Source organism: Rhipicephalus sanguineus, chromosome 11 (assembly GCF_013339695.2).
Source record: "Rhipicephalus sanguineus isolate Rsan-2018 chromosome 11, BIME_Rsan_1.4, whole genome shotgun sequence".
Classification (NCBI taxonomy): Eukaryota; Metazoa; Arthropoda; class Arachnida; order Ixodida; family Ixodidae; genus Rhipicephalus; species Rhipicephalus sanguineus.
The window spans coordinates 116,050,880-116,122,968 of NC_051186.1; the positions used below are offsets into that span (position 1 = coordinate 116,050,880).

Here is a 72,089-nt window from a genome sequence, read left to right on the forward strand (position 1 = left end):
AGTGTATTGCTGTAGTTTGACTTTCAGTTTCAGGGCCACAAGTTCGGCCAAGTAAAGAGTTTCATCTCGGACCTGCTGACTGCTGTCTTCGTCGACGTCACGACACTGTGACAATATTTGAGCTGTCTACATTGCGCTTAACTTCCAAGCATAGGAGTTTCTAAGCGAATGAGGATTTTCAGCGTAATTTTTATAACTACCACCACAATTTTAGCCGCTGCCGTCTTATCTAGACCAAGAACAACCCAACACGTTTATAAAAGCCTTTATAGTGTACAAAAAAAAAACGTACTTACTCGAGATACAATAACGTTCTAGAAAAACAGTACTCATGTTTCTACAATTTATTGAAAGAAACTTTCTCGAAAAACATCACCAATGCTTTGCAATGTTTACAAGACACGTTTTCGCGACGGTTAAAGGGATACTGACCCAAAATCAAAAAAATTTACGAGAATTCGGTAAATGAAATCTCAGTGTGCGATTACATCGAATAGATGTCGTCTCTGAGCAATTTTTTCAGCGGATAAATGTATTTTCGGAGTCTCATCTTTCTACGTCGCATCCATCTACAGTGCCTTAAAAATTCGAACAGATCGGCCGTGATGTGAGCACCGAGCAGTTATTCGCGCGTACTCTGTCGCTAGAAGAGTCGTCAGTATTCAACTTCAGTTTTTCAACTTCACCGAGGAGATGTTCCATGCCCGCAGCACTTCTTACACTGTACGACAGCCGTTTGCGTTTCGTGCTGTAGCCGTTCTCTACGCAGTTAAACTGCTCGTCAACTACAATTATCTTTTGCACACGTAAGTCTCCGTTCCCGAAGCAAAGTGTGGGATTGGGCTAGTTGGTATTCCATTATTAAACTGCTCAGCGCAAAAAAAATTGACACGGTACACATAGAAAAGACGAGGACCAGCGCTGGTCCTCGTCTTTTCTATGTGTACCGTGTCAAGTTTTTGCGCTGAGCAGCCCATTCTCGAGCCGGCGAGTATAAAATATTCCGCACATCTTCAATACCTCGTCGTAAAATCTCGAAAATCCACTGCTCTGAAGGCATAGCGACAGCTGTTCTATTTTTGGCGGCTCCTCCAAACTGGGCACTGGGATTTCGCGGGACGCCGTGCGTTTTGGGGGGGGGGGGGCGATTTGAGCCTAAACCCCAAACATTTTGGCTTTGAAATGTGGGGTGGAAGTGCTGGGAACAAGCGCGGCACGGCACCCGGGCGCGAGTTCCCACTTTCCACGTGGGATCAGAACTTCTCGTCCCGCAACGACACGACGATAGGGCTTTACAATGTCGTCACTCTCAAAATGAACGTCACAGACCTCGCATTTCGCAGTAAGCTTTCTATCTTTGCGATGCAAAGCTTGAATGGCGTAGGGTCTTTTGGACGTCCGAAGAAGTGTCGTGAAGCGGAGTCGTTGCGGTAGCCGCTCTTGCAGCCCGGTGCAAGGCAAGTCGGCATACCGCACTGTGATGTTCACCCTCGTTACGCTTCGTACATCATACACGTGTCTTCGTACAAGGCGCTAAGCCTGGTGAAGAACAGTCGCAAAAATGACGAGTTAACAAAGTGCAGGCGACGCTGTAACCAACGTGCGCTCGTACATTGGCGGCGCCGTTCACAAGCGCCAGCCGCGGGAGCTAGACGTGACTGCAGCGCCACTAGTTCTCACGACCGCCACGCGGACCGCCTCTCCGGCGGAGCTTTTAAACTGAGTTTGTTCTAGTAACGTTGGGCGTCACAATGGCACGGCTGAATCTCGACGTATCCATTTTCGACAGCATACAGTCACTTTCGCTGAGAAGACGCATGGCTAACGCACAACGTAGGGGCGACATCTTAGATCACGCCACGCGCATATCAATCACAGCTGCACAACATATAGGTTAACACATCGCTGTACGCGAACGAAAACCAAACTATACCGCACGACGACGCACAACCACAGCCAAGCGAGAACGAAGCACAGCGCGGCCGGGGCGGCTTCCCCTGGCTTCCAGGCTAAAAGCACCCCATGTGATTCCACGCGCTATCACGTGACTGCCGACTGTTTCCATCGCCAGGAGTAGAGTTGTGGAGTGACCTAGAATAGGGGGAGTGTCCAAAGCGCCGGCTCCCGCGTGGGCCTTTTGCCGTGAACTCCCGCGCCGCGCCGCTGCTGCGCCGGACCCATGGGCTTTCCGCGCTCGGGAAGCGCGCGGAAAGCGAGGGGCGTCTGCTACGCGCTGTAGTTCTTTGCGCCGCGTTTCCACACAGGGCACTTGAAGTCTACTTAACTTTAGTAATGCGGTGCGGAATGGAGCTTATCCATCTTTAAGCGTTGTGTTAGTGCTGGGCCAACAACAGGATGCAAAAACGCATGTGTCAAGCGGCATCAGCGTGGCCTAGTTCCGGTCACAAGAGTTCGAGAACGTTGGTGCGGGTGTAGAAACGCGCAAAACTGACACGCACAAGCAAAGAACGAAAAAAAAGAAACCCCTGTTCGCACCAGTAATCGGGCAGTAGCATCACGCATGCACGAATTAAGAGTAATAAAAAAAGTAAATTGCACAAGCAGTCAGCTGAAACACTTGCGCGCAGTGACTTCACGAGCTTTTTTACTTATAGTCGCCACTGGTTCGCTAGCCATATGCACAGCGCTTTATTTGACAATTCATTAGCCTCCACAAGCTCTTTATCATGTACGGAGCACACCGGGAAGGCGCAAGAGGAACAAAAAAAAAAAAGATAAAAAAGAGTAGAGACGGCTGTTGGCTTATTTTTGTTTCTGAGGTAGCTTACAACAAGGCTCACCGTGCGCAAACATTTGAAAGAAAATTTAGAAGAGCGATGAATTGGGCTAGTTGGTGGTCGTTCATGGTTTCCTTGTTGTGCTGCAGATGACGAGACGAGGACGGTAGGTCGATACAGGGACACAGGACAGGTGGTGCACAAACTTACAACTGATTTATTCACATCTTGCGAAGTGTCAAATATAGGTTAACAATCAGATGGGAAGGGGTGAAGGGAGGGAAACTGCGAATAAGGTAGGCAAAAAGTAAATATAGATAGTGCAAGCATATGACAGTGTGCCAACTTGAGCTCAGACAAATTTTTCGCAGATCAGCGTACGCCACTTCTAGAAATTTTATTTCTGCTTGCGTTAATGTACGAGGGTGTGCTGATGCATTCCTCTTTTGCAGTTAAGATGAACAGGGCTTCTTTTATCTCCCTAGTGTCTTTATCACCACCACGTGCTAGCAGCGTGGTGTCGCGGAACTTCGGCGTGCAGGAACATCGTTTGCAATGCGCCGCGAGGTGACCTGCTCCTTGTAACTGCTGGCAAGCGTATCTGTGTTCCAAGAGGCGTTCATTGATGCAGCGTCCTGTCTGTCCTATATATTTCTTGCCGCAGGTTAAGGGAATACTGTATACAGCCTTAATGGCACATTGCACGAAGGGTTCTCGGTGGTTTATTGAGCACTGTTTCTTTGATTGGCTATTGTTTACTGCATTGCAGAGCCCCTTAAGCTTATCAGGCGCTGAAAACAGGTCATTGACTCCATATCTTTGCCCTACTTCCTTGAGACGGTGCGAACTCGAAAAGCTAGAAAAAGCGGTACGTCAAAGCAAGGAATTATGCCTCAAGCCCTTCTTCTCTGTCAAGACGCATAACCAGGGACACCCATTTCGTGTTATTATAGAAGATAAGGAGACGTGGCAAAGGAATGTTGCGAATTACCTGCAGATTCACCTGGGGAGTCTACCTATTGAAGACCCTTTCAGGATCCGGAACTCCGACGCTGTAGTGGAGTACCTTAGGGACTGCCCTACTGTAAATTGTTTTTCCATTGATGCCAAAGACTTATTTTTCAACATTCCGCAAAGCGCCGTGTTAGGTGCTGTTGAACCTGCGATTAACTTGTTTGGATGTGTGAAGTTTCAGAATCAGTGTGGCTGTGGCGCAGACGTCTTTCTAGACTTGTTAAGGATTTACCTACGTTCACAAATCATTGAATATGATGGCAATTTTTACATGCAGAGAGAAGGCATTTCAATTGGCTCCTGTATTGCTCCGGTATTGTCCGACCTGTTCCTGGCGGAAGGCGATCGTAAATTAGCCCAAAGAATGAACGAACTTGACATATCAGCCTGTTTCAGATACGTAGACGATTTCTTAGTATGTCTCAAACCAGGCGTAGTACGTAACACCGAAGATATTGTCAAAGTGTTCCAAACCGCACATTCAGGTCTTGATTTCACTTGCGAAATCCCAGAACAATCTAGACTGCAGTTCCTCGATATAGAAATACGGTTGGAAACGCAGCACACGTGCTGGCATTATAACACCAGAGGAAAGAAAGAAATCCTAAGCTTCCAGTCTAACCATTCAAAACTCATCAAAAGAGGCATAGCATTGTCATGCATTTGGCAAGCGCTCAGAAAGTCTTGCCACCATCTTCCTTAACAACCAGTTGAAGAGATTAAAAGACAGTGGCTATCCCCAAAGCATGCTTGTAGCAATCAGCGAAAAGCTTTTGAAAGAGACCAAAAACCCACGTGCAGTCGAAGAAAAAGAAAGGGGGAAAGTTGACTTTAGCAAAGCGGCAGTAATTCCGTATGCGCATGGCATATCGCACCGTTTCAAGAAAGTAGGGCAAAGATATGGAGTCAATGTCCTGTTTTCGGCGCCTCATAAGCTTAAGGGGCTCTGCAAAGCAGTAAACAATAGCCAATCAAAGAAACAGTGCTCAATAAACCACCGAGAACCCTTCGTGCAATGTGCCGTTAAGGCTGTATACAGTATTCCCTTAACCTGCGGCAAGAAATATATAGGACAGACAGGACGCTGCATCAATGAACGCCTCCTGGAACACAGATACGCTTGCCAGCAGTTACAAGGAGCAGGTCACCTCGCGGCGCAGTGCAAGCGATGTTCCTGCACGCCGAAGTTCCGCGACACCACGCTGCTAGCACGTGGTGGTGATAAAGACACTAGGGAGATAAAAGAAGCCCTGTTCATCTTAACTGCAAAAGAGGAATGCATCAGCACACCATCGTTACATTTAACGCAAGCAGAAATAAAATTTCTAGAAAGTGGAGTACGCTGATCTGCGAAAAATTTGTCTGAGCTCAAGATGGCACATGTCATACGCTTGCATTATCTATAACTACTTTTTGCCCACCTTATTCGCAGTTTCCCTCCCTTCACCCTATCCCATCTGATTGTTAACCTATATTTGACACTTCGCAAGATGTGAATAAACCAGTTGTAAGTTTGTGCACCATCTGTCCTGTGTCCCTGTATCGACCTACCGTCCTCGTCTCGTCATCTGCAGCACAACAAGGAAACCATGATTTGAAAGAAAAGCAATGTCAGCTAAACTAACCTTATTCCACAAGTTTTTGCATAAAAGGCGTAATATAGAAATGCTTTACAAATATCCAGATATCATGAAACAAAGTTGCAAATGCCCTCATTCTTGCTGTACAAGCTGCCTGAACGAAAGTACGGTAAGAATATATATATATATATATATATATATATATATATATATATATATATATATATATATATATATATATATATATATATATATATATATATATATATATATATATTATCGCATGTTGCATTGGATCGCTGAACGTCAGTATGAAACGTTCGCGCGAGATGCGTGCACTGCTTCAAGCCTTCACCATACGAAATGAAAACAGTTTCAAACAAGTCATTCTCAACTTCAGATGTTTTCGCGGTTCTCGGAGGTTAGCGTTCGGCCAGCTCAGAGACTTTACGAAAAGATGTGGATGAGTAGTTACATAAAATACAATTGTTTCTGCGGCAGTTGAGTGCGCGCCAACAGGGCACCCGACAGCAATTTCCCGCTTTTTCCTGATGACCTCAATAGCGTCCACCACAATTTCGTGCTGAAGCTCCGGAGTACTTAAATAGCTAGTCTGCTCATCTCTTGAATAAATAAATATAAAGAAATGACCAGACGGCTAAAGCAAGCCTCTCTTGTCCCGCAGACGCGTCCAATCAGCTGCTCTGAACTGAGAATCACGTTTGTTTTCGGGTGATCGCTCGTAACATGACGTGAGTCATACACAATGTTGCACTGTTGTCGTTTCATTTCTTTTTTTTTAACTCTAAAGCCTTAGATACCTCATGAAACACGAAAATTGACCGTCGGCGTTCCGCGTAGCCAACACGAGTGATGCACAAAATCATCACGCGATGACGTCGACAAAACTTGTGACGTCACTATTACGTCATTGAACGTGACGTCATATGATGACACCATCACATGACATGGTCGCTTTCCATTGCCTCCGTGACTGGCCCCCGATGTAGGCAATGTAAAAGCAGGTAAGGTGGAGAAAGCTTGCAATGCCTTCGATCCTGTGTGCAGTCCGAAACCACGTTATGTGCAGAAAGCTTTCGGAGAGGGGCGAGGAGGATCGATGCAACGACTGAAGAAAAAGATGGCTTTCGTTTTCGAGTCATCTCCGGCGAATACATAAGGGACCATGTTTTTTTTTTTTCATGTAATTTTTTCGCATACATTTTACCTACGCGGCCAGTTCTTCAATATGTATGGGTAAGTCTAACATGCTGACATCGATATTGGTGGCCACCACGTTTTTTATAACCTGGCGGAAAGAAATCATCAGACCACACACCGTCATAATTATTTCTGGCTAAAGAAAGAGGGTTTGCGCGCCACACACCATATTATTATCGTTAGTTGTTACGCAAATGGCAAGCATGTCAAGTTAGTGATGCCGTGACCTATCGGTCGTGTTGGGCATACGTACATTCGTGCCCCTCCGTGCCAATTTTCGTGTATACCAAGTGAACGAGACGCGAGTTACGCGAGTAATTTTTTTACTTTTGGTACCGCGGCCACGCCGACTGACACATTCGGCTTCGCATGAAATGGCTTGAAACAGCAGAGCGCCGGAGGCAGCCTTGTAAAACAAACAGAATGCACGAAATAAAAGGATATGAAGGGTGCAAACGCGTTAGCATGCATGAGCTAGTTACTACGTGCATATGTGCTACGTTCTCCTGGTTATCTCCAGTTTATTCTCTCCTGCAGCAAGTGTACGTCCGTCATTCCACACGAAAGTAAGCTAAGCGCCTTTTCTCACGATGAAGTGCACGCAGGATGCGTTCCTCAAACAGCCGCGGAAGTGTGGACCAATGCGGTGACAAACCAGCTGCAAGGATATATACATAAAACCCCGTTTCACAACACGAGTCGCTGCAGTAATATGTTGCAGTGACGCAGTATAAAATGTTGCCCAGATTTCCACAATTTTAGCTAATAGTGGCGAAGATATCACGCGCGTAGCAGACGCTCGCCGCTTTGACGCGGCTTCCGCCGCGAAGAAAGCCCACGGGTCCTAACGGGTCCGGCACGGCAGCGCCGCGGCGCGGAAGTTCACCGCAAAAGGCCCTCGCTCCTCCCATGTATTCGCGCGGTGCTTTGGACACTCCCCTATTCTAGGTCACTCTAGCCAGGAGCGCTAGGAGCACAGGAGGGAGCGCACATCTTGGCTTCCGAGATGGAAGGTGCGTTATCTCGGAGGCGATGGCATAGTTTGTAAGAATGGCAGACTGGGCGTGTTGTTTTAGCATATTTGAAGTGTAAGGCGCGGTAACGACGACGGACATTACGCACACGCTTGTGACAGCGCGTGATGGGCATGTAAACTGTGCTGATTTCGAAGTAAACATTGTTGAAAGTGGCGCTCTGTGTGTGTACCTTACACTTCAAATACGATGCATATAGGCCTCGACAGCTGGTATGGTGGCGCTGCGGCGCTAGGACAGTCAGCGCCGCGAGTAGCGGCCGCGCGCGTGATCCCGTCGCGGCCACGGCCGGGCTAGACTGCACGCGCGCGCTCGCTTGCGTGCGGTCTAGCCCGGCCGTGTCGCGGCATGCTGCGAACGCCGCTCTGTGGGATCAGAGCAATGGCATTGCGGAACGAGCAGCGCGCGTGATTGTGTCGATTCCGCGGAACTGAATACGTAGAAAGTTATTTAAAATAAAAGCAGTCTTCTTCACGGCAGTGATCTTTACGCCGCTAACCATGTTTGCGGCGTCAGGGAGCAAACTGTGTCAGCAAAGGGGCCCTTCGAAGTCAGTAGCAAGTGTGTGAAGAGCGTCGACTAGGACGTCCGCCTTCAGGTTATCAAAGTTTTATCAAGGTCTTCTAATATTTACATTAAATTAAAGGCATTGTGACGAAGATGCGCCTCCATCCAGCAACATCGCCAACTCTCGGCACGCTCGGCTCGTGCTTTTTCTTCCCTCATCCATTACGCGAAGAGCGACCTTTCACTTTTCCATCCATTCTCGCTATTCAGCAGGGCTTCTCGCTATTAATCAGTCTGCGTGTGTTAGTTGGTGTTCGGGCTAAGCAAGAGAAAAAACGTTCGTTCCTCTCACTTTTTTTTACGCTGGCTCGTTCCCTTCGGACTTTTCAATGATTTCTGCACATTTTCCCAGCTGTCTATAGACCCAGTTGCACATTGTGGGAGCAAGGTGCAGATGCAAGGGTGGACGCTGAAGATGGTGTAAGTAAGCTCGTCGCCGCCTTGTATATGTTTGTCAACAAGTGCGAGCACACATCCTGCACAGACCTGTCATGCGCGTGGCTCTGGCCATCGCCGCGTCCCCTTCTAGATACGAGGATGTTTAACGCTTCGTCGCAGGGTCACGCTGTCACCTTTCCCATAGCACGCAGGAAAACGTGTCGGAACACACAGGCAGAATGCAGGGCTTTCGAGCTTCTCTCATCATTGCGCAAGAAGTGGGCACTGCATATGCGGTTTCGGTGCTTCACGAGCTGCCTAAGACCTCCATCGGGGCTAAAAGAAGGCAGACATGACCACAAAGAGCAAATATGCGCAGTAATAGCAAGGAAAGCAATAAAAAATTAAGAGCGTCTGTTTATCTCGCACGTCGCACCGCCCTTATCCGACGCTGTCATCGCTCGGTCTCGTGAGCCTTCCATATAAATCCATATAATTTTATTTCTGGCAGCTTAACGACAGTGTTTCTGTAGCTGTTGCGACAACGATACACGCCACAATACATAGTTACACACCTGTTTGACCGCGATTCAGCTTCGTCCTTTCGAGTTGCTATAGTTCCGCCCGTACGCACCCGCTCTCAGCCGCGACTGACTAGAAACGCGCCGCGCCGCGGGCGGCGCCACTTGTTCAGTCGAAACTGCAGCGCACTAGGCCTATAGCGTGCGTAGTTCTCGCTCCCTCCTGCAGTTGCCGTAGTCTTCGTCTTTTCTCACCCTTGATGAGTGGGATGGGAGTTGGCAGTGCTTGCGCCGTGCCGTGCATTCAGCCATCATTGGGTTTACAGCATATGACTTGCACTTATTGTCATGCCGTAAGTTTTACGAGCATGCGCGGTCATGCAGGCGCTGCGCTAAATCGGCGCAGCATGTGAGGCGACATGTATACATGCATGGAGTTCGTGGTGTCCTATAGGAACTCTCTTATGCAAAGGTGAGCGCAGGGAGGGGGGGGGCGGTGCGGCCGCTTTCTCAAGTAATCTGTAAGGGGGCGCCAATTCTGCCCCATACATTTACTCTGTCGAACCTCTCGCGTCATCTTTAATGCACATGGTTATGGTTGCGCATGCTCTTCGACAATAATGTCAACCGAGGACCTTCGATGGTGAATACGAAGCACAATTTACCTCCTACCTTTACCCCCGGTGGCCGTCGGGAGAAGCACGCCATCGCTTCATTTTCATTTTTGCATTCATGGCTCATCCATGGTTCATCTTGATTTGTTCGTTTCGGACTCGACGAAGTGCAAAGGGGGGGGGGGGGTGCTGCACTGAGACTTGCCCCTCCCCCCCCCCCTGATGGAGGAATCTGAGCACGCCTATGTTCTCATTTTCCTCGTTCGGTAGCGAGGTGCTAACATTATTGTTACTCATGTTTGTCCCCTTGAGGTGACATTGATTTCCTTCCGAGTCTTTGCTTACCTTTTCCAAGTGCTTCTGTGCGGAAATAACGTGGAGAAATTGCGCGGCCAGTTTTTGGCATCCTATATGGAACCGATAATGATTTCCCTGCAGGTTTCCCTTGCATGGATTAGTTGTACGAATTCGGGTGTCGAAGTGTTAGCTGCCGTAATGTTTACATTAGCTAGCTAATTAGTACCACAAGGCAAGTGTCATTGTGTCCCATCTTGTTTAATGGACCTCAGTGAGGCCTCGGCTTACTCTAATGTTCGTGGGCGAAAAATTCATATCACAGATACATTTTCCACTGCACGCGCGTAAACAAGTGGGTCGTGAAACTTTATGCATAAGTGTGTAATGTATGCATATTTATGTATGTCAGAATTGCGTGCTCTATGTTGTATACATTCCACATGTACAATTGTACTACATTAGCCTATATCTTGGTCTGTTCAAAGTAATTCTTTTTTTGTCCGTCTTATTGGCTAAGCGAACACTTAAAAGTGTTCATACCGAAACTTGTAAAAAGTGTTTATGCCGGCGGGATGTTTTCTGTCCCACTTACAGCATTATACCCAGAAAGTTTTTGTAATGAATTCAACTTTTGTTCTAAATTGCTTTTACATTTGTATATGTGCCCTCGTTTAAATGTTCATGCGGTTGATATGTATAGTGGAAAATATGAAACGGTAGGGCACACATCCACCTGTGCAAAAAAAAAGTGTTTGCTGATTTTCTTGTACATCTTCTCGAGTGTTGTAGTATTTTGTGAAGCAATGATACTTCGTCATTTGTCTATGGTATGGTATGGTAAACTTTATTGAGGTCCTGCAGGGCGTGTCTCAACACGCAGCGGGCCGCTCCCACGTAGGAACCGTATGTGAAAATAAAATATCACGAGAATTAACATTGTGCCAATGGCTCCACCATTTCCTTGTTTCCGTAATGTCACTGACATCGTAACCTTACAAAAGGCAGTACAACAACAGACGCATTACGCAATGCACGCGATTTTAATATGCATGCATGGATGCAGCTTAGTGCTTCAATGTGTACCCTTCACTTCTTCCATTAACACCCTTATGAAAGACATTAACACCCTTTTTCCGCGCACACCCTTCTCTTAGGGTGTATATAAAGAAAAAAGGGTGTTGTGCAATGGAAAAAAGGGTGTTAATGTCATTAACACCCTTTTTACACCCTTAAGGGTGTAAAATGTTAAGTGGGTATTGGTGTTTGGAAGCAATATCATAATTTGGCGTGGATTCACCCATACTGGCGGGTAGTGGCACTTCTCCGGCCAAACGACTAACGTCCGTGATTCTGAACAAACCTTTCTGGTAGCAGTATTTAACATACGCCTGGACACAGCATTAGTCAATCCCGCGCGACACTTATTCTACCGCAGAATTTCCTTCAGTATAGCTCCGAAAGGTTCCGTCACGCTCATACTACCGAAGCGCTCCCTGACGCACTCGTTAGTTTTATGAGGCAGCACCTAACTTCATCGTTCCCAGACGGCGACACCACTCCCCCATCCCCGCCAACCAAGAGCACTGTGAGGGAAAAGTGTGAGAGATGTAACGCGCGTTTGTAAAGCGTTGCAGATGTGCACCAGAAGCACAGAAGGTGGAGGGAAATCACGGACGGAAATGCCATGGGTTCGACTCCAGGGTCACAAAACCCATGCACCTGCTTTGTGCTCGGTTTGTGTGCATCTTATCAAAGTCACGTCCGTGACGGAAATATTATCAGTGAAGTCTTTGTGGACCCTGGCATAAAACACTTTCGTGTTAAAAATGTAACGAATAATATTTGAGGCGTTGCTACAGGCATTCACCAGTTTATAAAAATTGAGATTCCGGGGAAAGCGTCGGATTGACTACCTCTTATGTAAACTGTAAGATAGAACAGGGGCCATAAAATCTGCAGTAATACGATTTTGTCTTTCAATAACCAAAATCGACAGTTATACTTTACCTAGGTATGTTGAATTTATATATAATTCAAACATAATTAACTTTGCACCGCCTGGTGAAATTAGACCGACATAATCCGACTATCAATATTAATTGTCATGTTGCCTTGCAACACATGACAATCCACACACCTACATACAATACATGTATACATGACCTACATGACAATCCAAACACCCTAGCAAAAGACAGCTAGGTTATTTAGGTCACGTGAGAAACGCTCAACAGAAAACTAGCGCCCAGTATTATTAACATCTATATGCTGCAACATGCAACAACATATAAATCTATCGAATGTGTACAGCCACCAGGAAGCTAACCATTTTTTCGGACGGAATACAAATTTCACAACTATCCGAGCTAGCAATTGCTGATTGATAAACATGCTAGCATGAATAGGGCGCTGAATCTGATGGTCTTTTCTGGATTATATTAAAGCATTTGTCCCTGTAGGAAAGCGCCGTTTGTGTTTCCTTTTTTTAATCTGAGCTAGAACAATGTGGGAGATCTCATTTTAACAAGCGATTCAGCTGTCCCTATCAAACGAGCACATCAACATGTTTTTGCTGCTTAAAGCACCGTCCATTTCTAGGTTAACTGGGAGCTCTTCCATACCGCGTGATGTGTCCTTGCTTATTTATTAATCTCTGAATATATACTCATATATGGCCTCATTGTAATAACAGACTGTTACTAGCAGCTGATTGGCTCTATATTCTTTGTTGGGGCCCTTAAGTGTGTGGAAAGCCAAGGTTAATCTTTTTTTTCCCTTTGTCTAGTTTTGCCTGTCAGTAACGGTCGCCTTTGGGCAATTTTTGACTGCTCTTGGACCGCAGTTTGGGGAGCCCTCCTATTAGCAAACGGTAAAACCAACCCATGTAGTATACCAGCCAAGCTGAAAAACGGGAAAAAATTGCACACAACTTAAACTCTGCATTCGGAACTCACTTTCGAAATTGCTGTTTTATACCAGAGACGCCGCATTTAGCCGCGCAAATGTAGTATTGTGCTTTTTCTACTTACTGAATATATCTCTCTATTTCAGGCACGTGCGTGGATGGTATTTGCACATAGCAGCAGTGCAGAAGGAATTACATTTTTTACATCATTTTCTTCAAGGAAAATAAACAGGCTTTGATTTGCAGTGAAAGATGTGACTTCAGCTCTTCCATCCACTGCCAAGTTAACATTGAGCAAAATGTCATTTTGCGATTATCACCTAAAAAACGGTTCTTCATTGCTTTGGCGCTGGTAGAAACGTTATAATATGAAGGCCCTACGTTATGAAATATTAAGGCCAATTTAATAAATGAAATAACCAGGAGTGGCCATTTTTGAGACATTCGTTCATGAGCGAATTCCAAGGTATGCTTTCTCGGCGGAAAATTAGGAGATGCATCATGCAACCTTAAGCTTCTTGAATAAAACATGTTCATTAAATCTAAATTAGAGCAAGCACTGGTCTTATGAAACACGCTCTTAAAGAAGCACATTTGTTTTTATGGAAGTGACTGTTTCAGAGTGCGGGCTTCCAGTGATTCACAGGAGAAGCTGTGCATGCCACCATACCTGCCGGAATTTAAAATGGCGCAGCAAATGCGGAGCTTCCTCGATTGCGGCAAATGATGTCAATGCCACTTTACAGGACGCGTAAAATCTCTGCAAGCTATCATCGTCCATTGAATGCGCAACACAGTTTGTTTGAACATTATGAGAGAAACTGAGCAAAAACCGTCTACAACGGGACAACAGAACGGCATAAGCGCATACTAACAACTGAAAATTTTATTTAAAACACGCAAAATGTAGAGGGCAAACCCACCTGTGCGTGGGTTTCCTAATTTTGATGCATTTCGTAAAGATAGACCCTGTGGCTCGCGTGGTGGTGGCGTTCTTATTGCCACAAACCGGTCCTTACTTTGCACGTTAGTAAAAGTGTCGTCTAATCTCGAATTCTTATGGATTTGCTGTAATGCTACGCTGCCGCGTATGCTATCGGTGTCTGTTATCGACCACCTAGTAGCGTCAGCTCGTTCAATGAAAACTTTCATGAATGCCTGCTAACCATCAAGCAAGCCTATCCTAACTCTCCTATCGTTATCTTCGGTGATTTCAACTTTCCTTTGATCGACTGGACTAACCCTGCAGTCACGCTGTCAAGAAATAGCGTCGAAAGTGATCTCCTGAACGCATGTCTTACATTCGGCCTATCTCAACTAGTCCCTGAGCCAACACGCATTTCAAATCATTCTTCAATCATTCTTGACCTACTATTTACAACACACGCCGACATCCGTTCCTCACTGACTTATCTTCCACCACTAAGTGATCACTGTATTGTTCATGGTACCTTATCCAGTTATATAAAGAAAAGTAAGAAAACTTTAAAAACTCTGACACTGTACGACAGTGGTGACTACGCTTCTATGGCTGATGAACTAGCTGTATTTTGTGATGAATTCGAAAAGCATTATCACTCGCGCTCCATTGAAACTAACTGGTCAATATTTAAAAATGAGATGTTACGTCTAACCGCAAAATATGTCCCCACCATTACTGTTAAAGAGAGAGCGTAGTCCCGGTGGTTTACTGGTAAACTAAAGAAACTCAACAATAGGAAAAAAATATTATTCAGATCTGCTAAGCGTTCCAATTCTAACACTGCTTGGGCGAGATACTTCACTGTAGCTGAGGATTATCCAACTTCAATCACGCAAGCCAAAGGTCACTTTTACGGAACCACGCTACCTTTGCTGCGCAACAATCCCAAACGGTAATGGAAAACTATAAAACCCGGAGAGACGGATGGCATTTCACTAATCGATTCTAATGGTTGTCCAATCGCCAAACAGGATGTCGCTATTGTACTAAACAATACCTTTTGCTCAGTTTTCACCCCTGAAACCACCCAGAACCTTCCTTCATTTCTGTCCTACGCGTATTCGCTCGTGAACTGTATTACCTTCAGCCCAAGTGGCACTGTTTGTGTCAACGACAACTTAAAAAGTTCGTCGGCTGCTGGAACTGACGGTATCGATACCAAGGTGCTCAAAAACACCAAACATGTAACCAGTGTTATATTATCGCTAATCTTTTAGCAATCACTAGATACAGGTTCTGTACCAGAGGACTGGCGGATCGGGAAGGTCGTCCCTGCCTTCAAGAAAGGTAGTCGGTCGTCTCCTAACAATTACCGTCCCATATCTATCACCAGTGTCTGTTGGAAAATAATGGAGCATATCGTGTACTCTGAAGTAGCGCGTTTTTATTCTGTTAACAATTTTTTCCATCCCAATCAGCATGGTTTTCGTCCCGGTCATTCTTGTGAAACTCAACTAGCCCTCTTCCTGCACGAAATTCACTAGCACCTTGATAATAATATACCCGTTGATGTCATGTTTCTTGATTTCGAAAAAAGCATTTGATAAGGTTTCTCATCGTCACTTACTGCTTAAACTTTCATGCCTGAACGTATTAGACCACTCCGTGCTCAACTGGATTCGCGAATTCCTAACCCATCGCAGGCAGTTTGTTGTTGCTATTTCCTGCGACTCTCCCCTCTCTTGTGTTCACTCTGGCATTCCACAAGATACGGTACTAGGTCCCCTCCTCTTTTCAATTTACAATAACGACTTGCCACGTAACATCAACTATAAAATTAGATTTTTCGCTGATGATTGCGTGCTGTATCACCCTGTAACTAATATCTTACATTCTTCCGTTTTACAGACAGATCTTAACACTATAGGGGAATGGTGTAAAGACTGGTTAATGTCCCTAAATATTAACAAAACTTTTGTAATGACTTTTCATCGAGGTAAACACTACATCGCTAACACTTACACTCTACACAATTACCCCGTAGTCGCTGCTACCAAACACTTAGGTGTTTATATCTCATCTGATTTAACATGGTCACAACACATCATTGGCATTACTAACTCTGCTAATCGAGTTATCGGTTACCTTCGTCGCAACCTTGCCTAGGCACCTTCTTCTACTTAAATAATAGCTTTTAAAACACTCGTAAGGCCTAAACTTGAGTATGCTAATGCCATTTTTGATAATCATCAAGCTAACCTTTCTACTATGCTTGAATCCATCCAGAACCGTGCTTCCAGATTCAATGTCGCGAATTACTCGACTAACATAAGCGTGTCAGCAGTCAAATCTCAACTTAACCTTCCTCATCTTGCCACTCGCCGTAAAGTTTCACGTTTGTGCCTGTATCATAAGTCCTTCCATTCCTTGCCAACAAGCAATGCAATCATCATACCTGCACATCGGACATCGCGTCATTCTCACCCCAGCGCCGTCTATCCCGTACGTGTTCTAAAAGAAAGACATTCCAGAAGTCATTTTTCCTGCAGACTTCGCAAGGCTGGAACGACCTTCCCGCCCATATTGCCATGTCATGCCAGTTTGCGCAATTTAAAACTGGAGTAAAAAGCCATATTTTATCTTTCTAAATGTGATCTACTGCTGTTTTTCTTTTTTGTTGTTGTTGTTGTTGGTGCTGGTTTTGCTTTCTTGCTTTCTTTTTATCTCATGTACCTCATGTAATGTCCCTCGGGAACCTTGAGGTACTAATAAACGAAACGAAACGAAAAAGACCTGCATGTGCGCATCAAGATACCCAGTGTCTGCTGTGTGTAATTTAGGAGGGCTGGGCGACGCAACTGCCTGCTGTTTTGAGACTAAAACAATCACGCCATTTCCACGAAGTGAATGATGATTGATTGGCTGGCTTGGAGATAATCGGGTAAACCGTGAATGCTCCGTACAATTCCTCGAGTGTCATATAAAGACGTCATACTTTGTTATAGCAGCGATTGTGCTCAGGTTGTTGTCGAACCACAAGTGGTCGCAGACCTTGCAGCTGTGGCCGAACGTGTGTTCGAGGAAATCGCGCTTGAAGCGCGTGCGCACGCTACAGTTGGATATGCTACATGTGGTTTTGCCTGCGCTAATGTCATCATCAAGGCGCTCGAAAACAGGCGGACGAAGAATTCTCTTTCGCGCGAACTTGCGCATGCTACAGTTGGCTATGCTCTATGCGGATTTGGCTGCGTTATTATCATCATCAAGGTGCTCGAACAACAAGAGGAAGAAGGCTTATCTTTCGCTCGAGCTGCGCCTGTAGCGGTCGCCTCGGGAACTAAGGTTACGCTTACGGCGCGGGGCTTTGCCCCAGTTTAAAAACCTGGCGGGCCAGCCCCTAATAAGCTTCAACAAATTCACGTGTCTTGCGTTCTTTGTGCCGCGAAAAGAACTTTAGTTCCTCGAAAAACCGGGCTGCCGTTTCATCGACAACCGGTGGCCATACAACCTCTCATGGAGAGGTTGCCCGATGTAGCTGTTCGATGCATCGTTTGCCCGATGTAGCTATTGCCACAAGAGAGAGAAAATGAATATACCACTCCCTTACCGCAGTCTCATAAGCCGCCTCTACGGAAGGACAGGGAGGCTAGCCATTTCTCATACCGGCTGGCTACCCTGTGCTGGCGGAAGGTCTGTAAACCGAAATTGGCATAGGAGGTTTATAGGCGTTGACGAGCATGACTGTCAGTTGACAACATGAATAATGCGAATATCCTGTCGCATACGTCGTCAAACCCTTTACTCCATACACGGGGGCACATGCCCGTTAACCGAGTTTACGCACTTCACTCGACTGTGACCAGCCATCTTTAGGCCCTGCATCCGCATTCGTTCACCGTATTGACATCGGCCATCAAGCTACGCTACAGCAATGTACAAACCGCGTGTCGCCCGCTGAACGGCGTGTCGCCACGAACAAGTGGATGTCAAAATAAAATGTGGTATTATGGAGCCCTCTAACAGTCCCTGAGCTTCCCTGGCGGTCCTCATTGAGAAAAAAAAAAAGATAGGCCCACCAGGTTCTGCGTCGACTACGACCGCCTCAACAATATAAAGCGCAAGTACGTGTACCCTCTGCCCCGTAATGATGACGGCATGAACACCCCAGAGGGACGATAATTCATTTCTTCGTTAGACCTACGCTCCTACTACAGGCAGGTGCCCTTTGTAAAGGCCGATCGCCCGAAGACAGCTTTTTTAACACCTGATTAAGTCACCACTATCAGAGTAACAATTATATAAAGTCACCATTATGCCATTTGGCCTCTGCTACGCTCCTGCGACTTTCCAAAAATGTTGAGTACTATTGTCCGATGTCTGAGTAGATTACATAGATTACATAGCGGTATTTTCAATGGGCCTTGCGTCTCTCCTCATGCACCCTCAGCAAGTCCTTGCGCGCCGTTCCGTGACGGGACATCATCTTTACTTGAACAAATGCCACTTCGCAACCTTACCATCCTCGGCCATGTAGTTCCAAAGGACGGTATCATTCCGGATCCTACTAAATTTATTGCAGTTGCTGCGTTTCCGAAACCAGCCACCATCGAAGAACTCCGAATTCCAACGGCTTATTCTCCTATTTCCGAAGCAAGGCCTGCAATTTCACCTCCATTAGCGCCTTGCCCAACCTTCTTGCTGGCAGTTATGATCTGTCAGCCTGGTCATATTGCGCGCGCAATGCACAACAGGAACACGGACGCCTCCTCACTACCCTTCGAATACTTCAACATGTCGATCCGTCTGCACCAACAGAGATTCATGCGGACGCGAGGGGCGTCGGGCTAGCTGCTATACTTGCTCAATGCAAGGAAGGCTTTCACGAGCACGTCGTTGACTAGGCCAGCCGCGCGCTCACGAAAGCCCAGAACAACTCAATTGCAGAACAACTTCACCGACGATTACGATACTGCCTAATGAAAACACTGAACGCATCTTCGTGTTGGGGCAAGGCCAATTTTGTTTGATGTTTTGGCTTTCCGCAAGATAACCACTATGTTTTCATGTGGGCAACCAACGGATTTTCACCTTTCTTTCTTTTAACGGACGCGAGCCATTATCCACAATGGACCCAATTCTTCCTTATCGACCGGACCATTGGAGTCGACAAATATTTCACGCGCAACTGCATATGCCGAAGAATATTGGTAGCTCGATCGTTCGTTCACGTCACAAGACCAGATGCGCAAGAAACAACGTCACGATGCATCAACTACGCCTACTGATTGCTCCTCATTTGCTCTCATTATAGGTTGCGTCTACTCTTCTAGGACTCTCCCACAACTTTCTCGAGGTACCAAGGTCTCTATCGGGTACTAGCACAAACATCACCGGTGAACTACTGCATAAAGCCGCTGGGCGTGTCTGCGGACAAGCGTCGTCGCAGACAAGAAATCATGCAAGTCTCTTGGCTCAAGCAGTACCACGACTTGCCCTTTGCACTCCTGCCCTGAGGTCTCCAGGATGGCGCTCTCATTTTCTAGGGGTGATTGTAATAAAGGCAGGGGACGCATGGCTCGAGCCAGACAGAAAAGGAAGACGACGGACTTTGATCATTGACCTGGTTCGAGTTGGCCCTCGTTGAAGATAAACCAGTGCCTGGATGTGTCGTTGTGTCAATTCCTGCATGTACGACGCCCCGTTTATATATATGTATATATATATATATATATATATATATATATATATATTGTGACGTGGTTTATTGACGCGTCTTCAGGGAATATCAACAAGCGCCTCGAGTAGGGCGTCGGAGAGCGGCGGGCGTCACGCAGCCAAAATCCGGGCAAGCGCGAGCTGGAGTCCCCTGATACTCTTGACACTGCGGCTTGCTTGCTTGCTAGCTTGCTCGTGTGTTTCTTCGTCGTCCTCTCTCCACTACATTGGCCCCCGGGGAATAGCGGAGCCATCCTGGCGACTTAAGGCGTTGAAAAGATAGCGGGGTCATAATATGGCTTGATGCGAGACACGTGGACGATTTCTCGGCCGCGCCGGCGCAAGTCGTCAGATGGTGTCAAGGGCTCGACCTCGTAATTGAAGGGAGAAGTCTGAGCAAGAATGCGGTAGGTGCCGTGGTATCGGGCTAGTAACTTGGAGGAAAGTCCAGGAGTGTTCGGCGGTACCCAAAGCCAGACGAGAGCACCTGTCTTGAAAGCAGCAAGAGGTCCGCCGTCGTCGCGCCTAAGCTTCTGGCGACCTTGGTCTTCTGCCGTAAATGAACGGGCCAACTGTCGGCAATCTTCTGCGTACCTTGCAAAGTCGAAAATTGGGCTGTACTCGCATGCGTCAGGTGTGTAACGAAGCATGGTGTCCAGCATGCATGATGGCTCTCACCGTATAAAAGAAAGAACGGTGAGAATCCTGTGGTGGCTTGCGTAGCAGTGTTGTACGCGTATGTCACGAAAGGAAGAACGGTGTCCCAGTTGGTCTGGTCGGATGCGGTGTACATCGTCAGCATATCACCGAGAGTGCGATTAAATCTTTCGGTTAGGCCATTCGTTTGTGGATGATATGCGGTCGTCATGCGGTGAACGATATTGCACTGGACGAGCAATGCTTCAATAGCTTCGGACAGGAAAACACGTCCTCTGTCGCTCAAAAGTTCGCGCGGGGCGCCGTGGCGCAGGACGAAGTTGCGTAGAATGAAAAACGCAACTTCTCGGGCTGTTGCTGTGGCCAAAGCTGCAGTCTCTGCGTAACGCGTGAGGTGTTCTACGCCGACAATAATCCATCTGTTCCCAGAAGTGGTCGAGGGAAGCGGGCCGTATAAATCAATACCAACACGGTCAAACGGACGCGCCAGGCACGGGAGAGGCTGAAGTGTACCGGCTGGTCGTTGGGGTGGAGCCTTTCGTCGCTGACAGGCGGTACAAGTGCGGAGATACTTGCACACAAATGAATATAGTCCGCGCCAATAGTATCGCTGACGCAGGCGGTTGGAGTCCCCTGCTATTCTTGACACTGCGGCTTGCTTGCTTGCTAGCTTGCTCGTGTGTTTCTTCGTCGTCCTCTCTTCACTACAATATATATATTATTTAGGAAATGAAGTAGCACACACAAAAATTGCATATGGTTACTGCATAACGTCTCGTGCCACGGCCAAACATACCTCCATACATACTGCCACACGCGCTCCTTTCTTCCTATCTTTCACGCTACCGCCCCCTTACACGTGTTACTACTGCCTTGCACCAGCCGCGCCAGAATGTCTGGGAACGCTCCAGATTGTAGTAGATCATTTTGCTAAGATTGCGCACATGACAAGAATAGTCAAGATTATTCTGGAGCTTGCGCGACCACCTGTAACAAGGCTCGAATGATTGATGCCGCATGTATTAATGCCAATGCGTCTTGCCGCGGTTTAGCTTTTTTCGATGGCCGACGCTCTTTTCGCCGCTATCAGTGTACGGCCTTTACTGCGGAGCTAGACCAGGCAATCTTGAGATACATCCAGAGAAGTCCAGAGAGAGTATGTTATAAAGCGTGGCGGGAGAGTGAGATAACGACCGGGAGTCACACAATGCGAATTACGTAACTAGTGGGTCCTTTAAAGCTTCCATCCCCATACAAAGGGATCAGCCATAATTCTTCATCATCATCAGATGTCGCATCAAGAAACTGCACATAATGCCTTACAGATGGTATCTCGCTTCTCCACAGAATGACGAGTAATGCCGTGGTGGGTGCTTCCCAACTTCACAAAAATTATGTTTTGTGGCGTAGTGGGTACATTGTTAGTGTACTTGTATTAGTACCCACAAGAGAGTTTATAACGGGCTCTAGAAAATGCCGCTATTCGAGCTGTCGCTGAGACTGTGCTTCGCTTTCCGCGCAGGGGCCTGGAGTTTTTTTTGTTGGTCTTCTGAGGACCTTACTGTTAGGAAAACACGCACAATGAAGGTCTCCGACCAAAATGAATAATCTCGGGCTGAAAGAGTTAAGACCAGAATGGTTTTGCACAATGCTTGAGTTTTCACACCTGGGTGTGTTATTTTCTCCAATTGTGCTCATTTTCGATGACGCATTAACTAGCGTCATTGTGCGCTAAGACAAAGCGACGAATAAAAATGTCAAGAAGATGATATCATTCATAACTATTTATCTATTTTTCGACCCATATGGTATATAATATTACGATGATTAAAACAAACGCAATTGCTCTGTTAGCACGGATAATTCGTAGAGCAATTTGTTTCAGTCGTCTTCGCAAGGTTCCTTTTTCTGAAAACTTTCTTCCAAATATGATGTGGGTCAAATGGAAATGTTTTCATATTATCTGTATTTTGCTCTCATTGACGACGCTACCGGAGAAAACAACATGCGGTAAGGCCCGAGAAAAAGTAAGTGTAAAGGATTCTCTTTTTTTTCCACACATCTTAATGTAAAACAACAAAGAAATTAGTAGAGATATTAGTTTAGGTCGGTATTTTAAGCAAAATGCGTGACATCTATACGCCTCGTAGTTTCGTTATATACGAGAAGTTTGCAAAAAAGAGGATAGTTCGGTGCAAATATGTGGTCTGCTGTTAGCAATTTCCTGGTGAAGCTTCAATTATATGTCCTTACTATCTTGACTACTATAAAATTTCCTGTTATTTATTTAGGGTAAGTGTCTACTGCACGAGAGTCAAATGCTTATCCTGAAAAGCACTGGCAAATTTGCTTGACATTAAAAATATAAATCAATTAAAATGCCTTAACGAATCGGTATAACTGAGGCTTCAACGCGCGTATCTTGGTACAATGATGGACCCAGAGATTAGGTTGTAGCCCGGCATATGTGATACAGTAGCGACTAGACTTTGCAAGCGCCGAACCATTGCGAAACGACTCCAACCTACCGACAACTGAACATCTCGAAACGGCATGCAAAGCACACAGATTTCAGAGATTGATGAGCTTGTTGTTTTATTAAAGCGTCCACCATAAAATTTTTAGCTTTATATAAGAGCTTTCCTCTGCCCATCGATTTGCGCATAGAACACGGTACTCTAAAAGTTATGGACAACGTTAACACCTGGCACTTGTTTATTTTCTCGCTCTGTGAAAGGCAATAGCCGAATCGGTGAGGCAGACTATCGGTCATTTCTTGCGGGCTGCGAGAAACGTGGGCGGGGGGGATGGTCGGATACTTTGTCGGGAAAAACCATCCCGTCCCAGGTTAGCTTCTTACCTGGGAGCAATAAAGGGACCGACATGCAAGCATCAACCTTAGGCGCACGTTAGTAGGAGAGGCCTCCGTTCTCTGCATCATTTTCCTTGTGTTTCGGACCCGTAGGGGCCACGCCGATTTACCATGCGCGAGATACCTGCCTAGAGTGGACAACGAGGTAAAAGGCACGATGACGACGGCGGTGAAGAAGGTAGAGACACACGCACAGGTCAGCGTATGTATCTGTCTTCTTGTCCGCCGTCGTCTTCGCGTCTTTTGCATTGGATCATGCCAAGCTAAGTGGGACGAAGTTTCGTCGACGTGCTGTCTTTGGTGGCAGGCTCTCGTCGCAAGTCACTTCACGTAGCTGGTTGAGATGTCGGCGTGCGGCCTTGCTGCCAGTTTTGCCTATCCGTTTGAATAGTGACTTCCAGCCAGCGGGGCTTTCTGTAAATCTGGCGGGTTTATATGCGAGAACGCCACATATTGAGATTCTCAAATAATGGTGCCTCAATGAACAAACACAAATATTGATCGACATGAAAAGGGCTTAGTGTGCTGCTTAATCATTACAATGCTCAAGAAGAAACGCTAGCAAATCCATTCGCCAAAACTACGAGAATACTTCCGCAGGAGCATCTCATTCTGCAGGCGTTTTTTGAGTAGCGTCATCACGTACTCGAGCGAACGAAATGCGCGGAGGGGGGGTTGATCCCCCTCTCACCTGAAACCACGTGTGGCTTATCCGCGTCCAGTAAAAAGGAAAACTGCGGCTGCGTCGACGCCGGGTGATTGGTCTTTTAACTCTTTCACGCGACTGTGTACACCACTTGTTTTTGCTAGTCGAGCTTATTCGCAGCATGCGGCCACAAAAGTTCCGTTAAGTGCATCGCATCAGAAAAATATTAATTCTTTTATCTCAACACTATCGTACATCAAGTACAGTCAAAGTGACGCGATTGTAAAACGCTTGCCGTACACATGGTTAACCAGCAAAGCAAGTTAAAGAGAATCGCTGCTGCAGCATCTTCATCGACGATGTCGCTATCGGTGCTTTCACAGCCTTCAATGTCCGCTGAAAAATACTCGACGGCAAGGTGCAGAGTCTCTTTGAACATTACTGTCAAAATCAATATAAAGAATTTCTCCCCCCGAGAGCTGCTTCGCCTTCTCCGCGTTCTGAGCTCAGAGAACACTTTGCTTGCACTGTGCTCTCAACTGTCAACAAAGTAAAAAAAAATCATGCAGTGCACCGCTGGCTATGAAAACAACACACGGATGAAGGACATGGCTGCAGATCATATTTCCACCAACGTGGATAGACCCATATTCCACCAATAAATCAATCACGTTTAATCTCCGTCCGAAAGCAGCAGATGAGGAAAAAATTGAGCGCGCAGCGCGGCCGGTATTTAGTCATAGTTCATGATAGCTGTGGAGCTAGCGCAGCACCGAACGACTGAACGGCCGCTCGCGAGATTCATACAGCTATTTTCTGACAAAATGTAAGGAGTTTTAGTTTAGTATATCACAATATTACAGAGGGACTGATATTATTCAGTTATAGAAGAGGACATCTCATGCTCTCGTGACATGCCTCGGATAATGTTATGGGTTTCATGCACTAGAAAAACTCCGACGAATATTATATACAAGCGAAATAGTGCGAGTTAGTTTCGAAAGAAAAAGAAGGACACTAACATTTCACTCACCTGCGTGGCCATATAATACATGGTGGAGCTAAAACGTGTACTCTGTGTGTCATGACTGGCAGCACGACTTGCCCAGGGTGCTTTACCGCGCCATTTTCAGGAAAACTTCGCGGCTCGCAAGAATGAATAAAACTTATCTTGTCACGGCCAACCTGGTTTGTTCACGGATTCACGAAACATGCAATGTCGTAGTGTTTCTTTCCAACTAACGCATTGACAATCGGGCTTGCACAGCCGAACTACCGAGCGGCTGCCGGTTTGTCATCTGCTAACCCTCTTCCTGACAACCGCTTTGCGCGTGGCAGTCTGTGGGCATAGTGAATTGCTAAACGCTTGCGTTGTCTGCACTTAAGTTGGCTAGCGATTCGAGCAAATAAAGTGTGCAGTCATATGTAACCTTTGCATATAATGTAGCTTTTGCATCGTATTCATAGCAGTACGAATTTTACATTCGTCTTTATAACAGCGTTTGTTAAAATAAACTTCCAGGGGTGTGATTGTATGTATTGTTCATTCATGCTTGCCGTTCTATTCTTGTTTCAGCGTCGCCGCTCACCAAGTCCGTCAAGTGTCGCCCCTGGTCCAAGTCAGGCAAGTGTTTTATCATAATGCAAACTTTATGATCATTGATATTGAAAGCAAGCTCGACATACATAGCCCTAGTATACTATGTAAGACGTACACGCAACGCAACAGAAACAAAACCATTGCTATTAGGAATGCATGATTTGTCCTATCTGGGCAGTCACGTTTACATGTCGTGGTACAGCAGTAAGTGAAGCGTCTAAAAAAAACCACCACAGGCAATATTGCGGAAAATACTGATTGTTGTTTTTTTACAGCTTTGTTACGCAGAAATACAGCACAAATAATACTGTAGGCAAACGCACTACTCCCAACCTACCTAAGTTACTTCTTCACTGCGATCTTTCTCGAAAAATCTGTGAATGCAGCAATAGCTGGAACCCGCATGCGCAGAAAAGCACATGACGAGTGATCAAGAGGTTCACCCGTTGGACAGACTGAAAAATTAATTATTTGGTGCTGTACAATGCAACTGAAGATTCCTGCCGCCCTGTGAACCACCTGAACAGATCATTACAACATCACAACAATGTTGTGCTAAGTGACAGCTAGGTTCTTTTGACACAGGCACTCATTATCCAGAAGGCGCTAAGTAATACTCGGGCCACTCTGGCATTCATACACATTTCTACTTGATAGTAGGATGTTATTAGGCACGCCAATGCCATATTATATAAGATTAGGTTATTCTTTTCATACTGGAAATAGGGCTGTCCAAGGTTAGCGCGTTCTGTGAGGAAGGAAAGAGAACGACTTTTCGATTTAGTTACATACATGCTTCAGACTGTGACCCACCTATGGGTGTATAGGGCTCTTCCAGGCCTTCTAATTTGAGTTTGCAAGTGCACAGTAAAATTCGCAGAAACTTTTGGGTATGACGTACATTAGCAGATGCGGTTCGTGGCGCAGGAAAACTTGAGATTCCATAAAGAAGAGCTTACAGACATTTCTCTGAAGTAAGGATGGCATCCGCACTTTTATCAGGCGACTGCCAATGAATACGAAATATCTACGTTGTTCAGTGCGGCATTTCACTTAAGTGGATTCTGACTGTCTACATCATTCCCATCTGAGGAATACTTGTCAAATGGAGCTCTCAGCCCCCAAGAATGCGAGAGCAAAGATCTATACGAGTCCGTTCAAGATGAGTGACAAAAAAATCAAATTGCTTTACTTCAGAGCTTCTACATGCCGACATTACAGGCATGTGGAAGTAAATTGGACAGACTTTCTACTAATAAGAAGCAATGTACATTGATCACTGTACCCTGCGTCAACCACCGTTAGGGTTTGGTGGTCCAGGTACCCTATTTCATGGAAAAACATCTGGTATATTAGCAGCAGCTGATATTTCTAAAAGCCTATAATATTTACAGTGCACATCCTGGCCACGCCAAGACACTCTTAGTATGTGATTGTGGTGAAGGCTATGCTTGATTTTGCCCACATTAGCTCCATGAGCTTCTGTGAAATCCTCACAACACAGGCGAAAAGTTATCTCGCTTGTTCATCACGATGTTTTTTTCGCTGCTATCCCAGAATCGCACGGCCTCTTCATAATAGTGTGAAACTTGAACTGAAATGCTTGAAACTGCGGCACTTCAAATGGTTCAAAATCACAATTGAAGTATAATTTGCTTGGAAAAATGCTGTTTTGAGCTCTCTTGGCTCATCAAGTCGTAAGCAGTGGCAGATGTTGCGGTGCTTTATGGCTTCGATGAAAGCGTCAGCCTGAAGGGAAGTCAGTGTGCTTCGGGTTGCGCCCAATAATGCCTTCAACGTGAGAAGTTTAATGTCGGCAGGAATTCGTCGGATTATCCCACCAGCGTACTGGAGTCCGTTTCGATGGGACTGTTCAACACAAGCTTACTGATGAAAGCGCAACACGGGCGAAGCTAGAAACCATCTATTGCACCCCCGAAGAGATAAGCGCGCGAGCATGTGTGACAACGCCCTGTAGCTCAAAGTGCATGCCCGGAGGCGCGCAGCCCATCGCCAGCCAAAGACGAGCTGGGCGATGCCCTTTAACGCGCGCACTTTGGCCGTTTGTGTCATCGCGGTGAAGATAGTGAACAAGGCACTGCCACGCTGAAGCACATCGGAGATCTGCGTAACAGCAGCGGCAGGCGTGCATAGAAGTAACGCGCCATGAAACATGCTGCAGGATGCACGCGTTACTGGCTCAGTCGTCTAACGCGTAGCTCTGCGTAGCGAGGTGTCACAGGCTTGAATCCCTGGTGGCGCGGTCCCGAAAACTATTCTTCTGAAATACATTTCTTTGCCGGTTATATATGCAATGAGGAACGTCACGGCGATGGCAAAGACTCGGCAACAGGGTCCATATATTTGCTATTTCAATATTACAACAATAATTACGGCAGCATAGTTGTTGGGCACTTAGTAAACCGCACAAAAATATTGCTAGTTTTTCACAGACTGAAAATGAAAAAGGAACATTCACGAGCCACTCTAGATCATTGCACAAATAATTTTGATCTGCTCCTTAGGAAATCGCTCGGAGCTGCAACTTTTCGTATAAATTCATTGAAAACAATCATTCAAATATTAGCAGTGTAATTCCTCACCAACAGAATAAGCTATGACATTACATGAACTTCTATAACCACAGTAATTTTTTATACCTGGTAAGAATATGTATAAAAATATCTCAAGGTCCTAAATGCATATCGGGATGCAAATCGCAATTTAGGTGCACTGTTATACAGACACCTTTCAATTTTATATCATCCGAGAAATTAACTTAGGTGGTCATGCAACGCCCAATATTTAATGAAATGCCGAAATATGAGGAGCCCTAATAAACACAGATTGATACATATTGACAACAAAAGTGGTTGCTGAATGTCTTAACAAAACCACGTACTTAAGAAAAAGCAGCAGTTATTATATTTGCCGAGACAATGCGAACACCACAGAGCACTATTCATGTAACCCTCATAATAGAAACAATACAAAAGAATGGAAACAATGCTCGTGTTATGTGAAAATAATGGACCGGCATGCTCCGGAATATCTCATGACAATTTTAAAACATCAACTGCAGAAACACGAATACCATCAAAAATACACCACTGAACATTCAACAAAATTATCGATAGGAACATTTATATTGCGGTTCTGAATCCCGTGAGGTGCCGGAAGGGTTATCAAAGGGATAATAAGTCAACCATCTGATTTTAGCACGGCGCCACTAGAGAATTCATACGAATTCCTCCGAAAGAAAGCTTCTTAGTTGCCTGAAATTCGTTGTGGTCCGGGGATCGAACCTGGGACCAACGCCTTTCCGGGGCACTTGCTCTACCAAATGAGATAATCAGGATGCTGAAAATCCACAGCGTGAGGTCCGATTTATCGGCAACTCGAAGCGCATGAACACGGAATATTCGCAAATTGGTTTTGCGGAATTACGCATGGTGGCGTAAGGGTCTTGGACTTGTCGATAAATTTGCGCTGGCGCTGCGTATGACTAGCCTCCTGGCTATCTCAATTGGTAGAGTGACCGACCCGTCGTTGGTCCCGGGTTCAACCTGGACCAGGACGAATATTTAGGCCACTAAAAAGCTTTCGTTCTGAGGGATCCATCTGGCTTTCCTGCTGGCTTCGTGCTACAAACAGGTGATTGTCTCATCATACCTTTCAAGTTGTTTACATTCCTCGCACTTCTACGGCAAGCTATTCTGGTACTTGCAGTGCGCAGCTAGGTGTTCTCAAACCTCGGAAGTTGCTTTCGCACAACCTTAGTACCTGCACAGGTACTAGTGCAGATGCGAAGACTGCATTGCATTAGTAAGATTCCTTCACATAATGCTTTACACATACATTTGTTAAAATGTTCAGTAGAGAGTAGATACCGTTGTGTATTCTTCATTTTTTACATCGTGTTATTCCCTTTTCAGCCTCGCAGCCCCGATATTCTATCATTTCTCGAAGATTTTGTGGATAAGGTAAGTGTTTCACCCTCATAAAATATTTGTGATCATTCATCTGCATAAAGCATGCTATGTATTGTCCTTCTAGTGTTACAACGCAAATAGGACACTTATCATGGGATGAAACAACGGCACAATGCTAACTAATCATATCTGGGCTTTAACGTCCCATAAACCACGATATGATTTAGAGTAACACCGTAGTGGAGGGCTCCGGAAACTTCGACCACCTGGGGCTCATTAAACGTGCACATAAATCTAAGTGCACGGGCCTCAAACATTTTGGCCTCCACCGAAAATGCAGCCTTATTACCGTTAAATCTTTCCTTAATTAGGCTAGTGGTCTTAGGCATGTGTAATAAAACATTGTGCTGGCATCTTCCCATTCCCGAGTCGTTATTGCCATGGAAATATTCGGCTTTATTAACTTCTGTAATAGCTGCTAAACATCGTGTAAGCCAAAAAAAAACGACAGTGCCTCTAGCGGTAAAGTCATATTTACCGAATAAAAATATTTTTTTATCACATTCCTAACCCATGATTCCATCCCCTGGCAGTTTGTCGCCATCATTATAATTCTCATTGCCCCACTCACCCCCCCCCTTTTCCTCTTACCTTTTCCGCTATACGTCGAGGCCACAGCTAGCATTTCGAGTGCTGCATTTTCGGTCCGCGACGATAGCGACCGAAAACTCTACCCAGTGCCCCAACGGCGCGCACGTAGGAGGCTTCAGAAACCCGTCGTTTGGTTGGCGGGTGCTGATTTCGACATCTGGTATCCAGTTCCCGGAACAGCCCAGTAGAAGACAGCTGTACAGGAGTTCTCTTCACGCGCACGCGCGTATTCTCGTTCATTTCCGCGCTGCGCTCCGTTAAACGGCGTTTATCAACTAGGCGGTCGATTCTAGCGCCTTCAGCTTAAAAAAAGGGGGCGGCTGTGCATAGTTCAGTGTGGCGGTTCACTTAGAAAAAACTGTTTTCTAAATCCACAGCAGAGTACATCTGGCCAGTTGAAGCTCTCATAATCAAGAAATTTTACAGGAAGTGTCTGTCCGAATGCGTATACTATCAGAGATGTGCGACCAAGTTGCCTCATTTCAGAGGCTTAATTAGAACGTCACTTCAGAATATGAGAGAAGAGTACCAGTGTTTCCAGTGTTGCTGCGCAACGCTGCTACTAACACGTTTTCATAAAAAGGTTTGTATTGCTTGCAATTAAACGGCCGACGACTATAGTCTTTTCAGTGTGCAGCTGGGTATAAATAGCACATGTAAAATGGATTTTATACAATATTATTTCATGCATAAAAGCTATAAATCAAACCATATACGTTGGTTGAGGGAAAAAAGGAAAAATAGACAGGACAGAGAAGGGAGAACAAGAGTTACGGAAACAATAAATGAACAGTCAGTGTGAATACGCACAACACGAACAACTGTCGCTAGTAGTTCATAGACGCTCGTTAAGTCCAGTCGTCTTCAAATAGCTCAATAGCGCTGTCGTGCCCCAGGATCTTCTTTTCTGATAGCGGTCTTGCATGAGGACGACGGAGGTCCTAGAACACGTCTTTGCGTGGGGTAAGATGGGCAGCTCTACAGAATGCGCACAATCGTCTCCTCACAGCCACATCAGTTGGATGCCGCACTGTTGGTCATTCCGATGAGATACGAATCTGCATTTGTAAATGCCACACCTAACCCCATGCGACACAGGCAAGTTGCGTGGCGACGGAAGAGTCCGGATGGCAAACGAAGACGCAACTCAGGGGCAATCTTAGAAATCTTAGAAATTCGCGCTTTTTTATCGTACGAGGACGGACTGAGTACACACAAGCACACCTTTGTTAAAGCTTTCAGTTTTATGTATGGGCTTGTGCGCGTTAATAATTCTTGATTGTCGTTCTGTGCTCTTTTCAGCTCTGTAGCCCCCCAGGTCTGCAAAGTGTCGCCATTGGTACACGTCGGGCAAGTACATTATGTTCATACAAAATATATGATTGCCGCACTACAAAAAAATATTGCATATTGTTTAGCTGATCTACAGTGTCAATCAAACATATAACATGAAAGAAAATGACAGTATTCTATCACTACTCTATGATTCGATGTATTTTGGAAATTAAGTATATATAACGTTCCGCAACAGGATTGAAGCAAAGTGAAATAACACCACAGAAGTGACTGCATCAAAGTTTAAATTCAAAGTCTCCTACAATTTTTAGCGCTAAAAGACAACACAACAAAACCTACAGCCTGAAGCGCTCCTCAGAATGACTCGGCGACTAGTTGTGATAGTTGGGATCTCTAGCACTGCATTTTCTTTCAAGTGAACAACACCAAAAGAGCAATACCAAATACATAGGTTGAATATAATCATTGTGACTTCTTTCGTAGTTTAGGTAATCATCCAAGGCATAATACTGAAACATGCTGAACTATGGCTAGCACTATAAAAAAACACAAATATAGATATGCAGGAAAAGTCACTTCTTGATTCAAGGAAACCAGACCTGTAGCAGCTCGATTCTTTTTTCTCGAGTCAGTCAGTCTCAGTATGTTGTATTTATATCTTTTAAATCATCTGTTTTCAATGTAACGTCTTGCGTACCTCAATGCTCAATATTAGGCCAGCTCCTCTTTCTTCATTAACAGAAATGAGCTACCACAGTAACATTCCCGTTAAACTCCGCATGTACGCCGATGGCTGTGTGCCTTCTACCACACGAATAAAAACCCCTAACGATCACATCACCCCTAATGATTCATTTGTATCAATCCCGTTGTGGTATGATACTTGGCAGATGCAAGGTACCTTCTGTAAACTGTCTGCATGTCATTTGCTAAAAGTTATCTTCCTTCTTTAACTTATTCGCTTAATGTATCGCCTCCAGAAAATGTGCCTCAATACAAATATCAAGGTCTTGCATTAACTAAAGATCCGTCTTGGTCATATCTCATTGAAGTCATGTGTAATCATGCCCTTTCATGGCTAGGTTACCTACAACGTACTCTACGTTCCGCCCCAAGTAACACAAGACTCCTTACTGATAATAGCCTGGTTCATCAATACTCGAGTAGTTCTCTGTCATATGATACCCTCACAAAATATCGAACATCAAAACAATTGAATCTGTCCAGAAGAAAGCAGTACGCTTAATATTGTGCCGCTACGATAGGTATTTTTCATGTAGTTCTCATCTTCATAGTATTGAGCTTACCTTCTCTGTTCTCGTCGTCAAGCTGTATCTTTGAAGTTTCCTTACACTCTCATTCACTGTCCACGATTTCCTTTACTCAGTCACTGCAGCACTTCCGCTAAACCAACATCCACCAGACATCATCATGAGCTGAACATGACCCGAACTAATGCGTATAAGTACAGTTTTTTCTTCCGCACTATTGAAATATGGAATGATCCACCAGGCCATGTTTAATTGTTACCAATTGATGAATTAGTTTTGTACATTACTAGCCAACTGATCTTCATGTTCTGTACATTTTGTTCTCCAATCCTGCGATAGCCCTTCAAGGCTGGAGTATGTTGAAATAAAATAAATAAAAATAAAGTCGCGAGACGAAATAGGACACCATATCGCTTGCGTGACCATCACCAAAGCAATAAAGAACGCTGACAAAGAATGCGTACAGTACACATCCTCTAAATGAATGCAATGAAACACCAAATCCCTAAGGCATGGATAGTCATACTTTTAACAAATTCACCTCATAGTGCAACAAACTTTCCACTCTTAGAACTTTAAGCGGCATTAAATAGAAAAAGTATTTTCATCGTTTCTACCTGAATTTCAACCATTCTAGGGTATTCAGCGCGCAACCTAAGTTAGCCTGTCCATGTAATAGGGCTTTTATCGAATATTGGTAACTGCACCATTTAAACTGCTCCTTCGTAATTATTTTGTTAAGGTAAACATTTCTTTCTGGCAATGTGTTATTCAGTATTATTAATTCTCCTTTGGTGTGATATCTTCTTTTCAGCCTAGTTCCCCTTCAAGTCCCCGAGAACTCAAACGTGCGCCAAAACGGGCAAGTGTTTTATCCTAACGCTAACAACGGTATTTTTGAGGTTCATACGAAGTACGACATACCGTCTACGTCGTATACACTGCAGCTCGAGGGGTACACAGAAAATTGAATTTACAGCACTACGTTATTTACGTGGCGAATAACGTATACGCACTAATACAAGAGGAAACAACCAGGAAAAAAGAACACCAGGTGGGTGATTCCACGTAAGATCGAACAAACGATGGCTGGTCGACCTCTCAAATTTATTTCAAAATTTTATATATTACTGCCTGATGAGTGAAAAGAAGAGATCCGCAATTTGTTTTGCCGCCAAAAATTTTTTCGAAGCACAGGAAATCAATAATGACGAAGAGGTGGAGTGGTGCGCTCATCCACTCTGCTGTTTTGGCCAACTTTCGTTATGAATTGCACAAAATATATTAAAGTTAGGTAGCTGAAATTTATTTACCTAAATATATGCATGTTTTTGCTTCTGCTCAGGTATTTTTAGTTTTTATGTGTAGTGTAGATGTTTTTATAAAAAAACCTCAAAAATGGCCCAATCGGCAAAATTTGCTTTACTTTGAAGGTCTTTATCTCAAAAAAGCCGTGTAGCAGAGCGACAAAAATTCCGCATTGCGTTCTTCGCATGCGTATCTACCAAACTGCCAAATCTTGTATTTATATAACTTTTCAGTAAAGAGATATGATCGGGCTAAGTTCAAGAAAACACCGAACAATGAAAACTTCTGACGACAATTAAAAAAAAAACCCCATTTTTTAAATTTCTTAAACTTTGTCCACTTATTCTCCTCCACATCGGCTTTCACAATCATTAAAAACATGTTGCATAATCTTCTTGCACTAATAGTTACGGCCCCTCCAATGAGACCCTTAGGCAAGGATGGGCAATCCCGACTTCTTGCCCAGCAAGTGTATAAAATGCAGGCAGGATTGAATTTCTTTTTATTAAAAGGCCAACAGTACCGAAAAAGGTGTCGCCGGCACTGAAGACGTTAATTTTGAAATTATTTGGTCACTGCAGCGGCCACGAGCGCGGAGCTACCGAGCAGGCGCGCGCGCACCCGAGATGCTCGTTGTAAGAGACGGCGCAGTGAGAGCTCGTTCTCGCGTCCTCAGACCGATTGAGTTCGAAACAGTGTAGTGGAGCAGATGCACGAACGAGTATGCGCCTGTGAAAGAGGACGAAAAGACGACCCGCGCTCTGATTGCACGAGAGCCTGTACCGCCTCCGTCAGCGTTGCATTGCGTTGCCGTACGGTCCTTTTTTCGTTGCGACCTCGTTGCAACTTCATTACTCCAATAAACCTCATCACATTTGGTGGAGGTTGCTGAGATCCCCAAACAGACCTGGAGCTCCGCTCTCGCAAGTTGGCCGAAAGACCACCGGACAACATGACTGACGCAGTCACTGCCCAGCCAGCACCACAGGCTGCCCCGTCCCCTTGCCCCGGCTCTACCCGTCAACGAGACCCGCCCATCTTCAGCGGAAGTGGTGAGCACGACGTCGAAGACTGGCTCTCCTTATACGAACGCGTAAGTGCCAGCAACAAGTGGGACGACGCCTCTAAGCTTGGCTACGTTATCTTTTACTTGGCTGACGTCGCTAAACTTTGGTTTACCAACCGCGAATCCGCCATCGCCAACTGGTCAGCCTTCAAGACCCTCGTAACTGAAGCATTTGGCCGACCAGAGGTCCGCAAGCTCCGCGCTGACCAGCGTCTACGCCACCGAGCGCAGCAGCCTGGAGAGACATTTCCCAGTTACATTGAGGATGTGCTAGACCTGTGCAGGCGGGTTAACCCATCTATGCCGGAAGACGAGAAGATCAGGCACATCCTCAAGGGTATCGAAGATGGCGCATTCCAGATGTTGCTGGCGAAAAGCCCGACCACTGTGGAAGTGCTCGTCAGCCTGTGCCAGAGCTTTGACGAATTGCGTCGTCAGCGTTCCATCGCCCGGCAAAGTCTCCCATCACCAGATTCGATCTCGGCCGTCGCAGTCGCAAACGGCAACGTTTGCCAGGGCACACTTACCAACCAGATCAAGGACTTCATCAGAGAGGAAGTGGCCCGACAGCTCTCCCTGCTACCTCATAGCGACTCGTCCACCGCAACCCTGCCTCCGACACTGCAGCAGGCCATACGCACCGAAATTTGTGGCGCCCTCCCTGCAGTTCCGGCCCCTTACCCGCGCACTTCCATGCCGTCCCGCCTCTCGAGTTCCGACTACGCAACGCCTGCTCCATCTCAACCTCTCAGCTACGCAGCTGTGGTCGCGCGGCCCCCACCGCATCCAAGCTCCTTATCGGCACCACCCAATGCCGCCTCGCCTCCAGTTTACAGGCCCCCACCACACTTCTTCCGTCCATGAGATGCGTGGCGCACTCATGACAACCGCCCTATCTGCTTCGCGTGTGGTATCGCTGGCCATATTGCGCGCGTCTGCCGCCGCCGTCCCACACCTGCGTACGCCTCCTTCGGCACTCCTGCCTACGCGCCGCAACATGCCACCACATCTGCATCCGAGCAGAGGCACTCCGACTCGGATCGCCGCTCAGCAAGTGCTCGTTTCCCTTCTCCTCGTCGCCGGTCGCCATCGCCTATGCGTCGTCGCCCACCTTCTGATGAGGGAAACTAATCAGTGCAGTTCCGGAGGCAAGAACTGCAACTTGTGCGCAATTCTCAAGGCCTCCATTTTCGCCGCAAAACGTTATTGATGTCGAAGTTGAGGGAGTCGCCGCACTAGCACTTGTAGATACCGGGGCCGCCGTTTCTGTGATGAACGCGAACTTTTGTCGGAGGCTCAAGAAAGTGACAACATCTCTCTCTGGCATGGTGCTGTCCACGGCTAGCGCGCAACGCATTCATCCCTCAGCTGTGTGTACGGCGCGCGTCATCATCCAAGACATTATGTACATCGTCGAATTTTTTGTCCTGCCATCTTGCTCTCATGACGTCATCCTGGGTTGGGATTTCCTTTCACGTCATGACGCTATCATCGATTGTTCACGTGCGGAAGTGTCCCTTGTGTCAACATGTGAATTTTCATCTCCCGACCGTTCTCTCCTTCCCTGCAAACTCATCGTTGATGCCGACACCACCTTGCCACCGGAAGCTTCAGTCCCTATTACCCTTTCGTGTACTGCTCAACCTGACGCCACGGTCGTGTTTACGCCATCTCCATTGTTTACTGAACGCAAGGGCATCGTTCTCCCATTTGCCGTTCTCACAATTGCGTCTGGGTCAACCGTAATGCTGATTACAAACCACTGCAACTACCCCATTGCCTTACTCCGTGGTGAAAGTTTAGGATCCGTACAACCTGTCGACCACATCGATGATCTTGATCTTCCCGATGACACCACATGTTGTCACATCGCCACAATCACTCCCGCATCTCAGCCATCAAGTTCGTCAGCGTTCGACAACGCCATTGACGCAAACCTCTCCCCCTCTCATCGCCGCCAACTTGTTGATATCCTTAACAAGTTTATCTCTTCTTTCGACTGTCAACAACCTTCGTTAGGCCGCACCACGACTATCAGTCATACTATCGACACCGGCTCCCACTCGCCCCTGCGACAGCGGCCTTACCGCGTTTCCGCCGAAGAGCGCCGCGTCATTACGGAGCAAGTGGATGACATGCTTCAACGTGGAGTGATACAGCCTTCTCAAAGTCCTTGGTCATCACCTGTGGTATTGGTAAAGAAAAAAGATGGCACCATTCGATTTTGCGTTGACTATCGCCGCTTAAACAAGATTACGAAAAAAGACGTCTACCCGCTACCGCGAATAGACGATGCTCTTGACTGTTTACAAGGCGCCGAGTACTTTACATCCTTGGATCTGCGTTCTGGGTATTGGCAGGTGCCCATGGCTGAGTGTGATCGCCCTAAAACAGCCTTTGTAACGCCCGATGGCCTATATGAGTTCAATGTCATGCCATTTGGGCTCTGCAACGCGCCTGCAACATTTGAGCGCATGATCGATACCATCCTTCGAGGCCACAAGTGGAAGACTTGCTTGTGTTACCTGGACGACATAGTAGTCTTTTCAGCAGATTTCCCGACACACCTTGATCGTCTGCACGAAATTCTCACGTGCCTAACTTCTGCGGGCCTACAACTTAACACCAAGAAGTGCCACTTCGCAGCACGGAAACTAACCATCTTGGGACATGTCATCTCAAAAGACGGCGTTCTTCCGGATCCCGATAAGCTTCGAGCTGTCGCCGAATTCCCAAAGCCCACATCGATAAAAGCCCTCAGAAGTTTTGTCGGCCTCTGCTCCTATTTTCGCCGCTTCGTGCGCAACTTCGCGTCCATCATCGCACCTTTGACGAGTCTGCTTGCCAACAGCAAAGGTATCTCTGCATGGTCAAATGCATGTGATGACGCATTTCGCCAGTTGCGCCGCCTGTTGACCTCACCACCTATCCTTCGTCACTACGACCCCACTACTCCCACAGAAATTCACACCGATGCAAGTGGCGTCGGTCTTGGTGCAGTTTTGGCACAACGGAAAGGCACCAAAGGTGAATACGTTGTCGCTTATGCAAGTCGTGCTCTCAAGAAGGCTGAATTGAACTACTCCGTGACAGAGAAGGAGTGCTTGGCGATAATCTGGGCATTGACGAAGTTTCGCCCGTACCTTTACGGCCGTCCTTTCGACGTGGTTACAGACCACCACGCTCTCTGTTGGCTTTCCACCTTGAAAGACCCGTCGGGACGCCTGGGCCGTTGGGCACTTCGATTGCAGGAATACGACATTCGTGTCGTATATCGTTCCGGTCGCAAGCATGCGGATGCTGATGCACTCTCCCGCTCGCCAATAACACCAGATGTGGCTTCTCTGTCACCCCTCTCTAACACCTGGTCACCACTCGACACCACTGACATGCTTTCGGAGCAGCGTAAAGACGCATACCTTGCCTTGTTGCTCGACTACCTTACCGATACTTCTGCTGTCCCTTCGACGAGAGCGCTACGCCGTCAAGCAGTCCACTTTTCCGTGCGAGACAACATTCTGTACCGCCGCAACTACATGCCAGGTGGTCGGAAATGGCTCCTTGCTGTCCCTAGTCATATGCGCTCTGACATCTGCGCGAATTTCCATGCAGATCCCCAAAGTGCTCACGCCGGCGTCTTGAAAACCTACGAAAGGCTACGTCAGCGATATTACTGGCGAGGAATGTATCGCTTTGTGCAGAAATACGTTCAGTCTTGCCCTACATGCCAACAAAGCAAGACACCTCCGCGACACCTTACTGGCACGTTGCAGCCGCTCCCGTGCCCGGCTCGCCCATTTGACCGCGTGGGTATCGACCTCTACGGCCCCCTCCCGTATAGTGGCTCTGGAAACCGGTGGATTATTGTCGGCGTCGATCATCTTACGCGCTACGCTGAGACTGCAGCTCTCCCGGCAGCGACCGCCCGCGAAGTTGCACTTTTCATTCTCCGCAGCTTCATTCTACGCCATGGTGCTCCGCGGGAACTACTCAGTGATAGGGGTCGCGTGTTCTTGTCAGAGGTCATCCAAGCCCTCCTCGCTGAATGCAACATCATTCACCGGAAATCCCCCGCCTACCATCCACAGACAAATGGTCTCACCGAGCGGTTCAACCGCACACTCGGCGACATGTTGAGGATGTATATCTCCTCCGACCACACCAACTGGGACACTGTACTACCTTTTGTTACGTTCGCTTACAACACCGCGACGCAAGCGACTACCGGCTTTTCCCCGTTCTTTCTCTTGTACGGCCGCGAACCTTCCCACCTACTGGACACCATACTCCCGTACCGCCCTGATGCCTCTGAGTGCACTCCAGTTTCTGAAGTCGCCAGATACGCCGAAGACTGCCGTCAGTTGGCTCGTTCCCTTACAGCGGAAGCGCAAGGTCGACAAAAGACGCATCATGACGACGTTCGTCACCCAGCTCCTACGTTTCCTGCTGGCTCCCTTGTTTGGCTTTGGGTACCCCCCCACGTCCCTGGCCTTTCCTCTAAACTTCTGGCGCGGTACCATGGTCCGTACCGTGTCATTCATGCCACCTCGCCGGTGAACTACATCGTCGAGCCCCTCACACAGTCGCCAGATTTGCGCTGTCGAGGGCGCGAGACTGTACACATCGACCGTCTCAAGCCCTACTACGACCCCCTCATTCTACGTACTCCATGAGTCGCCAGGATGGCTACGCTTCACCCCGGGGGTATTGTAGTGGAGCAGATGCACGAACGAGTATGCGCCTGTGAAAGAGGACGAAAAGACGACCCGCGCTCTGATTGCACGAGAGCCTGTACCGCCTCCGTCAGCGTTGCATTGCGTTGCCGTACGGTCCTTTTTTCGTTGCGACCTCGTTGCAACTTCATTACTCCAATAAACCTCATCACATCACATAAACCTCAACACCTCTCGGGTGACTTGAACGCACGTGCACTGGAGCTTCGCTATTCTATCCGCCCTCTGTTCGCATCTCAGCTAGGCGCTAATAACACGGCGGAGATGGAAGCAAGATGAAAACTCTATAAGGGAGCTATGAGCGCTCGCTTCACGCACGCTGCTGCCACAGAAACTGCACTGCGCCAGTTGCGATCAGTGGAAAGCATGAACGTGGCGCTCCAGTGGCAAAGCAAAATATGGAATGTCAAAGGAAAGAAAAGCAAAACTATCGGTAACCGGATGCGCTTGTCTATATTAGATGTCAGCAGCAGACGGCGTGAACTGGCCGCGCGTTCGGTGCGCTGTTCACACTTCTTTCGGCGCGGATAGTTCTTGTGCTTTGCTCTTACTCTACTCCTCCTGTGCGTCTCATGACGAGAAAGTATAGCTCTGAATGAGTCTATTGTGGAGACTACCTTTGGAAGCACAAGAAGCTTAAAGGAGTACTGACACGAATTTTAAAAAAAATTCGGATTGTTGCTCTAAATAAAAATACCGGTGTCGAGAAACCTAAAACGACTATTGTAGTGCCTGGGAATGCATCCTATATATTTTAATTAGCGACACCTTAAAAAGACACGTTCGGTTTCGATATCGAGGGGGTGGCTTCTCAGTGTCGTTTCATAGCAGTGTGACGTCACGGAGATACAGAAATTCGCGACGTACTAGCGGGAAATCCGTCATCTGCTCGTGGTGCAATAGACAACGATGAGTGAATTGTCGTCCAGTGACCCTGACAGTGATTTCTACGATTTAGGCTGCATGCAGGACGCAGAACTCGCGAACTCGGAGGAACTGTCTTGACTTGTCGGGATAATGTCCTTGCTGTGTGGCTGGCTTGCAAATGCTCAGCGACAAAAACTTCAAAGTCAAATTAAAATATTTTATGCGTGTTCTCCGACTCCAGTGTGTGGACAGCGTGGACACTGCATACCAACGAAGCAAAAAATGTCCCTTTTGCGATATCTCAAAATCGTGTCAGTACTCCTTTAATTACTGCAAAGAAGCCAAAATTTCGCAGAGTTACCGACCCAGACATAAATGCTTTGAAGGAACGTTTAACGCCCGAAATATCAGTGACTGTCAGTGAGACGGACTACTTGTGCTACGCGTGCTTTTGCTACCACTGCAATGAAAGATCTTCACGGAACGCACAGTTTAACGATGACATTCTTATGCCCCCTGAAAAAAAAATCGACGCAATTAACCAGATCACTGCGACTACCGGTGCACGTGCGTTCAAGTCACCCGAGAGTAGTTGCTGTTTCGAACTCAATCGGTCTGAGGACGCGAAAACGAGCTCTCACTGCGCCGTCTCTTACAACGAGCACCTCGGGTGCACGCGCGCCTGATCGGTAGCCCCGCGCTCGTGGCCGCTGCAGTGACCACATATTTTCAAAATTAACGTCTTCAGTACAGGCGATAGCTTTTTAGGTACCTGCTGGCCTTTTAATAAAAAGAAATTCAATCCTGCCTGCATTTTATACACTTGCTGGGCAAGAAGTCGGAATTGCCCATCCTTGCCTAAGGGTCTCATTGGACAGGCCGTAACTATTAGTGCAACGACATTATGCAACATGTTTTTAATGATTGTGAAAGCTGATGTGGAGGAGAATAAGTGGACAAAGTTTAAGAAATTTAAAAAATGGGGTTTTTTTTAATTGTCGTCAGAAGTTTCCATTGTTCGGTGTTTTCTTGAATTTAGCCCGATCATATCTCTTTACTGAAAAGTATATAATACAAGAGTTGGCAGTTTGGTAGATAAGCATGCGAAGAACGTATGCAGAATTTTTGTCGCTCTGCTACAAGGATTTTTTGAGATAAAGACCTTCAAAGTAAGAAAATTTTGCCGATTGGGCCATTTTGAGGTTTTTTATAAAAACATCTACACTACACATAAAACTAAAAAATACTGAGCAGAAGCAAAAACTGCATATAGTTTAGGTAAATAAATTTCAGCTACCTAACTTTAATATATTTGTGCAATTCATAACGAAAGTTGGCCAAAACAGCAGAGCGGATGAGCTCTCCACTCCACCTCTTCGTCATTATTGAGTTTCCTGTGGTTCGAAAAAATTTTTGGCGCAAAACAATTGCGGATCTCTTCTTTCCACTCATCAGGCAATAATATATAAAATTTTGAAATAAATTTGAGAGTCGACCAGCCATCGTTTGTTCGATCTTAGGGAATCACCCAGGTACAAACATTGCAGGAAAATCAGCATTCAGAGCGCCGTACACTGACAAAAATAGCATTTTGCTTATTTGACAAAAAAGGATGACGATATACCATGCCACAGTTGCTTACCTTAACTTAGTCTCAGTATTCTTTCTGGTCGACGGATTATCATTTTAAATAGCAATGTCGCTGTAGAGAAGGTGTCTTATAGCCAGATATCGTTCAGCGTACGGTTGCATGATTGGCCGTTGATAACATAACCTTTCAAATATTTCCAGAAGCATTCGTGGAGACATACGTTATTTTTTCGCTTGGTAGATGAACATAATGAACACCACATGCAACGTGGACAATATTTTTGCATTTCCCGCTACCGCAACATTGCTTCTTCGTAAGAGACCCGTCTCGGTCGTCTAGTTGTTGTAGTCCTTGACTGCTGACCATAATGACGCAGGATCAAATTATGGCCGCAGCGCCCGCATTTTTATGGAGGCAAAATTCTGGAGGGCCGTGGGCTTAGGTTTAGGTGCACGTTAGAGAATGCCTGGTGTTCTAACTTTGTGGGATCCTCCACGACGGCATCTCTTAATCATACCGTGGTTTTGTGACATAAGACCCCAGCAAGTATTATTATAAGACCGGCTGTTTTTTCCACCACAGGAAGTGGAGAAAACGATCTCCATGCCAAGCCGCTTTATTGAGATTCGGATAGCGCCGCCCAGAACAAACATGCAAGAAGCCTAGGCATCGGGGCACCCCAGGATATTTATTATTAAATGTGAAGCAGCTCTTCTTGAAGCAACGGCACTCTAAGTGTTTATATCTATCTATCTATCTATCTATCTATCTATCTATCTATCTATCTATCTATCTATCTATCTATCTATCTATCTATCTATCTATCTATCTATCTATCTATCTATCTATCTATCTATCTATCTATCTATCTATCTATCTATCTATCTATCTGAATGTATATGCGAACAGCATTCGTTGGTAATGTTTAGGAGCAGATTTTATGTAAATGCCTATTTTGTTCCTTGCGTTGCAATCGCCCAATTTTAAGATATGAGCATGATTTCGCGGTTACGAAGGGCTTTTGTAGTGTTTTCATAGTGCCTATAAATGCCTATTTTTGGCTTTGTGCCTAAATTCGTATAAAAAAATGCGTATAAATTCCAATTTTCAAAATCGGCGCTTTTAGACTTCCTTTTAGATTGCAGTTTTACACCGTTATTCATCTTTCAGCGCAACACTCACTGTTCATATCTCTATGGGCTTCAGACTAGTCCTCTAGTTCAACCTAAAGCTCCTCTAGTTTTGAAAGGTAGCGACACCAACACGCGTGCCTTCTTGAGGCGTCCAAAGATCAGCGCTAGGAGACAACGCACCGCTTGATCCCGTGTATTTTGCAGATGCCTGAAACCAAATTGAGAGCCCGCGTGAACCGCTAAATTATTTACACCTGGAGCGTAAGATGCTCAGCGAATACCAAACTACAGGGACAATAAGATGAACGAGCCCGGAGCACGTTAAACTTTGTAATAACACGCCTGCGTTTCTGACGCAGTTTCTCAGCAGTTTCCCCTGGCAGCTATCATGCAGGGCAATAATTTTTTTGTTTCTTTGCACGTTTTGGAATTCCACTTAAAGTCAAGTAGAGGTGATATTTCGGTGAGGTAATACTCCTTGTTTTCTAGTTCGAAAAAAAATATGCATGCTTTGAGCTTACTCCTACTTTAGCAAACCTCATTGGTTGCCTAAACCTCTGGTCGTGAGCAATGCAAAGTACGTGACCTATATAATAGGGCCTAAAACCAGAATATGACCAGAAAACTGAGTTAGGTGTGCGTTAACGCAACAGAGTTAACCAGCTCGCTTTGCAGAAATGCCGGTGTCGGCATCGGTGATGGCATCGTTGGTTGAGAGCAAAAAATCGTCATCTTGTCCGTGACCTAAAAATAGAGAAAGATTCAAATAAATTAAATAATGAAAATCTTCGGGTTTGAGCGAGAACAGAAAGCAGGCCGCCTGCGTGGCAAGCAGGTGCTCTACCAGATACCTATGCCATTTCATGAAACTGCTTCGAAAAAGACACTATATAAATAATCCAGGAAGACGCAAACAAAATAAATAATAAGAATCCTCGAGTTTGAGTGAGAACTCATACCGTATGGGTTGCAAACAGGTGTTATTCCACAGAGCAACAGTATTTTTTAAACTGCTTGAGGAGAAAAAAAACTATGAATGTCATGTAGTGGAAGGAGTGTCCTTAACGCATGTAACATTGCGTGGAAGAAATGTAGAATCCTGCCAGGCGTCAAAAGATGTGAACTGCGCAGCGAGTGGGTCTTTTCAAGGCCCGCCCATTACAAAGCCCTCAGACATATTTAATAATCAGCAGAAAAAGCATCAATAATGTGGACAACTGCGTAGGATTCCGTATTGTCTTGCGCACGCGTAGTCGACCCTTAGCTGATTCGCAAAAGGAAATACTATGGCTTAATGGGCACTTGACTGTAGTTGCAGGAGGCATTCTAGGATACTTTGAAACAGCCAATGTTACGCTCCAGTTGTTCGTTCCATTACGGCACGATTGAGGCATGCGCCGAGAACCGAAGCAGGTCTACCATTTAAGAAGGCGATGCTCACGGGGTCCGATTAAGCAATCCCGTTCTACTCTTGAAGGGGAAGCTCAAGCGTCCCCGAAGTCTTTTGTAGAGGTGCAAGAAAATAAAAGAGCACTTGTTGAAACTGGGTTTTGTTGCAATAATCCATAGCAAACTTTTGATTTGAAACCTTTGCTGTGTGCGCTCATCTCCCCTCATTCTCTTGCAGGGTGGCTTGCGTTCCTTTGGTTTCGGTCGATGAGGAAAGATCTTCAGTGCTACATATGATTTCAGTTTTTCTCCACCAAGTGTCTTCAAGTATTATTTACTCCAACTCGTCTAAAGCATTTAAAATATCACGCGGAATGCTTCAACGAAGGAGCCTTCATCAAGCTCGCGCATAGCAGTACGGCAAAACATCGACCTCGCGCATAGAAGTGGTAAAAAAGTAGTCCAGAATGGTCCTTTTCATGTGAGCTTTAAGTGTTGAAGGCACTAAGGTGAAATAAACAAACGCAGCTGTACTGGGGCCCCGAGCTACTTATTGTGAGTAATACGGGGCGTGACTCTACAATGACTACTACGCACAAATATACACCATCAAGAATGCTGAAACAATGATACCGTTGCTGAAATAATGCTCAGGCATATGCACGAACAAAGGCACGCCGGCAAGGCGAAAGGCGGCTTGAAGTTATAAACATTGCAAAATCACTTACTTTGCATAGTCGAAGGAAATATTACTTTAAGGGCTCGAAGGTCGCGGGATCGAATCCCGGCCGCGGCGGCTGCATTTTCGATGGAGGCGAAAATGTTTGAGGCCCGTGTACTTAGATTTAGGTGCACGTTAAAGAACCCCAGGCGGTCGAAATTTCCGGAGCCCTCCACTACGGCGTCTCTCAGAATCATATGGTGGTTTTGGGACGTTAAACCCCAGATATTATTATTATTATTATTACTTTAAGGGCTCGTTTTTCTTTGCTAGACACAATATTAACGAGAACTAACAGACAGCAAATGCCAAGCAAATTATAGGGGTGTTATTTGTAGTAATTAGATTATAAATGTGAAGAAAGTAAAGTGGACGAAAAGATGACTTGCCGCCGGCAGGGACCGAACCTGCGACCTTCGAATAACGCGTCCGGTGCTCTACCACTGAGCTACGGCGGTGGTCATCTCCCCGTCCACTTTATAGGGTATATATGTGGATTGAAACTTAGGAGTGTCAGCCAGCGCCAGTCGCAGCCATGGTGGCGAGTGTGGAAAACTCTTTTTCTGCCTTTTTGGCGTCACGTAGCACGTGATCTGTTTACGAGCAGGCAGCTGACCAATAGTCCCTCGCATACTACCTCAAGGCATCATGTCTGCCAGAATGAGACCCTCGCTATGAATGAAGGAAAGATTACTTTTAAGGGCTCGTTTTTCTTTGCTAGACACAATATTAATGAGAACTTACAGACAGCAATGCCAAGGAAAGCATAGGGGTGTTATTTGTTGTAATTAGAATATAAATGTGAAGAAAGTAAAATGGACGAAAAGATGACTTGCCGGCCGCAGAGTGTTTTGTGTACGCACGAATTCACTGCGCTAGATTTTGTGGAGCCATACCTTCCTTCTGCAGTTATTGTTGTCAGCACGAAAAACAAAAAGGAAAAATGCTTTTTTCCATCCTCCGCGCGCTGAGGCAACCGAAGCCCAGTTACTAGCGCGTCACGCTCGAAGCATTAAATTCAAACACTGAAATTCTTACGTCCACTTAAGCATCACGTTACATAGACACTTCCAGGTTGCAGCAACAATGCGCGAGGCGCGTGAAGTACTCCCTGCTTACTGAAATGGTCCAACTCCACGCTTGGAAACACAGACATCCGTGCCTAACACCGGCGCAGGGCTACAGCCACTTTCCTAAGGGCGGTATGCGAAAGTGGAACGGCCACCTGTCCCCACCGCCCTATCAAAGGGCGTGGAGGGTGGATCAAAACCTTTAACTATTTTTTAAAGGCACAGAGTTCAACCAACTTCCCGAAAACAACTGCTAGCAGCGGTGAAATGGGACTCGCCGGCCACCTAACGCAGCCGCGGTGACATGGCGGGTACGGTTGGCGATTGCGAAACCGTGGAGAGCCGTCAGGGGAAACGACGAGTGAAGATCAAAAGAAAGAAAATGTGGACGCGCACAGGGCTTTTTTTTTTGTAATTTACTTCAGGTTTTCACCGAGATGGGAGAAATTGACGCCGCGCGATTAAATCGCATTGCTCCCTTTTAGTCTTTTAGCGGTCGGGCAATCTGCTATTGTGCTGACCTTCTCTGCCATGCCGAAAAGAAAGATACCCAGGAGCGTGTTTACTCAACGGTGTACACTAGGCTCAGCAACCTTGAGAATAAAAAGAGAGACCGTTTTCTGCGAACCGTGCGGGACAAAACACAATTTGAATGGCTATGATCAACTTTGGGCGCCTTTGTGGCATCAAAAATTGACCTTTTTTGTTATTTCCTGTTGTAAATAGAGGTCGCGCATGCCTTCCTTTTGAAATTCTAACGCTTTTTTGTAAAAAATTTTTGCGCCTACACTTATGGTGTTGTAGGCCTAAAACTTGTTTGCCTGCCTAGTTTTGGTGCCGAAAAAGTTGTTCTGCCTGCCTGTTTTTGGTGCCGAAAGTGCGCTTTTTAGTGCCTAAAAATCCGACCTAAAGTCATGACAGCAATAACGTGACTTCCCTGCAGCGTGCATAATGCAATCTTTTCCACTAGTCACGTGCGGTATATACGCGCATACTGCGGCCCAGCGGTATGCGGGTATGCGCCATAGCTGATTCACACTCCGTACCAGCGGTTTTAAACACGCGGCCCACGGGCCGCATGAGGCCCGCAAACCTTTCACTAGGCCTCGACCAGCACATGACTGTCTTCGTTCGATATCTTTTTCGACACAATGATAAATTGAAATGTCCGTTTCACTTTTTCATGTGGATATAACAATTATTGCAGTACACGTAAAAAGTACAATTAACGTGCCCTATACCTTCCATGTCTTCATTATCGGCTGCATTTCATTAAGGTTTGGTCGAACAAAGAGAGGAGCCCTCAAAAATTCGCTTCCTTCATTCATTAGCGAGGGTCTCGTACTGGCAGAGTTGATGTCTTCTGGTAGTATGCGAGAAATTATTGGTCAGCTGTGCACTCGTTAAAGATTCACGTCCTACGTGACGCCACCTGGACAAAAAGAGTGTTCCATACTCGCCGTCACGGCTAAGGAGCAGCGCTGACTAACACTTCCAGGGTTTGTATGCACATAAATACACGATAAGTGGACGGGAGGACGACCGCCGCTGTAGTTGGTAAGGGCATCGGACACGTAATCCGAAGGTCGCAGGCTCGTTCCCTGCCGGCGGAAGTTGTCTTTTTGTCGACTTTACATTCTTTACATCTGACAATTAAACTAAAACAGTACAATTAACCTCCCCATGTAATTTCTTCATTATATGCTGGTTTTCATGACGGTTTTAAAACTTGCGGGACAGTGCAGGAGGGTACACGAATGACCCCAATCGAAGCATTCACTGACAATAAAAATGTGAGCACTTTTCACGCTTAAAAGTGGACTCTTCTTGGGCTTGCAGTGTGATGCTAGAAGGAACCTATAAATGCAAGGTGTACTAGGTACAAAATTACTTGCTGTGCAATTACTAATGCTTCTTTATAAAAAATCTTGTTAAAATACTCATGTCGTTGTGAAAGTGTGCTTCTGTGCGTTCGTTATTTGATTGCCCTGCTATGTTTTTTTCAGCCAAGGTCCCGAAGTCCGGGAGGTTCAAGTGCTGGTCCAGAACGGGCAAGTGTTTTATCTTTTGGGAGTGCTGATATTAAACTAACATACTAGATAACGTCTACCATCTACAGAGTGCAACCAGTGTAGGTGTCAGTAGAAGAGACAGGCAATGCTACTGAGAATTTATGCTTTGTTGTATCTGGCCTAATACGCATACTCACTGTTTAGCGGCCAAAGGAAAACAGGAAAAACAGTGCAAGGGATGACATTTCATCTACACAACCGAAGGGCCTCCTTAGCAGCGTTGAGCGCAGAAACGCAACACAATTGAGAGAAGAGGAGAATGCATGACTCCGAACTATTATCTCCTATTGCATCAAATACCTTCACGCTGATAATGTGAATCCTAACTAGCTCGCACAGAAAACCATATGATAATTCATCATAACAATCGGGCGCTACAGTCGAGGCATTTTTATAGACAACACTCACTTCAAACAGACCACGGCACTTGCACATTTGGCAGCGTTGTCAAATAAGTCCCAGTACCGCAGGTGGCGATCATTCATGTTCCCTAAGAGGCTCGTGAATACAGCAGCCAGTCTGGCGTATTTATGATTTACCACTTGAGAATGGCATCCAGAAACCGCGGCAATATGAGTACACTCGCTTTAGATGTTTCTTTTAACGTTTCGGCTTTTCACTGAAAAGTCAATTTGGTTTAAATTACTGCGGGTACCATTCTTCAGATATTGAGTCACGCTACGGCAACATGACGTTACTTCCAGCATATTGATTTGGGTTCGGCTATTGCCTATTATAGCGGGTCTTTAGGACCCAGACTCGAGTTGCATTACTGCGCTTGTGAACTGGAATGGGGACCAGTCGTTTTCAGGAAAACCAGTCCCCGGTCGATATCTCGAATGAATGTCGATGTAGGGTTGCTTTTCTAGGTGCGCCTGCACGTGTTAATACTTCGTAATCACCGGAAACGCAACGCAAATCACACCCATGCACACACGCACACACACACACACACACACACACACACACACACACACACACACACACACACACACATATATATATATATATATATATATATATATATATATATATATATATATATATATATATATATATATATTTATATATATAGCGTTCCTCTAAGGTAATTTACTCAGAGACTGAGCTAGAGAGAGACGGATTCCTTCCGCCATTAATTATCCCTGTTCTAACCATCCCTTCTTCTTCTTCACTGATGCCTCCGCGTTGATGCTTCAGGCACAGACCACTTGACTCTCCCGGACTTCATTGTTCACGCCTCATGGTGTAATATTTAAAACTATTGCTGATGGAGGCGCATTCTGTGTGCCCAGAGACTCCCAGGTACCAGATGGTCTTCAAGATACCCCGCTACGAAGCCGTCTTGATGACTTGAAAGGGCCCACAGAACTTATCATTGGAACTCCTTATTTTTTCCGCACCAGGACGAAGTCTCCAGGTTGTATGTCTGGTATGTCACTGCTCCGTCTGCGGTCAATGTTTTTTTCATTTTCTTTTTGTAGGCCTTTTTCTGCTTCTCCGTTTTATTTTTCTCAAAAAGCGCCAGGTGTTCAAGAAGGCCCAGTTCGCGGTCAGCTGGAAGAACCGGTACAGTCCCTGAAGCAGCAAAAAGAGGACTGCCTCCAAGACCACTAGTGCAAGAACGGTTGTGATGCTTCACAGCGGCTTCTAGGCAGCATTTCCAACCACCAGGAAAGTTCGGGTACATCTTCATGCACTGCTTGACGTCTCGTATTGCGCGCTCAGCGAGGCCAATGGCAGCTGGGTGGTATGGTGCGCAAAACTTGATTGTCACTCCGTGGTCGCTCGCCCATTTTGAATGCTTTGTGCTACGGAAAGCCGGACCATTGACGCAAACTAATGTCTTCGTATTCCGAAAATATTCTGCCTTTAGTAGAGCAATGATGCTGTTGGCGTCTTCTTTTCCTGCCCTGGCCGTAACCATTCTCCTGTACCCATCGATAGCGAGCAGAAAACTTGCGCCTTCCTGACCCCTTCTCCTTTCTTTTTGAGCTACGCGAAGTCCAAGTGAACAACGACGAATGGGACACTGGAGTGATTTGTTGTTATCATAACGTCCTTGGGCTGCTTGTATTTGACCTTGTTCGTTTGGCAATCGTGGCATGCACGGATAAAGTCATGATGTCATTTTTCATGCCTGGCCACTTAAATCTTTTCAGTAGTTTGCCGTACATGCGCCAAAAACTGACATGTCCGCCTTATTCGGGGGTGTCGTGGTAAAAATGCAGAATCTTGGTAATCACTGCTGTGGCTACATGATATTTTCCATTAATGAACTTCATTTCTTCGGTACCTTCCCAGAGCTTTGTGTGATTAATTTGTAGAGGATTGTCAAGTGCGGTTGGTATCGGAAGCTTAGACAGTGCATCAGCATCAGTGAGTAGAGGACCAGGATGACGTGACACGACGAAGTCACACTCTTGCAGACAGTTTACCCACCTAGTGATGCGGCCTTTTTGTTGTGTCATAGCGAGTAGGTGAGTCAATGCTTGGTGGTCTGTGAAGAGGGTAAATTTTGCACCCTCTGGGTACGTTTGGAAATACTGCACATCTTTCAACACGGCCAGCGCTTCCTGTTCTGTGGTCGAGTTGTTTACTTCAGCCGGCTTCAGTGTATAGCTGTAATACCCTACTACATATTGTTTTTGGTGATTCAAGTCTGGTAGCTTCTGGTACAGGACTGCTCCGGTCGCATAATGTAATGCATCTGTATTCAGCTCAAACGGCAATGAGAAGTCTGGTATCCGTAGGATAGGGTCCGCCGATATTATCTTCACAAGGTCACAGTAAGTCCTCTCACAGTCGCCATCCCATTGGAACGGTATACCTTTCTGGGTCAGGCGTGTGAGACATCTGGTTTTAATAGCGTAGTCTTTAATGAAGGACCCAAAGTGTCCGGCCATAGCCAGAAAAACACGCAGTGAATGTATGTCATAGGGCTTTACCAATTTTGAGATTCTCTCAACGGATTCCTGCTTTGTGCTATTCGTGGACCCGTTAAAGACTTTTCCGAGGGAGACTACCTTTTCTTGGAAGAAGGCACTTTTCTTAAAGTTCACTTTAAGACTTGCAACACTCAGAGCTTGCAAAATTAAGGACAGGTGTTCCCGATGCTCTTTGTTCTTCAAACAAGCAATTATGTCGTCGATGTAAACATTGCAGAATACGCCCTAATACGGCTTTAGGGTTTCGTTCATGATCTTCTGAAAACAGGCTGGGGAATTGTTCCAACCGAACGACAGCCGGTTGTATTCATATAAGTCAGACGGTGTAATAGACGCCGTGTACTTTCTGTCTTCCTTCAATGTAATCTGCCAGAAGCCTTTGCAAAGGTCTAATCGTGAAAAGCAACGGCAACCACCGGTCTCGTCAATGATATCATCAATCCTAGGCATTCGGTATGGTAACAACTCAGTTTGCAGGCTGAGAGCCCTGTAATCTGTGCACAGACGAAAACTACTGTCTTCTTTCGGAGAAATAGTTATTGGCGATGCAAATGGCGACACCGAAGGTTTTTAATGTCAGCATCAAGCATCGCTTGTAACTCTGATTTCAACCATAACTTTTTTTCTCGGGACATATTATACGGACTTCTTCGAACAATTGCTTTGTCCGCAAGGTCGAAAGGAACCTCATGAAATCGTATTGCTGGAGGGCAGTTTCCTATGCAGGAGAGTTCTAGGTACTTTGTTTGTATGTCTTCATCGCAGTAAATTTGACTTAAGCGTCGAGGCGTCTCTATATCATCCTTTGTTCTTAGCGGGTCTTCAATTAGAACCTTGTCTTCCCAATAAATGTTTATCTTCAACTTCTGTATGTCAGGGCGAGATAGTAGAAACTTGTAAGTGACATCTGCGAGCACTACGCCTCAGTTGTAATTCTGTAGTTTTGAAATTCGAGAACTACAGATGCCCACTCATTACGAGAACTCACAGTCCCATCATATATATCCCTGTATGTGTACACCCTTCCAGCATGCAGGCTGCTGACGTCCACGAGCCCCTTGTTTATTATCGACACGGATACTACACTGTCGACAACGGCTTTCATTTCCACGTCATTGACTTGAACAGGAACCTGGAGCAAGCAAGTGGACACGACGTAGACTGTATCACACATGTCTGTCATTTGGGGCTCTTCCTTGGATTCTGGTTCTCTCGGCGGCAACAATGGAGGTACTGACAGTGGGTCACTATGACCATTGCTAACGTGGTATGGACTTTCTTTTAGATAAGGTGTCGAGCTAGACACATGAACTAACTGCTCATGGGCGTTCAGTTCATGTGGTGCCTTTAATTCAGCTGAGTTATAAACCCGTTCTGTTTTACAAGGCGGTAGTTCTTGCGGCAATTCAGCTGTTGGCGACACGAATTCCAGGCACAGGAGGCGATCTTCAAATGTATTCGGGTCTCTTATGTGAACTTGGCTTCAGACATCGACGCATAACCCTTGCACACTTAAAGCTGCCGCTAGCGGTGGTGCGAGCTTAGGCTCCGCTTCGTACAACAAGCGCCGTTTCTCAAGAACATATTCTAGCAACGAACCACACCGGTAGTTGGAGCGCAGAGCCGCGTCCTAACATTCCACAGCGTTGCGATGGAAAATTGACAAAAATAATATTTTCCAGTTTTCCCAGCACGCTGGTGGTTCAAGCAGAAGTTGCATGTCATACCACTTTTTAGCTGTGCCACCAAGATTGGGGTGCATGTTCTCAATATTCTGGTCGTCAGAGACCCACCCATTTTTTCCGCATGCATATTCGTAAAACGAAAGCCAGTAATTAGGGCTTGCGGAGCTTTCCTCGAAAATATCGGGTTCCACTATCTTTCGTCGGTGGTCATGCCATCTCAATACGTTTGCGAGAAATTCAGTTTGCTGCGTCATCTGTCGTTGTTGCTCGATGAGGTCCGTAAAAATGCTCACCTCCGCCGATGCTTCCTTTTGAAAGGTGCGTCGGCGCGAAGGCTTGACGACCCAGTCTTCGAGCTCGTCCAGCTGCAGGACCAGCCTGGCGGATCCCGTCTCTAGAAGTTCTTTGCGGCTGATTGAAGCTCCTTGCAGCACCGGCTCGACGAAGATAGCGGTTTTCGCCTCGCGGGCAAGATTCTTCGCTGGCTCACCTTCCACGTGGTAACTGGAGAAGATTATCCCACTTGTAGACGTTCGATCAACGAAGAATGTCACCCACATGTTCGCTTGGCGGCTGCGCCAAAATGTAGCGTTCCTTTAAGGTAATTTACTTAGACACTGAGCTAGAGGGGTGTCTTCCGTCATTTATTATCCCTTTTCTATCGATTGATTGATTGATTGAAGCCTACCAATTTTGGCACATACCCACTCTGGGGGATTCGCCAAAAATTATTGTAGCTTATAGATGATACACAATCATCCATAGGCTACGAAGACGGTAGGTATCGACCTACCGTCTTCGTCTCGTCATCTGCAGCACAACAAGGAAACCATGTACTAAAGTAGAAAAAAAAACGTGAAGATAAAGAGCAACAAAATTACAAAAGTTGTTATAGCCTATGGAGGATAATTACATTAATTCCAATTTTGAGCCAACCAGACAGCTGAGTTTAACTGACCCGACCAAATTTGACTCTATGACTTACTTTTAATCACATTTTATAATTATGTCGCGAGTATTTTTCCAGTATTTCTTAACTTGACCATACGTTGGAATACGTTTAGTTGCTAGAATGAAATTACACATAGCATCAAAAATTTCTATATGATAATGTCCCAAAACAGAGGCACCGAAATTTAGAACATTTTTCTGCACTTAATCTTCAACCAATCGTCGAAAATGGAATAACGAGAAGTATTTTCCTAATTATTGAATAGTTGCGGCATGATATAAAATAATGTTCAATAGATTCTGTTTCTTCGCAAAATGGGCAAAGGGGTGATACTGCCAAACCAGCTCTGTGTAAATACAAGTTTAATGGGAGGACACGGCGTCGAAATTTGGAAATAATAATTTCAAACTTTCTAGATTGGGGACTCAACTTAGGTTTCCATAGAAATTTAAGTTGTTGATATTCTGTCCATTTAGATATAGTTTCCATCATATCTGTACAAATTGCTAATTTTCTATATCTGATCGCTATTATGTATTCTACCTCTGGTAGTACCGAAATTATTGGTCCATCGAGGGAAGCCCGGGCTAAAGAATAGGCCAATTTATTTAATTGTATCCCGCAGTGACCTGGTACCCAAAATAATTTCAGTTTAAGCTGTGGCGGTACTAATGTGCGCAAAGTCATTAGGGCTCGTAAATTTTCTGAAGCTGTAAGTGCTGTACATACCGAATAAGAATCTGTTATTATGATTACACTATTTTCGGTTGTAGGCAGTTTTCGAAGCGCCAAAATAATAGCCATGAGCTCAGCCTCAAAAAGAGGAGTAAAATCTGGCAGCCTCACTGAGAATGACCATCCCTTCTTCTTCTTCTTATTCACTGACGCCTCCGCGTTGATGCTTCAGGCACAGACCGCTTCAATATATATATCCTCTGTTGGAACTTCGTCTTCATCAACCTAGCAGAAGCTGTTTATCATCATCGTGGTTGCTACTCTCGAGCTGCGGCTCGCTCGAGGGTATGTTGCCATCTGTTCTTTTTCTTTTAATGTTACATTAAACAGTTCGTTGCGGACGTGCCATCTCTTGTCCCACAAGACAGCCTGGTAGCCGGCGGACCTTGTAGACTGGCAGACGGCGGACGAAGTGAGATCTGCTGAACGACGCCTCATCGATTCAAGGTGTTGCGTTGCGAACCCTGAGCCTTTGGGGAAGACTTCTCGGCTGTCGACTGATCCATGTAACAGCTACTCCGACGACGCAACTGCCTGCGCTCGCAACTGGATGGCATCGTCAAAGAAGCGGAAGGCCTCCTACGAGAACAAGAGCTGTCATCATCACATGCCAACGTTTCAATTGACCGAATCAACGCGATCTACGCACAGATAACGAAGATAGATGGAAGCCTAATATATGAGACGCCTGACGAGCTGACAGCGGAAGATATGATAGACGCAAGCAATTATGGGGACAAGATTGTCACACTGACGACAAAGCTTCGCTTTGCGACTCTGAACAACCATGCGTCCCGAGCCTCGCACCAGACGACGAGACAAGCTTCCGTCGGTTTCAGGTGGAGAGTGCTCCAACTAGAACTGGAGAAATTCGATGGCAACCGTCAAAAATGTCATCGGTTTCGGATGCAATTCTTGCCGATATTGCACACCAACAACGACCTTAGCGCTGCCGAGTTCAACTACTTGAGCACGCTTGTCACAAGAGGGGCCGCTGCAGCCATATCCGGACACCAGGCAACGGTAGAGTGCTATCAAGACGCAATAGATATTCTCAAGAAACGATTTGTGGAGGACAACACTACCGTTCCGGAAAATCTCCGAAGCCGCTTAGATCTCAGGCCAGTCTTGTCGTCCTCTAGCACCACCGAACTTCGAGACCTCTACAACGAAGCATAAGTACATGTGAGGAGCCTCAAAGCGTGTGGAACAAGCCCCTATACATTCTGATCCATGCTACGGGAGATTCTCTTACGAGTCACACCATCCGCCTTGGTGCTCAAGTATCATGAACTTCACAAGCGGACGAGAACTGCGGTATCAATGATGCAAGCGCAAAGGGACCCAGAGGACAAGACCGACCAAAATCGAAAAAGAGCTGCAAGATCTTCTGGAGTTCCTCGAAGATCACCTTCAATGCAGAGAAACTCTGGCGGCGTATGCGTCACCAAGAAGACCTGAAATCTGTAAACAAACTGAATATATGCCGACACGAGTTGGACATCGTACCATGCCGCCAGCAGCGTCTCTGCAAAGTGTGCTGGGAATGCCTCATCCACGTCTGTTTTGTAAGTCAACGAAGCGTCGTGCCGATGTCTGCGACGAAGAAACCAATTTGGCAGTCAAGCAGCAGATTTTCACCAAGGCCGGGAGATGCTTTCGTTCTCTCAACAAGGTACAGACAAGAGACATATCAGCAGAGAAGCTACAGCAGAGAGGACTTTGGTGGCATGCACCAAAATGGATGAGGGATTCTTCAAGGTGGCCAGAAGGCGTTATTCGAGACGTAAGAGTAGGATAAGCAGAATGCACCGCCACGACGTTTTATCATGCTGTCAGCACAAAAAAACCATTGAAACGAATAATTGACATGAAGTGGTTCAGTTCTCGTATGAATGCTGTACAATTCACCTCGTCCTTGATGAGATGCAAGAAAAAGATGACAAGAGAGCCGACGTCATCACAAGGGCTTTTGAATTAAGTTCAAGAGACTGAATGCTACGATATACATCTCGAAATAAAGACACCTCGTCGACAACCTGATATACATTCAAGAAAGAAGGCATAATCTTGTGATGACCCAGATTAAGTCCATCTCGACAAGGGCTGACGAATTTGTGTAGAAGGTCTGCTCCTGTTTTATTCGTTTGCGGGGCGTAGCCATAGTCAACCGCCCTGTTCAGCTACTATGCCGATTATTAGTCGAGTAACGCCATCTGCTGGCCGCTGGAAGATGTTGGAACTTCGTCTTTCTCAACCTAGCACACGCCGTTTATCATCATTGTGATTGCTCCTCACAAGCTGCGCCTCGCTCGAGGGCATGAAGGAACGGAAAAATTATTCCCAAATCAGTGAGATTTGAGTCCGGCGTCTTTTTAGTGGGCCTGGGCACCCACCGCGGACGCGGTTCCGAGACCTTGTTTTGAAGCGGCTTCGTCGGCACGCTGAACGGCCCAGAATTGTGCTGTCAGGTTCGAGTTGAGAAGTGCGGTTGTCCAGCGCGAGCGGAGGCTGGCGGTGGAAGAGGCGGATGATTCGGCACTGTTCCATTTGTCTATTAATCCCTGACCCTCCCACAACATGTGGTTAAGCGTGGCAACCTCGCCACACGAGCTGCTTCTGTTTATAGTGTAAATATCTTAATACATGGCGTGCATGAGTCTGGGGTTTCTGTACGAATCTGTAATTGTCTGTAGTGTACTGCCTGCGTCCTGTTTAGCCTATCGTGGGGTGATGGGTATACGCGTCTCTGTAACTGTCGTGATATCGTGGAACCTGGTCATACGATCCTCCTACGCCCAGATGTTTGCCGTACCCCGCGGGGGCTCTTCTTCCTCCGATGATGCTCGGTGAGTGAGGCCTCGAGCAACATGCTGCATGGTGAGCCGTTTCGGACATACCACCACTTGTGCAAAAGACAGCCTAGTAGCCATCGGACCTTGACGTCAACCACATCCTCACCCTCCCACATCTCCTTCGCTTAGCGCTGCCGCCTTGCTATACGCCGGACAAACCAGCGCATGTGTTCTGGGAGTGAGATCGAATAGGAAGAGGAGAGAGAGGACCAACAGACCACGCGCCGGTTCAAGGTGATGATAATTTTGGGTCACGACACGTTGCGCTGAGCTATAACAGCTTCGCTGCTAAATTATGCTACAATTACTGCATCACATGCACTAAGCAAAGACAAATAGAACGTTACGTCATAATTGGTTACACACTGACTGGAACAAAACACATACCTAAAGGCAAGCTCTAATAGCTGTAGTCGTGAAAATATTATGATTATCCGCATCGCATGTATGGTTGTCAGTGAAAATAAAGGAACTGTTGCAATGAATCCAAGCCGCGTACCACCACGTCACTTAGGCATGGCTCACCCCTCATGGGGTGAGCCATGAGGGGTGGCCTCATGGTACAGCACCCCCAATAACCTTCTAAATAAACATTCACCAGCAATATAAACAAAGAACTTTCCCCTCATTCTACTTAAGATGTAAACCCGTCTTGGATGCTGCGAGTACATCATGTTGTAACCTACCCATGCAATGCTCGTTTTGCTAATATTAATAAGTGCAGAACTGCTACTACCTGTGCTTAAATAATTTTCTCACATTAAAAGTTTATTTGTACGTGTTTGTCTGTATTTTTCATTATTGCCTGACATCCTAACTTTTTTTCAGAGCGGGTCACCGTCACGTACCCAATATGTTGTTCCAGGTCCAACTCAGGCAAGTGTTAATTCGCACTGCAAAGCATAGGATTTAGATGCTCAAAGGCAACACAACATACCACCTATCTGATTTACAGTGCAATTAGACACGCATGTGGAGAGGCAACATATGAGACCCAACTAAGGTTCTACGATTTTTTGTGTGTGGCGAACATCTTACGGATACTAACATACAATGAAAATAACAAAGGGCGAAAACACCACAGGAGATATTTCGCCAAGATGATGATTCGCTTCCCTCTACCGCGACAAAAACTTTGTGCATTTTCTTTCGTAAGAGAAGCAGATGGCTAGCTCAGATATTACTCCAATTCCTAAGTGTTGTCACAGCAAGCCATAAAGTACATGCTCCACCTGCTGTCTCGCCGTTGATCGCTTAAATTTGTTGAAGTTTTAGCAATTTTCTGTGGATAGTAGATTTGTACAACTAACTGTCCATGGAAAGCGGAAATCGATTTGTGGTACTTGTTGCTATCGGCACACTATGTGGAAGAGTTTACTTTTGCAAAATGCAGAAAGCGAAGAAAACGATGTCACTGTGAGCTTACTTAATTGAAAATTATGTCGCACTACCCAGACTAAATGCAATGAACAAACACAAACACATGAGCGTGGAGGTGAGTGTGTTTACCTCATTTACATCACCTGTTTTCCACAAGCCAACGTTCATTCATGCTATACCAACTAAATACGCTGAAACGCCACCTCGAATCATCGTCCCAAGCATCATAAATTGAAATTCAGGTACCATGACGTTAATGATAAATATTGCAAATGATATGTGTCCTTCACAAAGTGACAGCTTCCCTGTAACTCTAAAATGTGACTGCAATACACTACACTTCGCACGTAGAAATGATTTCTCTGGAATACAGGGGTAAATCTTTGTTAACATTCAGAGACAAGGGAAGGAGCTATACAACAAAGGACGCGAAGAAAATCTTGTATTTACAACCATTTATATAAAAAAGTATTGTTGCCAAAGAGCAGTAAGCGCAAAATAAGTGAGGTCATGTGCTTCAAAAATAAAAAGAATCTACATATATAATTTCTATAGTCCTCCTGAATATTAAATTTGGTCTGCTTCTTAACTTGTAGCACCGTTTAATGTTTATGCACTCCTTGCAAGCTCGTGGACATGCCCTTCAATTCCCTCACAGCTTCCGTAATACCTCCGCAGCTAGAGGAGATGTTGTGTTGGCTGCATAACGTGTGGACAAAGAACTAGTTGGAACTCAGCCTTCTTTTATTTTTTTTTTTCATGGCTGCTAGACCGTTTCCTTCTAGTGCTTGTCATGAAGAAATATGCTTAAATATTATTGTCAGTTTCAAAGAAAAGCCATTGATGCCTTCCGTAATGGCGCAGAAGCATAATAATAACAGTACCCGCCTCATGAATGTAAGTTCTTACAAGTTAGGTAAATCAACAGAGGACTCTAACAGTTTACAGAACCGGCACAAAAAATACACTACCATTTGCACTGCTGCACAGTCAATGGTACTCGTAGTAAAAACGTGCGTGTTACGGAAACCCATAGGTGGAACGCAAGACATGCGTACCTCTCGACTTCAAATATTAGTTAAGCATTGAGCCTTACGGCAAGCACAAGTCTCATATCAGCAACAAAGACGAACATCCGCCAATTCACTAAAACACACCAGAAACCGTTCCGATGTCATGACAGCCAAATTTACGATATACATAGTAAAGGCAAGTTAATACTGTACTGTACCGTTTAACATTACTGATTTGCTTCCAGTGAGGTTTTACATATGGGATGATATAGAACTCATGATGTATATGTGATATATGAGTAGGTATATTTTAGATACAGTGACAATACCTCTCAAAACGAAATAGAGCCTTGAATGAGCGATTGAACACATATTGCTGAAAGGCTTAATCGAAGCAGAAATTTCCTGACTATAATACTTAACAGGAGTGACAAGTGACAATAATACGTATACATACATACCTTACTATATCTAAGTAACAATAAACTAATACTTGAAGTGACAATACTAGTTAACAGCAAAAATGCCATGCTACACGTGACGAACATATCCATTATCTCATCACGACACCATAACAAGTGACAATGATGCTTATAAATAAAGAAAACTAGTTACAACAACACGATTATTGCCCACTTCGCACTCCCCACAGAATAAATTCTGGGTTTCCATAAATTGTAATTAACATTCAGAAAGAAGAATGCATATTCCTAGAAGTTCCTTGGCTCTGCTTCAATAGAAATTACTGTGGATTGCGTTGCGGTGTTTAGTAGTTTTATTAAAAACAACGATGTAAAATTACTCAAGCACTCCTCCATTAGTAGGATAAAGAGATATTTTCGAATTGTTGGGAGGAGCAGCTTATAGATCACTTGATGTTCTGAAATTGTCCTTGTCAGATCTTTATTATCCACGAAAATCTCGCATGATTCGCCGCGGAGATATCTGTATTAGCAATAACACAACATGAAGTTCACACACCCAATTCAATTCGCACTTACAGTGCACTCTTCGCCATTAGGTGAAAGGCCACGTTACTGAGGCAGGGCTCATCACACCTTTAGAATATTCGGATCAAAAAGCGAAAATCCCATTAACGAATGATTCACCAGTATTACAACCAAAGTGTTTTAAATTCTGCATTTAAACTCCAAATTATTTTCACGCTTGCAATGTGAAACTAGATGTAGCCGACTCATACAGTGTAGATTTTGTAAAATATTCGTGGCTGCACAATTTATAACGGTTCTCATACATAAGTTTGTTAAGAGTTGAGAGTGTGTGGCTGTGTAAATTCTTTGTTTCTTTAATCATTGTGCTATCCACTTTTCAGCTCCAGTACGCCTTGCCAGAGGACCGATATTTCATTCCTCGACATAAGGCACGTGCTTTATTCTTATAGAATTTGTGCAGTATTTCCTGCTGAAAGAAGTTACCACATCGCATCTAAGTAATATACAGAGTCGAATCTAAGTGATATACAGAGTAACAACGCTGTTAACAATGTATGCTTTCTGTGCCTGGCCTAGTTACGTATCGATACCATGATACAAAAGGAATCGTGCAGACATACAGAACACCACACCATCTTGCAGCAACATAGAGGACCTCGAGACACTCGAGCCCAAAAACAAAACAGAAGAAAGATGGTAGGACAAGTCACTGCGCTCGTCTGAGATGCTTTATTGCGTCACAGCCTTACTTTAATGTAGATAACGCGCAACGAGCAAAGGCTGAAATTTATATGACATATTCTAATTACAGGCTATTCATTATTAATCTAAAAAAGCAATAATACGAGCTGCGTAGCGTTAATGAAGGAAATCATGTCTGAATAGAAGCGTGCGCAAGTACAGACAAACAAGAGAATCACTACGAATACACAGCCGTACGACTTTAAAGTACTACCAGCTGTTCCAAGTTTTAGTCTTCTTAATAAGGCAACACTTATGCGCACTGCGCAATGCAAAAAAATAAAAGATGCTTCCGGTAACTCTTGTGTGCCGCTGTACCAAGCCGTTTTCACTACAAAGATGCCTGTAAGCAGGTGAGGACATTTCCACATTTTACTGCGTTTCGCTAAATGAGACCCAGGTTCTATTAGAAGAGACCTCGCAGGTTCAATCAGGCACCAACTATTACAACTAATATATACTCCTCCCTGATAATGGTATCCATATTCCTTTTCTATGCAACATGTCACGCTTTAGGTGGATCCATTCACATACGGGGTTCATGGTTCGTAGGGATGTACAGCGGCGCATAGTCGACAGTTTCTGAGGAGCAGGCAGACTGTGAGGATTTTGTATCTGCTAGCCGCGTCCTTCACATTTCGAGCTACTCTGAGGCAATGTGTCACTGCATCACGCATTTTCATTTGCGTAAAACTATTGTCTTTTGTGAACAAAAAACAGCGCTAAAAACGGACCAGGACTGAGATATGGTGTGACACGCGACCAAGTAGGATGCTTTATATATGTGCGCTTGTGCCTTCCAATAAGCTTTAGTTGCGAATGCAGCACCTGTGTTGTCTCTTTCTTAGTCGTCGTCCTTTTTGCGCGCTGTTTTTCCCATAGCAAACTCACTCATAACGGGCAATGAGAGGCAAAGGAAAGATTATACACAGAAACCCACAGTCCACTTTTATTTGAAGTGCACGCTGCTAATCCTAATTGTTCAACTACACACAAGAGAAATAGTACTTTCCAGGTGAATTTCCAGTGCCTATATTGCAGGGTGGCCGGTGAACGGTTGTGCAGCTCGAGCAGTCGCTTCTTTCAAAAATCTCGCTCGCAGACGCTGGGCGAGGGCGCGTTCTCGTTCCTCGCGAGCTGGTAGTCCACCGTTCATCGAAGAAAAAGCGTTTCCGTAGTCAACGCGCGCCGTTCGCTCTCTCTCGCCACGTGGCGAGCGCTGAGGCGGTGGCGCCCTTTTTTTGGTAAAGGAAATGGACAAGACACAAGGATGCAAGCAAGAAAATGGGTCACGACGATGCAAGCGGCGACAGGAGACGACGATGCACCGCCGAAAAGCCAAGACCTTAAGGTGCTTCTTCCCTATGATGTGGGAACCACCCTACAAAATCTGACAGTCGCTCGATTATATTAAGAATGACCGTAACACGCTTCAAGCCACTGGCCATGTATTCGTAATGGGCACGTTGCCCAGCGTCGTCGTTCGCTTTGTAAATATTGATATCGGCCTATAGTTCTCTAGACCATTCATATCCAACGACAAATTGAGAGTAGCGCTCTCAGTAGCAGCAAATTTCAAAGGGAGCGTTTGTTCGAAAGCCCTTACGTTCAGAGAGATTCTATGAGCAGTTCCATATTACAGCCATAGAACGAGAGAAGCTGCGTAATGGAGGCAGGTCGAAGGCGAGGAGGAAACAACGTTATTGACGTCATGAAATGGGTCAGGTGGGGGAGATGGGGTCATAGAAGAGAAATGCAATTGGCTCTCAACCCACTTTCGGTGGTCGAAAGTCATTGTGTTTCGGCGGCCCGTATGGCCGAGCATACAATCCGGAGTTGGCCTTGTGGTCGTGAGCTATGCAGAGCAGCCTCCTATTGGTCCTCTCGGGCAGCTCCCGCAAAGGGGTGATTAGCCTTGTTTGAACAGTAACTGTATATAGTGCCGCATGGTCCTCGTGTGTAAGAATCACGCGTTGAAGAGAAATAGGTTTAGACTTAGCGACTTCTTGACCTAACCAACGCAAGCAGCCGAACAACGCAAGGTGATCGTCATAAGCGGGACAATAATTGTAGAGGCGCTCAGTACAATGACATGCGACTCGCCCTATCCTACAAGACCTCGCCCAGCAGCCAGAGCACAAGGCCTGCGTCCCTCAACACCCCAATTCACAGTGCAAGCCGCCGCCAGCGGAGCCTATCACCAGCGACAGCAGAACAGTCTAATCAGGCAGCGACTATGACGTCTCTCAAGTCGCTGTGAGTTCCTACCTTTTCTACGCCAATCAACTGCGCCGTTTAGAGCACCCTGATGCCTCGTCCATTTGATTGAAAGCTATTTGAGTATGTGGTTGAATGGCTGAGCGAGTTTGAAGATGTCGCAGCGATGTATCACTGGGATGACACCGCAAAACTCCGGAACGTATACATCTACCTGAAGGACGGCGCCAGAACGCGGTTCCTGAATCTGATCGCTGGCTTACGTCGCACAAACGACCCCGCTGTTACGATTTACATGTGGCCAGTCACATCTACCGCGAATGTCCATACCGACTATTTGGAATGCGCGGATTATTCATTTATTCGCCTCGTCCCCACGTTGGTCAGAGGCCAAACGAACTTAATGAATACCTCGCCCAGCAATGTGTACCCTTCTGACGACGTTAATAATGGTCACAATCTCCAGGCAACCCGCAGCCCGCAGCGCGAGGATGCTCCCGAGGTCATCGTCAGGAACCCTGAATGCCTTGCGACTCAAAGTGCGGCAGACCTCCCATAGACGCCTGCACGAAACGCCGAAATTATAGCAACGCTTGATTGCAGTACTAGAGAAAGGTAACTATTTTCATCTGAACACGGTGACAGATTCTCGCTCTACATATCTTGCTGATGGAGGTTCGTGAAGTCACCGCATTGGATGATACAGGTGTCGGGTATGCGATTATCAGCGGAAACGGAAAACTGCGCTTCAGGAAGAGGTGACACCTTGGAATGGAACTCGTATTCGCACAGCTGGAGGGCACGTTCTTACACCACTGGTTCGCTGTACTGCAAGAGTGAAAATTCATGCGTCAACGTTTGCAGTCACCTGCCTCGTCCTCGGCGACAGTGCTTATCAGCTCAATGTCGGCATGGACGTCGTTCGAGAGTATGGCGCGATTAGAAGTCTCCGCGAGCGCATGGTGACCTTCTCGACACAACGCACAACAGGTCAAGACGCTGATAGCTGTAGTGCATCCATGATGCGTGTTGCTACCGAAAGCATGACGCTACCACCACGGCGGACTGTTTTCATAGATGTCCATTGTCAAGACCTCCGAGACGGTGACGCAGCCGCCGAAAGCATCCTATCACATGTGTTGCTTCAAGGTGTATGCGCAGTCCGAATCCTTGTGCGTGTTGGCGACGGGCGACCACAGATACTTGCCACAAATTTAAACTTCAAACACCGGAATCCTTACGCGGCACACAGATCTCAGGCGGTTGACTGCAGGCGACATGAAACCAGAACGTTCGCCAATCAGGCGCACTTAAGTCGCATTCACCCCAAGCTATAGCCAAGTGTCTCGTGCAAACTATGTAGGATAAAACACGCCACCCTAGAACACATTTGAAGGGAATGCGGATATACAGGATGAATATGTAGTTTCCACAGAACAGCTTAGAGCGCGGCGAAAAGCCACACCGTTGAGTTCAGATCGACGAGATCAAATATGTACCATCCAGGGAGCACGGGAGGTGGCTGGGAGACGGGGTCTCTCTACCGCTCCTGGCGCGGCCTATGTCCAGGCTTTAACCCACTAGCGCCCAGCGTACTTTACAAAGTACACTTCATTTTTTGGAATAGAAAATACACTATCCGATATTCTAATTTTTCTGATTAGCATTTTTGATGCTAAAGGTTGCAGCAAGATACTCCTAATCGAACATATTGACTCAGGTCAATTTTTTCTGTGCTACGAGTTGTTAAACTTTTGGAAAATGAGTGCCCGTCGAACGCATGTGACGACTACTACATTTTCTCAAATAATTTAAGGTTTCACACTGTATATATTGAAAAAAAAAACAGATTGGTTGTGCTTCAAAGGAAACAATATAATCACGGTGAAGTGCAAGAATCAGCTGTAGTGCACAGTTTTGCTCTGATGGCTAATCAAATGTTGGTGTACGTTTTGTAGTACAGTGGGCCTTTGTGAGAGCTTACATGTGCATTGCGTCGTAGGTTGCCTCAGAGATCAAACCAGGTATTTTCTTCAGAAGAATGCCGTTTTTACGGTCATTTGAGACTCGGGAGACTGCAACAGATGCCGGCTGGGATATACGAGAGCCTCTTGGTGAAGTAATTGTCACTCCCAAACGGCTGAGGAGGAGGGGGAAGACGGCTGTGCGAATGAATGCCTTCTGCCTGATGGAACAAAAGAAATCGGGAAGGCTGCTTCTGTTTTGATCCGGGAAACGAGTTTCTTTTCGTAAAGGGCAAATACAATAGCATAGTTGCTATGGCGATGAACTATGACACAGTCGAGCCACTACGCTCTGTAAGCAGATGATCATCAACTAAAAAGAAAAACGTAGTGCCATCACGAAACATCGTCAGCAGTTAGAGAAATATTAGCATGGGAGAGATTCACCTCCACAATCAAGCTGCGTATAACTTCAGAATTTTCATTTGTGGGAAAATGATATGAAAGCACCTATTTACACAGATCATCAACATTGCTGCACTGAATGCATAGAGGATCTGCCAACCTACTGGAGTTTTGCAGACCCTCTATGAGTCGACTGCTGTCATTCATCTGCACACTTGCAAGACACTACCTGTGCCGTGTACACAATAGAACTATCAAGAGGTCTTCCGTGTCCAGTGTGCCTGCCAGTCCCCTCCATGCATATGGGCATTTCACAAGAAGATTAAAAAACGGTTGAAGTGCACTCTCTGTGCTAAAAAGAAATGATGCTGCAAAAAGAATGGTGCAACGCTTTGCATGATGCGTCACTGCTTCGACAAGTTGCATGTGCCGAAACAACTTTTGTATTAGTATGGCAAGGGCCAAGCATGCTGGCTATTCGTGTGCCGAGCCAGCTTGCATTGCTATCGCAAGAGCCCAGCGCACTTTCTACAGTACAGTATCATAACTTCTGAAGGAATAGATGGAACGCTATGAAACTTGCCAGATGTTTGTGTCTACTGTAGTTCGATAAGTGCGCGAAATTGCAATTACATTCAACAAATAGCTTTTGCTTGGGCCTTAATTCTTAAAGTCAATCACGCTCCAAAGTACTCTAAGGACACCCTGTAGCCGACGACACGGAGTCCTTCGCGTCCGAGGAAATGCATGATGGTGAAAAGTTTCTCTATTGCATCAGCGTCAATTCGAAGTTTGCGCGCGACTGGAAAACCGCAGCTTACGGCCATTTGAAGGAATTTCAATGTTGCGTCGCCTCTTCGTCTCAAGGCAGTCAAAAAAACGCCAGGCCTGCGTTGAACCCCGCAGCACAGTCACAGCGAAAGCTGGAAGAGCGGTGTTTCTAGATCCCGTTGTAAGCTCTCTTGGGGCTACAATACAATTACACGAGAAAGGTACCCACTACGCCATAAATCACATTTTTTGTGAAGTTGGGAAGCACCTACTAAGCCATTATTCGTCATTCTGCGGAGAAGCGATTCACCAGCTACACGTCTGTAAGGCATTATGTGCACTTTGTTGACGCGACGACTGGTGACGATGAAGAATTATGGCTCAGGCCTTTGTAATTGGTTGGAACCTTTAAACGGCCCACAAGGTATGTTATTTGCATTGGGTGACGCCCGGTCGCTATTTCCCTCTCCCGTCATGCTGTATAACATACGTTGATGTGGCAGAGAGACGGGGGGGGCGAAGAACTTTACTGAGACCCCGAGGAAATGCATGATGCGCTTATGGGTTTCCTTGGCAACCAATGCAAGTGCACTATATATATTTGCAACATATGCAAGTACGCTATATATATTTGTAATTTTTGAGATGTAGGGCAGCAGGCACTGTGCCATTTTTCGCCATTCTACGAAGAGCCGTGGTACCTGCTAAACGCATGTAAGGCATTATGTGTACTTTGTTGATGCTGTGCCTGATGACGATGAAGAATTATGGCAGAGCCCTTTGCAATGGGTTGGAAGCATTCAACAACCTACTCGTTGCGCAGTTCGCACTGTGGGACGCCTGGTTACAGAATTCGCGCTGTGCGACGCTTGGTGCTTATTTTACTCTTCTACCACGCTATATTGCATATGCTAATGTAGTTCCTTCCCGACGTGAAGCCTGTATAGGACCTTTTTGTAAAGCAGTTTCAAGCACCGGCATGGCTCAGAGGTTGAATACTGGGCTGCCACGCACAGGGCCCAAGTTCGAACCTCGTTCCATCCTGGAATTCTTTTTCCTTATTTCGAGCTATACTGGTTACGGACACCGGCGGCGGTGGTGGCGGCGGCGGACAACTACGGCGCCAAAAACGGCCGGTGAAATGATCTCATAACAGCTTTCGCTGTAAAACTCTTCACGAAGCGCCGAATATTACCGACAATGACGTTTGACCTATACGACAGCAGCCTTACATCATTACTGCTTGAGAACCGGAGGTTATTCAGACACCGGCAAAAGAGATGCTCGGCGACGGTGCCAATCAACTGTTCTGGAGGCCGTGCTCCTCACCACTCATTCTAGTGAAGAAGAAAGGCGGAACGCTACAATTCTACATTGTAACATGAGGCTAAATGGCACCACGAAAAAGAGGTTTACGCACTTCCATGGGTTGCTGACTCTCTGGACAGGTTCCGACAGCGCAAAAAATATTTCATCCATCGACTGAAAGAATTGGAATTGGCAGATACCGGTTGGTGAGCAGGACCGAGAAAAGCCAGCGTTTCTTAGTACAGACGGGCTTTATGAATCCTGAATGCTTTCTTCCCGCCTCTGTTCTACTCCAGCTACTTCCCAGTGGACGATGGATGCCGTCCTCACTGGCTTGAAGTGGCAAAGCTGCCTTTCATACCTCGATGATTCGGCCGCTGCCGAGAGCTTCATATAACATCTAAAACAATTAAGAATGGTAATAGAAGCTATAACATCTTAGCTCGCGCTGAAACCCCAAAGATGTCATTGCGACTATAAGAGCTGAAGTTTCTGGGACATGTCGCCAGTGTGGTTGTAGTTCGGCCTGATCCAGACAACACTGCTGCCGTCGCTGCCTTCCCTGTTCCACCAGGCAAAGGAGCAGCGCGACTTTTCGGTTTTGTGCTTGTTATTACCGATTCATTCCCAACTTGTCGAAAATAGGCGAAGCGCTCACGCGGCTCACCCGTGATGATGCACAGCTTTCGCAGAGCTACGGCCGCGAATGCAAGCAGCACCTGTTATTGCAAGTTCTGAAGAGGAAGCTGCTACTGAGGACGCTGCCTTTCTTTTGTGGTCCACCGGAAACAATGATACCCTAGTCGCAACATATTATTCGACTCGTTATGCCGAGACAAAAGCGTTACTCTGCAGCACGGCTTCTGAAGTGGCGAAGGTCTTCATGCACCACATTGTCCTACGGCGTGGCGCCACGTCATGTTTGATCACAAACAAAGGGACGTCATTTACAGCAGAAATGATGGCGGACATTTTTAAACTCAGCTGCACAAGTCACCTAAAAACAAGAGCTTCTCATCCACGAACGAATGGACTGGCGGAGAGGTTTACCAAAGTGTAGATAGCTGGGCCAGTTGGTATGGATCCATGGAAGGAAGCAGTGCGAAAAGCAAGAAGATGCACACAGAGAGCAATGACAAGAACAAGCGCTGTGTGCGTCGTATTGCTTTTCGCGCTACTTAGTTCCAAGGTTTACCAAGACCAAAGCAGACAGGCTGTCAATCTACGTGGACGAACACCGCGCAACCTAAGACTAGATTATTTCATACATCACATTTACGTACAATACGGCAACAGAGGAGACAACGGGATTTCCACCTTTCTGCGTTGTTTACGTAAGTAATTTCCAAACTATGCTTGGTGCTACGCTTCCGTGCGATAGTAACGATGAACTTGCTTCAGACGCCGAGTGATATGCTTAGTACGCCGAAGGATCTCGTCAAGTGGCTTGGATCTATCTATTTAGCCGCTTACGTCTGGGTGCTCTCATGATCGTCTCCTGAACTTCTTGTAGACCAAAATTGCCATGGTAGCGTAAGAGCATTCAACAATTGTGGCTGCCGGGTCATGACATGAATAGCATGAAAATCCTGTCGCGCACGTCATCAAATCCTTTCCTCCAGACACGTGTGGCACATACCGTTTACCAGGGGCGGTGGTGTACGGGCATGCGCCACAGGTAATCCGCAGTTTATGTCTACACAGGAACGGCGAGAAGGGACACTGGTAATTTAAATGCGAGACCGTTAAGAAAAAGCGACATCGGCAGCGTCAACTCGACAATTGGAAAACATAAAAATGATGATGCCACTAGGAATTAAACCCAAGCATTCTGCGTGGCAATCAGGTATTCTACCACAGAGCGACGCCTGGTCTATAAACTAGTTGAGAACATTCTATGCAGCCGTAAGGGCGGTGCAACGTAAATTGTGGTTGTGGTGCTGGCCATCTAATTTTACAAGAAAGCAATGAACACTACATATGTATTCCCTACGATGCAGGCGTCATATCAGATTAACGTCTTTGGTTTCAATGTTGGCTCCTCTGCGAAAGCAGTCTAATGAACATTACACTTTTATTCCTATGAGTCAGCAATCTATATTGAACCATTGCACGACCCCGGAGGAATAGATTAACGAAAGTTACCTTTGATATCCACATGACTGCAGGCTAAAGTGCACTCAGTTTCGATAATACTGGCGAATGTACTCTAACCTGCGGGCTGACGTGTCGTTGCACCATAAGTTAACATTTAAACGCCAGTGTTGTCGACTTGCCTGGTAAGCCCACGATGTGCACAGAGCCACTTCACTTCCTAAGGCTTTGATCGAGCTCGTAACGCTTGGCTCAGTCTTAAAATACAGCACATAAGTAATAATAATAACATCTGGGGTTTAACGTCCCAAAACCGCGATATGGTTATGAAAGACGCCGTAGTGGTGGACTCCGTTAGTTTCGACTACCTGGGGTTCTTTAACGTGCACCTATATCTAAGTACATACGCTTCAATCATTTTCGCATCCATCGAAAGTGCAGCCGCCGCGGCCGAGACTCGATCCCGCGACCTTCGGGTCAGCAGTCGAGCACCATACCCACTAGACCACCGTGGCCGGGTGCCATAGAAGTACTCGGTGACTGCTTCGCATAAAACCGATTCGCACAAGGCGTGGGATCTGCCGAATTTCTATTTTTTATTTTTTGTTATCTTATCTTGCAACAGTGAAGATTGAGCATCAAGAGTGCGTCGCTTACGCATGGACACGTTCACACTATTTTACGCTTTTGCCTACTTCGCGATTCCACAACATCAGAACACCTGAAATACTTAAAGCACGTCAAATACGAAGCAAGTAAAATGCGCCTGCACGCAAGAGGAGAAAGCTGGGCAACGCGTTTATTGATTATCAAGTCTCCACACATAATGAAAAAGTATACAATAGCGTGAAGACAGTCTACAGCCAAGAAATAGTCACTGGCTTTAGTCAATAACCAGGACGAAACCTTGGAAAAGCACGCCAACTTGGTGCATTTTCTGAACACATGTCGCGCGTGTGACACTACTCTCAAACATAGGTACAAAATGAGAATTGAATAAGAGACGCTAGAAAGGAACTCTGCAAAAGACGAAGCATATAGGTAACCGTTCCGCTTGAGGGAGTTTCAGGCAGCGCTAAACTGCTTCAGCAAATCCGCCCCGGCTGTCATCTTGAATTGAAGGACTGTGTGAAAACTGACCCCTGAAACACAAGAAACCCTCTTTTCCTTCTAGGTTGTTAAATGTCCTTCGGGCGGGATCCCGTCTCGCCGTAAAGAAGCCGTTGTAATTCAAATTCTAAACAGGGCAAGGATGCATCTCATATGTGGCAGGTTAACATATAGTACAAACAAGTTGTTTGTGTAAACTACATGAAATGATGACAAATCACCGGCCACTACATCTCTTTGATTCAAGCAAATTGCTTGACCAGTATTCGTGCAGGTTTCGAGAAGGTCGATCCACCACTGACTTACTCGTACGTGTTGAGAGACAGAATCTTGGAAGTTGTCACGGCCTTCACACGGCTGAAATCAGCTCGGCTCACTCGCCCAAGAAGACAACGACAAGGTGTCTTCTTAAGAGACCAAAATGCCGAGCAAAGGTTTTCTGTAGTTCTGCCCGTGACAATAAGAAAAAGGCCCACGACAGCACGTGACGGTTTGGAGTACTGAAAGACCACCCATCTCTAGACATACGTGGTAATAGGTTAAATGGTATCGAAGGGGTTTTGTGAAATCGTGCTCT

At 45.9% G+C, this 72,089-nt stretch overlaps 1 protein-coding gene across 1 annotated transcript; it reads left to right on the top strand.

Annotated features, from left to right (window-relative positions):
• The first annotated feature begins 21,991 nt into the window (after positions 1-21,991).
• LOC119373198 (uncharacterized) lies at positions 21,992-49,963 on the top strand. Its single transcript, XM_049411242.1, has 6 exons — positions 21,992-22,190; positions 25,258-25,305; positions 29,217-29,264; positions 31,167-31,214; positions 33,246-33,293; positions 49,904-49,963. Exons 1-6 carry the CDS (start codon positions 22,092-22,094, stop codon positions 49,961-49,963), a joined length of 351 nt encoding a protein of 116 aa, XP_049267199.1. The 5' UTR covers positions 21,992-22,091.
• Positions 49,964-72,089: the final 22,126 nt, after the last annotated feature.

Excerpts from the sequence above, each read along its gene's own strand:
- LOC119373198 (XM_049411242.1), top strand. The coding sequence starts at position 22,092 with ATGATGTGGGTCAAATGGAAATGTTTTCATATTATCTGTATTTTGCTC. Across the intron at positions 25,306-29,216 it reads TCGCCCCTGGTCCAAGTCAG|CCTCGCAGCCCCGATATTCT; the intron begins GCAAGTGTTTTA and ends TTCCCTTTTCAG. Across the intron at positions 33,294-49,903 it reads TCAAACGTGCGCCAAAACGG|CGCCAGGTGTTCAAGAAGGC; the intron begins GCAAGTGTTTTA and ends TTTCTCAAAAAG.